Source organism: Aphis gossypii, unplaced genomic scaffold (genome assembly GCF_020184175.1).
Source record: "Aphis gossypii isolate Hap1 unplaced genomic scaffold, ASM2018417v2 Contig00639, whole genome shotgun sequence".
Classification (NCBI taxonomy): Eukaryota; Metazoa; Arthropoda; class Insecta; order Hemiptera; family Aphididae; genus Aphis; species Aphis gossypii.
In genome coordinates, this window is record NW_026083206.1 from 1 (window position 1) to 57,009 (window position 57,009).

The 57,009-nt window shown below is 30.9% G+C and overlaps 8 protein-coding genes across 8 annotated transcripts; 3 read left to right on the forward strand and 5 right to left on the reverse strand.

Annotated features, from left to right (window-relative positions):
• Nucleotides 1-2,473: 2,473 nt before the first annotated feature.
• LOC126554899 (uncharacterized) lies at nucleotides 2,474-3,202 on the reverse strand. The gene has a single exon (XM_050209898.1). It carries the CDS (start codon nucleotides 3,200-3,202, stop codon nucleotides 2,474-2,476), a length of 729 nt encoding a protein of 242 aa, XP_050065855.1.
• Nucleotides 3,203-12,675: 9,473 nt separating this feature from the next.
• On the reverse strand, nucleotides 12,676-19,049 carry LOC126554901 (uncharacterized; the record flags this gene model as incomplete). The annotated part of the gene is made up of 5 exons (XM_050209900.1): nucleotides 12,676-12,968; nucleotides 14,470-15,084; nucleotides 15,641-15,724; nucleotides 15,828-15,919; nucleotides 17,779-19,049. Coding segments are annotated over 5 exons (2,355 nt in total), but the record flags the coding sequence as incomplete, so codon positions are not given.
• A 201-nt stretch (nucleotides 19,050-19,250) lies between these two features.
• Nucleotides 19,251-20,337, reverse strand: LOC126554900 (uncharacterized). The gene is made up of 5 exons (XM_050209899.1): nucleotides 20,227-20,337; nucleotides 20,070-20,132; nucleotides 19,709-19,965; nucleotides 19,473-19,638; nucleotides 19,251-19,399 (listed from the first exon to the last, which is right to left on the reverse strand). The coding sequence occupies exons 3-5, from the start codon at nucleotides 19,955-19,957 to the stop codon at nucleotides 19,257-19,259; spliced, it is 558 nt and encodes a 185-aa protein (XP_050065856.1). The 5' UTR covers nucleotides 19,958-19,965; nucleotides 20,070-20,132; nucleotides 20,227-20,337; the 3' UTR covers nucleotides 19,251-19,256.
• Nucleotides 20,338-21,431: 1,094 nt separating this feature from the next.
• Nucleotides 21,432-23,216, reverse strand: LOC114120313 (zinc finger MYM-type protein 1-like). Its single transcript, XM_050209901.1, has 5 exons — nucleotides 23,106-23,216; nucleotides 22,456-23,021; nucleotides 22,043-22,392; nucleotides 21,719-21,886; nucleotides 21,432-21,628 (listed from the first exon to the last, which is right to left on the reverse strand). The coding sequence occupies exons 1-5, from the start codon at nucleotides 23,214-23,216 to the stop codon at nucleotides 21,432-21,434; spliced, it is 1,392 nt and encodes a 463-aa protein (XP_050065858.1).
• A 1,347-nt stretch (nucleotides 23,217-24,563) lies between these two features.
• On the forward strand, nucleotides 24,564-25,844 carry LOC126554902 (uncharacterized). The gene is made up of 3 exons (XM_050209902.1): nucleotides 24,564-25,590; nucleotides 25,647-25,718; nucleotides 25,773-25,844. The coding sequence occupies exons 1-3, from the start codon at nucleotides 24,895-24,897 to the stop codon at nucleotides 25,842-25,844; spliced, it is 840 nt and encodes a 279-aa protein (XP_050065859.1). The 5' UTR covers nucleotides 24,564-24,894.
• A 713-nt stretch (nucleotides 25,845-26,557) lies between these two features.
• On the forward strand, nucleotides 26,558-27,350 carry LOC126554906 (uncharacterized). The gene is made up of 2 exons (XM_050209905.1): nucleotides 26,558-27,164; nucleotides 27,224-27,350. Exons 1-2 carry the CDS (start codon nucleotides 26,559-26,561, stop codon nucleotides 27,305-27,307), a joined length of 690 nt encoding a protein of 229 aa, XP_050065862.1. The 5' UTR covers nucleotide 26,558; the 3' UTR covers nucleotides 27,308-27,350.
• A 93-nt stretch (nucleotides 27,351-27,443) lies between these two features.
• LOC126554903 (uncharacterized) lies at nucleotides 27,444-28,055 on the reverse strand. The gene has a single exon (XM_050209903.1). It carries the CDS (start codon nucleotides 28,053-28,055, stop codon nucleotides 27,444-27,446), a length of 612 nt encoding a protein of 203 aa, XP_050065860.1.
• A 20,775-nt stretch (nucleotides 28,056-48,830) lies between these two features.
• On the forward strand, nucleotides 48,831-49,397 carry LOC126554905 (uncharacterized). Its single transcript, XM_050209904.1, has 4 exons — nucleotides 48,831-48,906; nucleotides 48,981-49,051; nucleotides 49,136-49,193; nucleotides 49,255-49,397. The coding sequence occupies exons 1-4, from the start codon at nucleotides 48,831-48,833 to the stop codon at nucleotides 49,395-49,397; spliced, it is 348 nt and encodes a 115-aa protein (XP_050065861.1).
• The last annotated feature ends 7,612 nt before the right edge of the window (nucleotides 49,398-57,009 follow it).

Below are 57,009 nucleotides of genomic sequence, written 5' to 3' on the forward strand. Positions count from 1 at the left end.
ACACCATTTATGTTTCCTGCCATGGTAGATACTCCATCAAAGCACACGGCTATAATATCTAACCAGCTTAGACCTAATTGGTTTACTACAATCCCATCCAGTGAATTAAAAATAGATTGGCATCTACAGCTGTAAGACGTTGCATACAGACAAAATACTCAACCGGTTTATTTAGTGATTCATCATAAAATCTGACTATAACTGATATCTGCTCATGATGACCGCAGTCGCTTGTTTCATCAGCCATAATGGATATTTTCTTGTTTTTTAAAGACAAAACTAATTGTCTTTTTAGAACAGAATGTAGAGAACTAATCAAATCATTTTGAATGAGATTACTCATATAGGTTGCATTTTGTGGTCCTTTTTTGTTTTTTTTAATGTTGGATCATACTTATTTAATAAACATGCAAGCTCTAAAAACATTCCTCTATTGCTATCCTCTTCCCTTTCTTTATGTCTCCTAAGGGCCCAAATAGACGACCGGATTTTGCCGGCCGGCGTCGGCCGTCCGGTTTTTTTTTTTATATAGAGTTAGATGGTGGTAAAAAGACAGTGAAGTTTTTCGCCGGCCGGTTAGTTCGTTCAGTTTGCCGGCTCCGGCGTATTTTTCGACCGGGGACCGCGCTTGGAGGAGCACAGCGACCGGCCGTCAAAAAACCGGTGGACCCTCGCCGGGTCACAGTAAAATACATATAAAATAATATTCATACGTTTTGCCGTCCAGTCACCCGATATCTGATTCATTTCTTACATAACATTATTTTCAATCTTCTTCTCATTTTCGAGATCAGCATCTTTTGTGATAGAAAAGTGAATCTAGTTGGTTTTAAGAAGGTCGAAATTGAAAATTTCATGTATTTTTAAAATCATTTTCGTATACAAAGATTTATCATTGGATTCAAATATAACACATCTATATAATAAAATAAAACAATGACATGCTTGACAAACTACTGTACAGTTAAGTGGTATTCACTATTGTCCACCTTTTTTAAACTTGTACAAGTAAAAATAAAAGTAACTTAAATTAGTTAATTAGTTACTTTTTTTCATATAAAAACCTTTTTTAAAGCTAATAAAGAAAATGGTAACTCAATAAATGTCTTATCAATTTTAAATAAATGTAGAGGTATTTATTAAAATGAATTACTGCAAGTACGTAGGTGTATACTTTAATCAATGATCAAATCCAAAAAAATAAATTAAATTACACCTATAACATTACTGTGTATATATATTATGGGTATAGAATAATATTATATAATTCTGTGAATATTTAAAATAATAACTATGTTTATTACAATTATGATTTATTAATTAATATTTTGGATTATTATTTATTAAATAATATATATTGTATAATATATTTCGGATTATTACAACTTTTTGATATAAAATACATTTTAACTACCTACATTAAATATATTTTTTGTGGTTAATTGTGATATTTAATGATATTAATCTGTGGTTTAAGAATAAAATTAACTTAACGTTACAATTAAATTAACTCATAAGTTACCCACTAAATAACATGTAATAATATTTAACTCGTTATATTAGAAGTTAATTCTAAAAAAAAGAGTAATTACTAGTAGCACTTCGAATTCGTTATTAAACTTAGTTAAAAGTAACTTAACTTTTTCACTCATTATTAATGCTCAATTTTGGTAATTAGTATAACCTCCACTATGCGCTAACTATTTTTATGAGACTGACTTAAAATATGTACCCTAAACATAAATAGTGGTATACCTAGTGGTAAAAACATATTTTATAATAAAAATAAGGTATACAAGAATAATATTAGTAAGTCAAGTAATGTGACAACACAATGCGTGGCTAGATATGTGTAAGCAAATTTTCATCATGTCTATGAATTGACACATGTTTTAACATGATCAGTACACGATTGTCGACGACCAGTGAAAACTTGGCCACAGTCGTATTGATTTAAACAAAATTACTGCAGTTTAATCCCAACCGACCGCAACATTATAAATTAAAATTTTTGATTTGAGACATAAGTTTTATTTTTAAAATGGATCCATCTGATGTTATTGATGACTTGGATTTTGAAAAATTAATTGATGTAGTACGGTCTCACCCAGCTATTTGGAATACATCACATTCAGACTATTCGGACAAAATTAAAAAAGAAAACAGCTGGAATGACGTATGCAAATCATTTTTTAAAGAAAACTGGGAAAATTTGTCAACGAATGATAAAAAAACAGCAGGTAAGTTTAATCAACCATTTATTATTTACTTAATATGAAATACTTAATTTTTTAATTTTTTGTACATAACATATATCTATTACCTATGGATAAAAATAAAATACTTTAACTCAAATTAAAAAAAAAAATATATATATATATAGTTTAAACATTTAAATTTAAATAACGTAAATATACCTATGTTACAATATTTTAAATTTTTGACATTTGCTATGGAAGTTCACCTTCAGGGCTCATAAAGTATGTTGCGAAATTATCGCGGACTGTTCTTCCAAGTCTCTGCGTACCATTTGTAAACTCCACATCATGGAAATCTTGATATGATGTTGCATCTTCAAAATGTACACCATCACGTACCTTATGAAATTGTGTAATACACATGCTGCTTTAACCACGTGTGTAACATTTTCTGGTTCCAATGTAATTGGTGTATGGAATAATCGCCATTTGTTGGCTAATATACCAAATGCACACTCTACAAATCGTCTACCCCTACTTAACCGGTAATTATAAATCCGTTGGTCTACAGATAAATTACTACCACCATATGGTCTCATTATTCTGTCAGATAAAGGAAAAGCTTCGTCGGCTAAAAACACATATGGAAAAACGGGACCATTGTAACCATCAATGACTGATGCTTGTGGTAGATCAAGTTCATCACGTTGAAGTCTTTGATAAAAATTACTGTCTTGAAATACTACTGAATCTGAGCCTTTGCCGTATACACCAATATCGACAGCTAAAAATTTATAATTGGCGTCGACAACGGCCATTAGAACAATCGAAAAATAGTTTTTATAATTAAAATATTCTGATCCCTTGTTGCTCGGTTTTCTAATCTGTATATGTTTCCCATCAATAGCTTTGAGGCAATGGGGGAAATTAGCTTTTTTTTTGTATACTTCCGCAACTTGTATCCAATCTTTTTTTGTTAATTCTGGCATGCATGAAGCCTTCATTTTTTGCCAAATAATTTTGCATGTATCTAAAACAATGCCACGGGCGGTACTTGCACCGACTTTAAAATTCACACGGAGTTCAGAAAATGAACACCCCGTAGCTAAATATCTAAAAAAAATCATTCCAATTAAATAATATTGAAATGTAATCTTTATTTTTTTTCTAACTTTTAAAAGTTTTAATTTTTACAAAATTCTTCTCAATTATAAAAATTATTTTGTTAGTTAAAATGCATACAATTTTAAATATTTACAACTAATATTTTAACAAAAATTCACAATAAATTTTTATGAGCATCTGAAGTTCAAATTTTGGATATTCCCACGTAAAATAACTAATAGGCCTATTAGAGCCTAAAATTATTTTTGATAAAATGCTATAAAATAAATTAAGATCCAAGGATTTGGAAAATGTAATGTTTTTTTTTTAATACGTATGGAATAGGGAATTATTGTGAACAGGAATTATTTCTTTCTTTATTTTATGTGCAAATAAGAATTAGGGTAAAATTGAGTAATTGTCATTGACAAGCCAAAAAATAAGAGAAATCATTTTATACATATTATATTTTTAACAGCAAAATATTAAATAATTTTAAATTTGACAAAATTTGTAAAAATGTGAATTTGAAATGCTTATTAAAAAAAATTATCCTAATGTATTTATAATATTTTTCAACTGTTATAATAACATTATATTAGGAGCCTTCTATTAAACTTTCACGGTTTATTTACCCAACAAATTAAAATTTTATTGATATTCATAAAAAAAAAAACTGAAAATGTCCGTAAACAGTTCAAAACAAATCAAAATATTTTTAAAATTGTATCGTGTTTAGAAAATGCTAATATTAACAAGCAGTGAAAATCGCATGTATCTACGGTAAATTTTTTTAGAGTTACATCAAAAACCAAAATAAATTTTGTCAAAACCGATTTTGTGTAAACAATTGAGAATCTAAGAATCTAAAAGTTGAAAAATTGTTATACCTAAGTGCTGTAAACTATAGTTGTGGTACGTGTGCGCAAAACACACTCTTGTCTGACCATTATTTTTTGCACCATCGTTCTTAACTGGTTGTAATACATTGTACATGTACAGTGACAGACATGAGGAAAAAATGGGGAAATTTACGTGACTCATATAGGAAGTACAAACGTAAGACAAAACAAAGTTCCGGCGCAGGTACGAAGAAAATAAAAAAATATATGTATGCAGACTTTTTAGTTTTTTTGGATTCCACTTTTGAACAAAGAGAGTAAGTATAACATTCTCATTTACATTATATTATATTTATTCGCAGATTGTGCTAATTATTTAAATATATCATATTTGATAACATAAATAACCAAACACAATAATAATTATAATTTATTATGTTAAGTATTATAAAACAAAATGTCTTACTAATTTTTTTTTAGAACGGATTCTAATTATAGCCAGGTAGACAATGATACTTCAATCTCATCAGTTCACTCTATAATTGACATCGAAAATTCCGAAACGAATAAATATTCAAGAAAAAAAAATCCAAAACTAATAATGAAACAGATGATGAAGCTCAAAGTATTTTAGACTTCATTAAATTAAAATCAAAATCCGAAGATGAGGATTATCATTTTGCCATGTCCCTTGTTCCGGAAATTAAAAGAGTTCCTTGGCAACATAAATTGAACCTCAAATCTGAAATAAACTTACTCATAAGCAAGTATCAACAATTATCACAATCTGGACCACAATCAAACAACAGTGGTGTACCACGATACGAGTATTTTCATCGACTGTTAGAACACGATGACAATTTTTCTCAGTTTATTCATCAATCTCAACAGCTACTCTATACATCAGACTACAACCAGATTCCTCCAAACTATAGAAATTCTTCACAGCACTATAGTTAACGTTTCACTGGAACACAGCCAAGTACATCCCAATTATTTCAATAAGAACCACAATATAGTCAAACATACACAATTATGGGGCATGATCATAAACCACAAACTCCAACCGATTTATTGCCACAATCTAACATACAAAGTTCTCCACAAAATCTATCTCCCACTCTTTCCACACATACTTCCACTTACCAACGTTTTAATATTTTATAACCCAATTTTTAGTACTAGGTCAGTACCACTTAAAATCATATTTATTTGTTCACAATATTTTTAGTTAAGCTAACTTTTCTTTGCGATTTTATAATAACTCGAGTACTAATTTTTTTTTTAAGTTTTATTTTTTTAGTTCAGCATGGAAAGCTGAAGAAATTGAGCTCAAGGAATAGGCTATAGCTATTTGCTTATAATTGTATTAAAAATCAAAATATCATTAACTGATTAATTAGTATTTAACTAAACATTCAATAAGTGTTAAGCGTTTTTATACTATTATTTGTTATTTATTATATGATTCGATTTTAGTAATACATAAATTATTTAATAACATAAAAATTAATTTATAATATTATAGAAATGTGTGTTATTAAATTGTACAACTTGTAGTGAGCCGGTCCTGGTATAGATGGCTCAACACGATTTTACGACGAAGTCCACTTTGTCGTCTATCTTCTTCGGAAAGCGTAAGAAATTTGTAGTAAATAAACAACTCGGTTTTTATAAGTTTGAAAATCAAGTTATTTATTAACTGAGACAGAGTAAAATAATAATATTAACGACTAGCCCGATGTGTTGTTAAGTATAGAACAACGCCACCGGTCCATGCGTACTTGAGGCTTAACTATGTCTGAATCTTAATACTACCACAACCTTTTTTATATAAAACTAATCATGGACGTAGTCCCCGAATATACGTGTGTGTCACGGTAAACCGGAACACAAGTTTCGTGTTTACTACTACACGATTATTAAATGCGTATTAGCTTTCTAAATATTCATATAACTAGCTCTATAAATAATATAAATAATATACGTATCTTAATTCTACGAATTCATATAACAAGAATATAATACTAGATCTATAAATTGGATATATGAAATTATTGCAAATAGTATCAGCTCAAAGGTAATAAAAAATAAAGTAATAAAATAGTAATATGGTCGGATTACTACACTCCTCCCCTTTAAGACAAAAATCACCGATTTTTGCTGTTTAATATGAAGTTTTCATTTTCGGGTATAATGGTACTGATTGTTCACCTGGGTCGTCATTGTACTGTTCCATGACTAATGGTGGTTGTGAACTTGGTGTTGTTGTAACATTTTGTTCGTTTCGAAACACTACGGAAGTACACCGGGTCATTCTTCTTCGTGCTCTGTATTGTTGTAATAAATGTGCAAAAATGTTAATTATAAAAAAGAAAATTCCGCAACCTCCGATGGAAAATGTTATCACTAAAACATATTCATATATCGTTATTTTGTGTTTAAGCTTTTCTAAATCGCTTATGTTATTGTTTAGAAATTGTAAGTAACTATGGGTATTTGAAACTGCGTTTAAATCGTCCATTCTGTTGTTAATTATGTCTTTGGTTTCTATTGTCGCTAAATTTGTTAGTTTCATTTCTGGTTCTATCATTGAGTTTGGGATGAAGTCTGGGTAAGATTCTTGATTAATTCTCCCTGGAATTAATACATCTCGTGTTGCATATCCTTTGCATGTGGAGTTCAGGCGTATAATACCTACTCCTTCTATTGTATGGCTGCTTGATTCTTTATCGGAGTCACAAGTAACGAAGACTGTCTCTCCACTTGATGCGTATAACCAAGCGTTTTGAAACTCAAGTTTGTGAAAAATAGTTGTATTTATCTGTATTTGTCGTATTTCGCAACTTTTAGGTACTTTAACTGGATCTTGTAGTAATTGTATTTCGCATATTGGTCTTGTGTTTCTAGGATGTAAAGGATTAATTTCAGGACATAAAAGGAAATTATGAGCTGATTTACATGCTGAATAGTGAAATTGGTCATAAGTTGTATACAATTCTTTCGTTTTGCTAATTGCTAAAAAGTTATAACTAGGCTTAATATAAATACAGTTTGTTAGTTTACATACAGGTTTAGGTATTAAATGATATAATGTTAGTTCATTTTGATATACTAAAGGTAACGTAATAATAAATACAATTCTGTTATCAGAACAATATACTGCCAAATCTGAGAGTCTGAGTAATTCATAAGCGTTTACTAGGTCAAGTTCGATTGGTAGTTCTGTTCCTGATGGTAAAGATACTTTGATGTCCCTTAGTTGTTCTAAAAGGTCGTTTGGTGGTAACAAACTTGGATGCATTTGTCCTACTCTAGCCATTTGAATTGTTTCCAAAAGGGTGTTTGTTTCATAAATGTATTTAGTAAGTACTAAGTTTGCGAAACTAAAATGAATCGAAAGGTAATTTTTCATAAACTGGTCAGTAGTCTTATTTTTTAGGTCGTCTGACGTTATCTCTATTTTTTTAATTTTTAAATCCTCTTGATCTTGTATTAAACGAATAATTTTTATTTGCTCCTCGATAAGTTTAATTTGGTTATCGTTAGTACCCGTAAATCGATTAATAATTGTGTTAAATTTGTTCATACAATCTGCGTTGCATAACCCGAACAAGAGTCGCGCTGTTTTACTTATTTTATCTACGATGCTACGTCTGGTTTTAGTTTTGAAACCTATTGAAGAAAATACTAGATCTTTTTTATGTTTAATCTCGTTAAGAAGTTTTAAAGTAAATGGTAACAGTGGTTGTCTACGTTATTTTTAATTGACGCACACATTACTTCAGTGTCATTTATAAATTGGTCAATTTTCCCCCAACGTTGCTCATATGTTGTTATGTTAATGTATGCGGTTAATTCCCAATTAGATTGTCCCGTGCGAGTTTTTGAGTTTCTTGCATTACTCTTTTTAGGTCTAATGCGTAATTTTCGTAATTGTATTGTGGCTCGGGTTCTTTGAGGAAAGTGGTCGGTATATTAGGTTTTTTTCCAAAAATTAATTCGAATGGTGTAAACCCTGTAGAAGTGTGAACAGTCGTATTATATGTGAACATTGCGTAACATAACAAATTGTCCCAACTATTGTCTTTGTCAACGAAACTCCTCAAGTATGTTTTCAAAGTTTTATGGGATCGTTCTAAATAGCCATTGGTCTGTGGATGCCACGGAGTGGTCTTATGTTTGTCGATGTTTAATAGTTTACATGTTTGTTTAAAAAGGTCCGATAAAAAATTAGTTCCACAGTCTGTTAATATAGAATTTGGTATTCCGTATATGCATACGAAATATTCCACGAAAGCTTGTGCAACCGTTGTTGCGTCCGTACTAGGTAGGGCCATGGCCAGAGCATAACGACTCAACTCGTCTTGAATAGTTAATATATATGTATTTTGCGACGGAGTGATGGGCAATGGTCCTACTATATCTAAACAGATACGTTCGAACGGTCTATTAGCTGTTGTCGTTATCATCATTGGTTGTTTAGTTTTACCATGCGATTTTGTTTTTTGACAAATGTCACATTTACGTATATAATCTTTTACATTCCCCTTTAAATCTTTCCAGTGGTAATATAATTTCATTCGTTTAATGGTTCTAGAAACTCCCGAGTGCCCCCCTAATGGAGTGTTATGATATTCGGCAATGATCGATCGTTTTTCTTCATCAGAAAAATCCTGTTCCCTGTACACAATAATTTTAACATTTGTTTCTTTAAAAATGTATTTAAACATTTTCCTTATTCTTTCGAAACTGGTTAATGTTGTTAGGCCTTCCATTCTTATGGTTGAGAAATTGTCTATTTGGTTGTCTATACAGAACCCCTTAATGTCAGTGATTATTTTATAATGCGCTTGGGCGTTGAGTTCCTTATTATTACTGGGTACTTCAAAAAGTATGATTAATTGATCATCACGTTTATTTATAATAAATTGTTTCGTAATGTCGAAAACTGGATTTGGAATTTTTTTGTTTATTAGAATTTCTCGTATTGCCTTATGAGTTATAATTCCGTTATTGGGTATTGGTAAGAACAGGTTCTCGCTTTGCGTAGCGTTTAAAATACTTCCGTCGACCTCGGAAAAGTTTGAATTTATTATAGCGTGTTTTTCTCGTGATTCGAAGTCTACGAAGCTAGTTTCGCTATTTACCATGCGTATGCGTGATAAGCAGTCGGCATTTCAGTGTAATGACCCTGATCGATAAATGATCTCGTAATCGTATTCGGATAATTGGAGGCGCCATCGCATTAATTGAGAGGAAGCGTCCTTCAACCCGAACAAGTAGGTAAGTGGTCGATGGTCAGTAATAATGGAAAAATTTCGACCATAGAGATACGGTCTGAAATGTTTTACGGCCCAAATAATGGCCAAAAGTTCTTTCTGTATAACGCTGTAATTAGTTTCTGCTTTATTCAATGTTCTACTAGCATATGCAATAGGTTTTTCATGCGACGACTCGCCTTGGGATAGCACTGCACCTATAGCAAATTGACTTGCGTCGGTCATTAATTTAAATTTTCCTTTCTCCCAATCTGGATAAGTTAACAATGGTGGATTTATGAGTTCATTTTTTAATTTTTCGTAAGCGTTATCGCATTTGTCCGTCCAGCAGAACGTTACGTCTTTTTTAAGTAAATAGGTCAGTGGTTTGGCGATTTTTGCGAAATTATCTACGAACCGCCTATAATAATTTAGTAGACCTAGAAAAGATTTAATATCTTTAGTATTTTTCGGCTTCGGATAATTTTTGATACATTCGATCTTACTTCGATCAGGAGAAATCCCGGTCTCGTTGATTACATGTCGTAAATACAATACTTCTTTTCTTAGAAACGAACATTTATTAGGTTGTAATTTTAATTTATGTAAACGTAATCGATTAAAAACTTGTTTAAGTTTTTCTTGGTGGTCCCGCAGGCTAGATCCATGCACAACAATGTCGTCTAGATATGCCGTACACATTCCTCTAAACCTGTTAGTACAGCGCGCATTGCTCGCGTGAACGTTGCGGGTGCTGAACTAAGGCCAAAAGGCATTTTAAGAAATTCATAATGTCCGGATTTACTAGAAAATGCGGTTTTATGTGTATCCTGCGGGTCAATATAGATCTGATGATAGCCACTTGCTAAATCGAGTGTTGAAAAATAGTTTGACGATCCTAAAGAGTCAAGGATTTCAACTAAATTGGGTAAGCCATAAGCTTCGTTTTCGGTTACTTCGTTAAGTTTCCTAAAATCCACACATATTCTTAATTTGGGGTTTCCATTTTTATCTAAATTTTTCTTTTTTACTACTACTAACGGAAAATTAAATGATGATACCGAATTTTGTATAATTTTATTGTCTTTCATTTCGGTGATTTGTTTTTCAATTTCTTGTTGGTATGCCCAGGGTAACCGGTAAGGTCGAATATTAATTGGTTTAACACAGCGAGGTGTTTTAATCGAATGAGTTACTACATCGGTAGCGGTTAATTGGTCTCCTTCTAAGAAAAATATGTCAGAATATTCTATGCATAAATTTACTAATTGTTCACGTTCCTCTATGTTTAAATGGTCGGTATTAATAAGTTCCGTAAGTGTACGAATGCGTTCTCGCCCACTAGTCCCCTGGTTATTGGTAATAGTTAATACTTGTTCTTGATATGGTTCCCATTTCAAATTACTAGTGTTCAATTCTTCGATTATAAAAGGTTCTTCGGAAATGTTGATTATATTGCTTATAATTTTGTTATCTAATACTGGGCTCAAGCTATTAGCGATTATAACATTTTGATTTAATTCCTGGTTTTTAATAGTCACTAATTTATGGTTAATAAATTCGTCTGCGGAGATAGCTAACACACAATTACTACGCGGCGGTATAACTATGGATTGCGCTGTAGGCGGTTTACATTGCGGCATCATAAACATATCTCGACTAAAATCTAACACTATACGGTTGTCCTTGATAAAGTCTCTATCTATAATACCTGATTCGGGTACTCGGAAATCGGCAGCTACGACATCAAATTTGACGTAAAAATCCACTCCCTCTATATTAATAGTTGTTTTTAATGTCCCGAAGGTGGTTACTGGGTTTGCCGTAATACCACTAATTGTACGTTTTTCACTTTCGTTTATTACGATATTTTTTTTTAGTGCGGATATTTTAATGAGGCTCATATCGGCTCCCGTGTCTACGAATAATTTTATTGTGGTAGGTTCAAAACTGATAGAGGTGCACTTAACGTGTTCTCTTTCCATATATGTAATAGTTCTGACATTATTTTCAATTTCGCCTACGGTACGATTTACATTGTTGTTTTTACTAGTCGAGGCTTCGCCCTGCTCTTTTTTCTTTTTTTCATTGTATATTCTCTTACGACATTCACTAATGACGTGATTCTCTTTTTTACAGTAATGACAGACTTTAACTTGATTTACGGAATTTTTGAAATTTTTATTTTCGGTCTGATTTTTAAGACTTGTTATTTTATGTTCACTAGTTCGACATTCGTTACTATAATGTCCGTATCTACTACAACGGTGACATTGAATTTCACTTTTATCGTTAGATTTCTTTACGTATTTATTTCGATTGTCCGTTTTATATTCAGGTTTTTCATTCAGTTTTTCTTCCTCTACAGCCAGAAATACTGCTTCCTCAAAAGTAGGTACTTTTGTGGCTTTCAAAATTAGACGGATATCAGACTGAATACCCGCAATAAATATAGCTAAAGTTTGAGTTTGGATTATTTCTGAAATGACTTTGGCTTCCGCCGTGGTCTTACTTAAAGTTAGCGCAGTGGTTAATTCGTGGGAAATTTTTTCTACTCTACCTATCCGCGTATTGTTGTATCGATTCTTTTTCATATTGCTTAATTTGGTTAAATTGTTTTTGTAAAAATTGTACGGAATGGGTTTTACCAAAAATAGTAGTTAAATGTGCCTTTAATTCCTCCCATGACGTTATTTCCCGATATCTAACTGCGTCACTTGCTTTATCGGTTAACTGAGAAACTATTGCGTCGAGTATCATAGGTATAATTTTTTCGTCTACATGCTCTAGTAGAAATTCGCATCGATTAAAATAACTGGTGAGAAGACTTTCGGATCCCCCTCCAAAACTAGGTATTGCTTTCATAGCGTCCCCAAAAGTAAGTTTGTTTGCCATTTCGATTTCTTCTGGTAATTCAATAGAACGAATAGTTTGATTTAAATCAATTAAGTTGCTATCGTTTCCCCCTGTAAATGTAGTATCGTCTGCATTGGTGGTTTCACCCGTATAAGTAGTATCGTCTATATTAGTAGTTCCCCTTGTATCGTTAGTTTCTATAGATGTACCTAAATTTGAATCTTCCGATTCGTCTAATGCTCCGTACTGTGTACCTTTCCTAGTAGTCATTTACTGGTCATTTATAAAAAGTTCCCTTAGGCTCTCAGATAAACGGTAATAATTGTTTAAATAACTTACAATTTTTCCATATTGTCTGAGATGTCGTTGGGTAGTTGTTCCTTGAAATGCTGGTTGAATGCTCTTAGAATGCTCTTAGAATGCTCTTTGAATGCTGGTTGAATGCTCTTTGAATGCCCTTTGAATGCTGGTTGAATGCTCTTTGAATGCTGGTTGAATGCTCTTAGAATGCTCCTTGAAGTCGATTCGGAACAGTGGTTCGTTCAAGGGTCTCAAACTACTGACTTGGACGTGTTTTCTGGTTGAAAACGGCCAAATATATTTCGTTTGATGTGAAGACCCCACACCTGACACCAAATTTGTAGTGAGCAGGTCCTGGTATAGATGGCTCAACACGATTTTACGGCGAAGTCCACTTTGTCGTCTATCTTCTTCGGAAAGCGTAAGAAATTTGTAGTAAATAAACAACTCGATTTTTATAAGTTTGAAAATCAAGTTATTTATTAACTGAGACAGAGTAAAATAATAATATTAACGACTAGCCCGATGTGTTGTTAAGTATAGAACAACGCCACCGGTCCATGCGTACTTGAGACTTAACTATGTCTGAATCTTAATACTACCACAACCTTTTTTATATAAAACTAATCATGGACGTAGTCCCCGAATATACGTGTGTGTCACGGTAAACCGGAACACAAGTTTCGTGTTTACTACTACACGATTATTAAATGCGTATTAGCTTTCTAAATATTCATATAACTAGCTCTATAAATAATATAAATAATATACGTATCTTAATTCTACGAATTCATATAACAAGAATATAATACTAGATCTATAAATTGGATATATGAAATTATTGCAAATAGTATCAGCTCAAAGGTAATAAAAAATAAAGTAATAAAATAGTAATATGGTCGGATTACTACAAACTACTTTTACCTAATTGTTCCTACTAGTAGTTACTACTGCGGAATATATTTTTTATATAGATTTGTGCTATGCAAAAGGTAGGAAGTAGGTGTAATAATATATATATTTCATGTTTTTAACCTAATAAACTTAATATTAATTCTTAATATCCTAATTTTGTATAGACTGTTGCAGCCTCAGCAATTTTAATTTATACATTTTATTATGAAAATATATTATTTTAATTACTTAAAAAAATGTTTTAACTATCATAAAAATGTGTGAAGTGTGATAAATGGGACTAGTGTAAAAAGTATAAAAGTATAAAATATAAATGAATAAACTCATAATATACACTACCTACCTTAACGCTATACATAGACGTTCCTTTGGACCAATAGAAACTCGCATATCAGTGGTTTGCTTGGTTAAATTTGTTTCCTACAAACTGCATAGTTCATCAAATGTTGACATTGTTATTCGAGTATAACTAAAAAATTCATCTAAAAAACAATAATTTATTTATTAAGAAAAAAAAAATTATTTATATTAAGTACAATTATACCTAATTGTTATTACCTTCATTAGTTCTTAGTTCATTATAGGTAACTATAAATTGTCCTTGATCCATTCTCCTAGCTAATACAGGATGTACCCACCAACGACGATTTTGAATTTTTCTTTTTTCTTTTTTAAAATCTAAAGTGCAATTATCGCTAGAGTTTTTGAATCCATTTTTAAAACTTAAACTGAACACGACAAACTCTACCAACAGACTGAGCTCGAAAGAAAAATATTTACTTTATTTCAAACTCTGAACTAATTTTAAAATTATTCCATATTATATTTGGTGTACTAGGTAGATCATTTCCAAAATGTATCACTGCACAAGTTTAAAATTTAATCGAATATGTACGTATTATAATTTTTCAATAAGTACTGAAATCGAAAAATATTTTATTAACTCTACCGGGTTTTTAAAATAATATTATAAATATACCATAATAATAATACTAATTCGCCGGCCGGTGGACACTGGTGGTATAATCGATCGGACGGCAGAAACGCCGCCTCCGGCCGGCAAAATCCGGTCGTCTGTTTGGGCCCTAAATGGCTTTCCTGTCTTTGCTAAAAGTATAGTAATATCTATGAGTCTATGTATTACACTTCTATTTCCTTGTCTTTCAATTTGTCTTTTACTCAGAGCTTTTTCTTTGGTTTCATCTAAAATGACATCAATTGGCTTTTTAATAAGAAAATTAGAAAGTGATGTGAAACTATGAAAATGAGATTTTGATTTTTGGTGTTTTTTTAACGATTCGCTGATATTCTTCCATGTATTGAACCCTTTTGTAGTAAATGCCGTTTCTTTTTGTCCTACATTTAGATTACTTGAAGAAAAACATCTGCATGCAAAGCAAAAGGCAGAATCAGTAGTTGGACTATACTCCAACCACTTAAATTCACTATAATATTTTTTATGAAAGCTGCGAGAATAGTTTCCACACTGTGTTCTCGGAAAAGTATCAAAATTAGGTTGAAAAGGTCCACGTGTAATTCTTGCTTGAAATTCTAAACGGTTTGATGGTAAAGCATTGATTGGATCATCTGGGTGAGGTGCAGTTTTTTCTATAATATATATATATATTTTAACAATTAACTTAGAAACTTATCTAATAAAATTTTTTTTCTGCACAATGACTACACAAACAACTTATCAATGCACAAGGATACAATGAGTATTTATATTTGATAAATATAAACCTATAAACCATCTAAGCATACAATAACTTACAACACAACATAGGTTAATATCTAAACTAGTAACTTCATAATATACATACAAGTATCTTACATATTTCTAAGTTGTAACAGACTTGAGCCTGATCTGTATATATATTTAACACATTCATAACAGTAATTATAAGTTTTAATGTTCCCTGATTGAAACAATCATTCAAACCTAAAGAAGGAGTAGTAGTTTTTTTTTATTTGTTTATAAAAACACAGTTTATACATAAAATATAGGTTAGTACTATAACATGTAGATACTACAAAAATTCAATTAATAACATAACACATAAACAGCCGTCACAAAACGTTGAAAAAATATAAATATTATCACAGACATTTATTATAAAACAACTTTATCTTTATTCATTTTTATGTGGTAATTTTATTATACTTGGTTGCTCATTAGTAGACACTGACAATTCTGAATATTCTGGATTACGCTGAAATATGTTAACATCCTTAACATTTGTCGATCCTTAAAAAATTAATTTAAATTACAGATAACAAATAATAATAATAATATGCTGTTATTCACATATTATAAATATATGTTAGAATAATGCATCATGTATGTATACCTGATTTCTCATTAGAATAAACTGAGGTGGAACATTCTGGACGTTGCTGCAACACGTTAACTTTGGTCGATTCTAAAATAATAATTATATTTCTAAAATATTTTCAACAGCTATAATAAATAAATAAATTTAAATGTAATTTACTTACTATTATTGGAATACCCAGAGTGCAAAGTTATATTCCATAGATATTTAAGCGATGTTTCATGGAAACATGGAACATCGCATTTTAAGTCGAAATCACGTTACTGCAATATGTATGCGATTTCTAATGCTTATAACTGCTGTCATTCAGAAAATATTGCTTATCTGTTACATAAAAACATCCCAGTGATATTTCAAAAATACATTCATTTTATATTTCATTGAAATGTAATGGAAACAATTAGGTAAATCGTTGATTAAATGTTACATACTCAACAACTATGCAATATTACAGATAATTTTCACTTTATCGAAATAACCCTATATAAATATAATAAATTGCATAGGGGGTGCAAAGAAATCTTAAGAACACCCAAAATATTCCCCAACATTCTTTTTCATAGAACTGACTAAAACAAAAAAAAAAATTGTTTTGTATGCCTAATGTAATCTTTGAATTTCACAATTAATAGGTAGAATAAAATACTAAATCAAATCTTAAAAAATTTAAAAACTCAAATTAATAATTATATTTCGTTGTTTATTTACATACATACACTATTTAGGTAAAACTAATAAGTAAAAATAAAAATATTAACATAATAACATATAATATGCATTTGATAAAAATATTGATCCTTGTAATATCAATATAATAAAAAAATAAATAAATATAACACTTAAAAACATATTCTGTTTCAATTAATTTAAATTTATTATCCATGTACATACTATACTTAAATAAAAACATAATAATAATATTTTATAAAAAAAACTAAATTTCTACAACTATAAACACATTTTATACAAATTTACAATAATTTTAAATAAAATAAACATATATGTATATCAATATAAAATATAAGGTTAATGCATAATAATTAGTACCTAAATATTTTTAGGATAAATATAATAAATTGAAATATAAACACACTCACATTATAAAAAAAATGTTAAAAGTTATATTTAATGTGACTATTTTTCAAAAAAAGAATGTGTAAGTTCTATAATAATTGCCTTATGTGTACTAACAGGAATCATGAAACACTTATTTTTTATTTCATCGAGATTCACTGAAAAACATTCTGAAATTGTTAAATCTACTATAAATGAACCCAAAACAGAAGAATCAATGAAAGATGTCATATAGAATGAAGTACAATTTAAAAATCTTTGTACAATTAATTTAATATTGGATTTATTAGGATCTGATTGTAGTGATTTTACTATATGTTTCACTTTGACAATATAGTTATTTTTTAAGCTTACATATTTATCACTCTCTTTTATATTATTTATTTTCATACCTAAATCATTTAAAACAATTATTTTGTAAAGCCTATCTGTTCGATTGAAATGTACTGAAGATGTACAATTTTCTATTTCTTTTTCACATGATATAGAGTACTGTAATTCTAGTGGATCTACTAAAAAAAAATTTTTGTTTTTCACTTATCCTATTAAAAACCTCCTGAAGACAATATTTAAAAGATTAATAGAGAATTTAATTTCTTGTAAATAATTTTCATATTTAAAACAACTAAAGTTGTCAAGTGGACATTGAATTTTAACAAACATGGGGAGATGCAATAAGCTATGTAGGTACATTATGTGATAACAAGTGATCTCCATAAAAAGTTGAATATTGAGTAATACATTTTTTGAAAAGTATTTCAGCCTATTCATTATGAATTTGGCATGTAACATTACTTAGTTTAACACCAGAAACTAATAGCATGAAATGTGCATAGAAAGATTTTTTTAATTTTCCTTTTAATACTACTTGACCAGAATAAAGTAAAAAAACCTTAACTCTGTAGCTTTCCAGTAGTTTATATCTTCTAATACTCGTGGTTTGCGGCTAAATTCTGAAGGTACATAAGGTCTAAGAGCTAAAATATTTTTTGATACACTTAACGTATCTTCTTCAGTAAGTCTAACATCTTTCTTCCCTTTAACCCAAAAAGTAATTAGACGTTTTATAATTCCTATACATAAAAGGTGCATATAATCAAGGCATACATCATTAACAATATCTATAGGTAAAAATTCAAGAGGATTGTCACCCTTATGGTATTCCTCGTGAACTTTATTGCGAAATGAGTCATTTGTTCTGAGAGGAGCGTCGATTTCAGGAAAGGTCATTCTATGTTGAATGTATTCACCTTCTTGAGTACAAGACGAACACCCAAAATAAGCTCTTACATTCAACAAACAATTTTTAGCAGGAGTATCACAGATTATGTGTCCTACCTTAAATTTAAATAATCTATTATTTACAGAAATACCATTTTGTAATATTTCACAAAGATCGTCTACAAATGGCTGAAAGAATTCATGGATAGATGTTGGTTTTGTTGATCCATGAAAAATTTCTACTGGAAGCACATATTTATTTATTGGTTGACAATTAATAAGTGATATTAAAATAGGCCAAAGTTGACTTTTAGAGCTATTTGAAATAGGAAGACCATCTACATTAATACCTAACTTTAAATCTTCTTCACAATTAATCATATTAAAATATTTTTTCAGGATTGGAACTAACATATTTTTTATACCACAATGAATATAATATGATCCATGGCCCATTATAATTACTTCCTGTGGTTTTGTAGGTGTTTTCATTAAAGTACGCACGTCTATTGGAACATTCAAGCCTTCACATTTTAAAATACCAAGAAGAGAGTTAGTAGCATTATGAGAGATTTTATGTTTTATAACCCATTGTCTCAGTTTATCTTTAACAGAAATATTGGTCTTTTGTTTTAAATGTGGTAAATGAGTATCATAAGATATCTTAAGACTCGAATTACTATTTATGGTTGATAAATGTGAATTTGAACTACTCTGCACTTCACACGAAACAATATTTGGAAATGATAGCGATTGAGTATCTATAACAGTATAATCTATTTCTATATTACTTTGTACATCTGGCAGATTTGTAGTAGAGTTAAATTGTAATTGTATTTTTGGAGTCTTATTCTTTTCTAAATTGAGAATTTTTTTAAAATGTCCAGATGTAATCAGTCCCAAACTTTTCTTTTTCGAGTAATTGTCTAAAATAAGTTTAATACATTAAATATATTAAGAAGTACAAAAAATATTAATACATAATTTATTTTACAAAAACTATATAAGACTAATAATAGGTAATAATAATAATTATAACCTAACCTACCAATACTGCGGGTATACTTTAAAATTGTGTACTAACACTGAATATTTAATAATAATATAATTAAAAGAAATATAATTTTAATTAAATTTTAGGTAAACAAGTTATTGACCCTGTTTAGAAGTTTTTGTTGACCTTAAAAGTCTTGTGTTTGAATATCTAAACCAATCAGCCACTATTGTTTCAATTTCTGAATCTGATACTACATCTTTTTTCACCATAGCACAGATGACTTCTTTGATAACTTCTGTTAGTAAAATAAAATTTTAAAAGGTAATAATTACATAGGTACCAACATTTGATTATATAGATTTTTTTACTTTTAATGGTTTTAAGAACTTCAGAATCACCAATTTTAGTTATAACACCTTTGTCTCTTCCAGGTAATGTGCATCGAGTTGCATAATCATCAGAGAATAGTTTTCTTAATGTTCTTTTTATATAATTTTTCAAATTACACCCTCCGATGTTCTTTATAAAATACTCCTACACAAATTTAACATTATGAATTATATAAAGAAAACATTGAACTATAATCAAAGTTATATATGCATACTAGTTTATCTACAAATGATTTATCATTTGTTATTAAATGTTCAACTTCTAAAAACATATCAGCATTTTGCATTGGGAAATAGTCACAGAAACTTGAATCCAGATATATTGATGTCCCTGACAAATTCTGTTTACTAGTTTGAGAATTAATTTCAAGCATTTCAATTTTAGATAAAATTCGTTCTTGAGTTAATTTTATAATATTTTGATCTCTAGCCAAATTGCTTAACATTTCCATTATACTAGACATAGTAACTCCTAATAAATAATAATAATAATAAGTAAAGATGGATAATTATTTTAAAATATAAATTTTAAGTTGATACATAGAAACTATTAGGTATAAAGAAAACAACATTTACCATCAGAGACTGGCGAAGAAGTATAGTGTAGTGTACTTAATGCCTCGTGATTGGATTGATTTCCTAATAATAATAAGAAGTTAAAATAAGGTATTATTTTTAAATATCAATTTTAAGCTGATCAATAGAAACCTATTATATATCAAAATATGTTTACCATTAAAAACTGGTAAAGAAGAATAATGTGTGTTTAGCTGTGGCTCACTGTTGGATTTATTTGTAGAAACACTAGAAACTTCTGATCCATAATGCTAAAATATTAATTATTTAATGAATTATAGTATGACAAGATTAAAATGTATGGTAGGTACTATTTTTTTATATACCTAATAAATTAATTTTAAATCTTTCTAACAGTTATTATACTTGGAAAATATCAAAAAAATATTAAACATCAATTAGTGAGATCTTCTAAATTTTTTGAAAAGAAAGACCAAGATATTATATACTTACAGTTTGTGGAAGTATATTTTGATTTTTGCTATAGTTTAAATGTGATACATTTTCCATTTCAACGTACACATTTGATGACATAGTATCATTTGTTGACATAAAATCTGATACCTACATCAATTTTAGTGATAATAGTACTTGCCTTCAATTTCACTTTCTATGTCCTGTATGAAATTATCTTTTGATTGTTTTGGTCGCTTAGGACCATCTTCACTTTCAGTTGCAGATTTAACATAGTCTATTTTTTTATACCATGCTTTACTGAAATTATCTAAATGGTTATTTAAAATAATATAAGTATAAATTCTGTTGGACATACTTATTATACAGAGTATTTTTATTTTTATTAATTATATATGGCAGTGGGCAGGCGCGGATCTAGAAATCACAAATGGGGGGGGGGCTACGTATTGTAATAATAAAATAAATAAATACAAAAAATAGAAGAATAACATTTATTTTATTTTGACCAGTCTTCTATTTTCATTCGCCTTGGCTTTTGTCTAGAAAATCGAGTTATGACATTATCTATATCTATAGGTAAGTGTTTGTGTATATGAAGAACTGCTAAACCATTCGCCTATCTTCGGACATGGTGGATCGCATATAATTTTTAAGTCGTCTTAAAGAAGAAAACGATCTCTCGGCAGTAGCGGTTGTAATTGGTATCGTTGCAAATATTTGTAATAGAACTTTAATATTTGGGTAAAATGTATCACAATACTGTAATGTCTCTATAGCTGATTTTGGTTCTACTATATCTGTTTTTGTCCATTTCAATTTCCAAAGTTCCAATTCAGCTTGTAACTCCATATCTGAGTTTGCCGGTAGGTCCTTCATATAAATTAATGATGCTTTCAAAATGTCATCAATGTTGTATATATCTTTATTAGCTGGAATTAAACCTTCCTAAGGTATAATTTCTTTAAATCTGTCATTAAATCTTGTTTTTAACTCAATAATAAAATGATCAATAAATGGAATAAAAATTGTAATTCTAAACCACTCCTCAGGACTTGATGTATTTGGCTTGGCTCTTTTTGTTTGCCGGCCACATACTCGTGGAATTTTTATTTCTTCCCCAACTAAAGTTGCTGCTTGATATGCTATTTTGAAATAATTAGAAAATTCAATTTCAGAGTTTCTTCTTTTTTCTTCAAATAAACATATAATTTTTTCAACATATGAAAATGCACCTGACAAATCTTGTTTTGGACTCTGTAGTTGAATACTCAAGGTTTTTGTAAATGAAAAAAGATTAGCAACTGTTTCTAGGCTAATAAGAAAATCACTTCTTTTTATACTAGAGTTAAAACTTGTTGATTTAGCTGATATTTCCCGATCAGTTTCTTCTTCTAATTCCTCTAAAGTTGTAACAATGTGAGGTTACAGTTCACGAAAAGTTATGATTGAATCGTGTCTTTCAACCCAACGAGTGGTACATAAAGCTTTTAATTTATTTTTTTTTGAAGATAAAACAGATTCATGATTTTCAATTGTAGCTATCAACATATTAGTACGTTTAGCAGACGAAGATAAAAAAACTGAAACAGAACCTACAGTACCAATCATATTTCTAATTGAAGGAAGTTCACAAACTTTTGATATGCATAAATTCAACCCATGGCTAAAACAATGTATGTAAATTGCTAAAGGTTGTTTTTCAAGTATCAAAGCTTGGACACCGTTGTACCGACCAGACATGTTTGACCCTCCGTCGTATCCTTGACCACGAACGTTAGTTAAATCTAAACCAAATTTTTCAATTTGTTTTAAAATTTCATCTTTTATTGCTGACCCAGTTGTTGAATTTAGTTCTATAAATCCAATAAATTCCTCTTTGATTTTAAATTCTTCCATGTCAACATATCTAAGAATAAAACAATAGATTAGTATAGAATAAAGGTCAAATACAATAAATTGAAATTAATACCTGATAGATAAAGACATATGTTCTTTTGTACTGACATCTGTAGTCTCATCACACAAAATTGAGAAATAAATATTATTTTTTATGTTATTTACTATACCCTCAACAACCACTTGATGAAGTACATTAATTAATTCATTCTGTATAGTTTTACTGATCATTGTAGCATTTTTATTACTTGTTTTTAAATGTTCTGCTAAAATTTGGTCACCAGAGTCTACTCTAAATGCTAAAAGACTTCTAAATACTCCTTCGTTTCCAATAATTGCTGTTTCAGGATTGAGAGACCCATCATCTCTATGTCCTCTAAGAGCTAAATTGTTTCGACCACAAAATACAATAGTTTTAATGATAGAAGTCAACCGTTGTTTATTAGCTTCCACATTTTTTTTGGTTTTGTCATCAATCATAATGTTTATAGATTTTGAACTTCCTGCGTTGAAATTTTGTAAAAATGCAGATCCTTTTTCAATCCAAAGTTGATGATAGTCAGTATATCCATGGTTTCTTAACAATTCTAAACATTTTTTATAATTAACAAATGGTTCTGTCACAAATGCTCTTAATGGCTAAAAAACAAAATAATGTACACTTAATTATTTTAATCATATCTAATTTCATAATTGTTTTCTCAGTTATAAAACACAAATTACCTGATTACTTTTACCACCACCACTAGGAGGAAACAGCACACAGTATTTACAAAAACCGCCTTTTTTTAAGTCACTATATGCCAACCAATTAAACATATTTAACCACTCCATTTGGAAACTTCTATTCTGTTTCCCTTGTTTAATAATAGGAAACACAAATCCGTACTTTGGTGTCTATGTGTTTTTTAAAAACATCAATTTAGACTCATCATCAAACTGTTTGTCAATGCATAAACCAATATCATATGCATTTAAGCTCACAGGCTGTAAAATAATAATTAACAAGTAAAATACTAATATATATATAATATATATATATTGTTAGTTAAAACTTAAAGTTATAACTTACCTTATCATTAATAGTTAGCAAATCGGTTTCAGTTTGAATTGTTTCAATATTTTTTTTTAAACATTGATTATGCACTACCTAATAAAAATTAATTTTTATCTAGTCGATTGTTGTATGTATATATTTTATTTACTTACATTTACTTGACAGGATTGATTCTCATTTTCTTTTATTTGTTTTTGAAAGAATGCAAAAATAGGTTTACTTTTTTTTTTTTTGTCTTCCATTTAGAAGTTAAATTAAAAACGTTTTAATTTAAATATTTTGTTTTATAGTAACTGCTATGACACATACAAATTTACAAACAACCATACTGTCCATACGTCTTAAATTAGTTAAATTGATAAGTAGTTGATACTAATTGATATCAGTTATTATCTACACTCTACAGCAATCGAGGTAGAAAACATACTGTACTGTGTTATCTATTTCGATGTCTACAGCTATTTGATGTTGGAAAATAGGTACAGTTTCCAGACCAGTCATTCCACTACTATAATAGTAGAATTGATAAGAACATTGGTACTAATTAATAGCGGTTGAAATGTATGTTTGCAGGCAGCAACCACAATCCAGTATGACTGGTTTGTGAAAATAAAATTGTTCTTTTGTTGTTATCAAATAATAATAAATAAAGAATTTGTTATAAATATTTTTTATAGTAATTTCATTTCATATAACTTAAAATACGGCCAAAGGGGGGGGGGGATTAAGCCCCTTAGCCCCCCCCCCTTAGATCCGCGCCTGGCAGTGGGGTGTCCAGCACAAAATAATTGGGTAGGCTCGTTTAGTTCTGTAGTATATTAATAACTATTAGGAAAGATTTGTTCTATCATACAGAACATGAGTGGTGTATATTTGGGTTTCTAATTTTGACTGTTTTCTTTTTTGTAACTTGGTTTATTTTTTTATTTTAAGAATATTAAAAAAGCAAAAACTGTTTAACAATATTTATTAAATACTAAGGTTATCACACTAGGAAATATAACTTCAGTCTAAATTAGTAGTAACTGGGTCCCTGGGGGGCCACCACCGCCACCGCCACCCCCGCGACCTACCACTAACCCAAGGCACCACCACCCGTACCACCACTCGCTGCCCATCCATGGTGAGCGCCGCCGTCACACCACCTCCCGCCCCGCCATAGATGCCGCAACCGGACACTGCTCAGCCGTTATCTCGTAGTACACATTATCTTTATACCTATATCTATACATCTATATACGTACAAAATATATGCCCCACCACTAATCCCCACTACTAGTTAACACCTAACTTCCAGAACTCGATCATCCCCCACCATTCATAATAATAATAATAATAATAATAATAATATTAATAATATTAATGACGATTAATTATTAAGCACTAATATTCAGTCATAGTTTTGTTTTAACAGTGTCAAGTTGTAAATCTCGGTTTAACTTTATCAGTATTAATATGGCAGGGCCAATAAGTGAAATGAACCGTTTGTATAAATATGTTGCACCTTCATCGCCGTCCGAACTCATCGATTGTAGTAATTTCACGATTGACTTTGAAAATCGCAAGTTTTTAAACATCGGATTCGATCCAAAAGATAAATTTAATATTGTGCTGCGAATTATTACACCGGCACGGTATGTTAATATTTCTCCAGACTTCTTGAAGCGTATTTATTCATTCATGGGTAATATTTTATCCCACATTCTCGATCCTGCTGTGAAATATAAAAAATTCACTTTTTTGGAATGTGAATCGGTTTTGATCACAAGTATGGTATATAAAGGAGAGCATGTATTAGTCGTAGAGTCTAAAGAAACAAGCGGATGTAGAATTTTATTGAATAGAAGAGATCTTATGACAATTCAAGATTTAGAGTGGATGATTTTTGAAACCGTATCAAGAAAAATCAATATCGTAAGACCTAATATTTTAAATCAACTCGAACAAATATCCGAATACTTTAAAACAGATTTTAATATTGATAAATCAGCTACACTCGATGAAGTTATATCAATAATCAGAGGAATTCATATTGAATTAATCGCGAAACATATACAAAAGAACAAACAGAGTTTTTTAACCCAAATAATATTATTCGCAACTGAACAGCTTGCAATCAATTGGATGACAAAATCGAGAAATTCGTTAAAAGTAAGAATATATTTTGAAATTATTAATAAAAATATTTAACATATGCATTAAATTAGACAGTTGATGCACCGGCAGAATTTATTTCACCAACCAAGAGAAATGAGATGCACGATGCTGAGGAATTAAAGGTGAAACATATTGTACATATTTTTATTACGATTACTGATTTTTGTTAATTTTAGTTTTATTCTGAAACCTTTGATGTGGAAATGCTACAACTTCACCACCAAGATACTCAAGTATGTCTCCGTTGATGAAATATAATGAAGACGATCCTTCACAGTCACGAGTAACTATAAATGAAACCAATAAAATATTCAAGTACTAAATTTTATTTTATTCTTAGAGTGCTGACGAGGAAAGGGGATTCAGAGAATATTTAGTAACAAATTCGATGAATCCATTAGAGGCAGCATGGGCTCCGATTCGGAAAACTATACCAAGGACGATACACGTATGTAGTATATATATATATATATATATATATATCATTTGTATGAGAAAAAAAAATAATTATTACTAATTTTATAGGCTGTCGATGAAAATGATGGTCCTACGTATTTTAACAGACCATAATCCCCCACCATCTCTTTCCGACTTCATAGATGGCAAGTCAGCAGAACAATCTACTCACTCCAATACAAAAGTCTTTTTATAATTATTAATAAAATCTTGTTAATGATAATAATAATAATAATAATAAATATTTCTTATATCATAATATTTGTTATTCCATACGTTATCAATACCCAGACAATGTTTCCTTCCATAACCCTGTTTTATATCATATGAGTTTTTACTCCCACCCTGACTTAAGAGTAGGGATTCGTCCCCCCTCTAAACAAGCGCTCGATAGCACTACATAAAAAGGATGACACGACCATATGACAAGTCAGTCGTAACCCGCTCTTCAAGTTAACAAGTAACATTAAGTAACAATTTCTGCGTTTAACCTTCAGTGTTACATAATGGCTAATAATCTGATCGATTGTAACACATTCTTTATTGATAGCAATGTTTATTTACACATTGGCTTAGATCCGGAACTTTTGTTTAATTGTGTTGTTTGTATTACAAGTAACTCTCAGTGCGTGAAAATGAGTGTTGAATTGTTTCAATCCATAAATACACTTCTTAACAACGTAAACTTTAGACTTCCATCGCACTTACTGTTAAAGGAGTTTAAATTGATGTCAATAGAGGAATTCAACGGTGTCAATATTCTGTCAATCAAATGCTTGCAGCAAGACCAGAATGTGCAGTTGACTAAGGAGAATGTTAAAAAGATTTTACAATTGATCGATGCCATGGAAGAAGTTATTCAGATGAAAAATATGTATGTTCGGTCCGCTTCATTGCTTCAGGCCTGTAAGATTTCAATGTTTCTGGGGAAAGAAATGCCATTACCCAAAGATACAAAAATAAGCGATGTTGAGGATTATCTTTATCACATTGAGGTCAAGAAATTGAAAGAACGTATTTCAGTCCAAGGTACTTGCTTAATAGCAGATTTAAAGATTAAAGCACTCAAACAATTGGCAAGGGGCTGGTTATCTTCTTCACCCGAAACTGAGGTAATACTAATATATTTTACATAATGTTGTATACTTAAACAACATTTTTTTTTTTTTAGGCTGAAGTCAACAGACCGAGGACAAGAGCATTTGTAGCGCGTGAAAGGGCAAAGGCAAGCCGTAGATTAAGTTATTTGAAATAATTTATTATGTAATATTTTATTGTAATACAATCAGAAAAAAAAAATGTTTATAATTATATTTTAATATGGCGAATAATTAAATAAAAACATCATATTTTTTTTTTTTAAAAAAAAGTTTTTTATTTTTACAAACTATTTACAATTTCCTTACATCACCATTAAACGGGTTATAAGTTATAATTTGATCGTGTAAAATGAGACAATAAGCTGCGGTTTTTGCTGGAATGGCCTTGTCTGTTTCGAATTCAATTCGTAAATCTACAGTCGATGATTTTACGTTGTCATTCTGTCGTGATAAATCCACGACTACGATTGGTACAAATTGTTGAAAAATATTTTTAGGAAGTAAAGGGTCACTATACTCTCTCTCGTAGTACGATTTCTGGAATTCAGCATATGCCTTGTACAATATAGCAGTAACATTGTTTGTGAAATCTGCACGAAAATCTTCATATGGATATACTTCAGAGTTTAAATGTACTTTTAGGTTTTTCAAATAGCAGTGATCGAATCGTCCTGATGGATTAAATAAATTATTTTTTCGATCGGTTTGAAGTCCAATTAATGCAAATCTAGGTTTCTCCAACAAACTGCTTGATTTTACCGTCCACGAATGAGAAGTGTTCTGAGGGAGAACTGGATACTCGCACAAGTCCCAATTTCTGAACGCACACGCAACTGGTTTACGAGAGTCTAATACTTTTAACAGTTTTATTTTTTCTTTATCACTAACTCTGATGATGGGCATCTTCCAGATAATTTTACTTAATTCAATGGCTACTTTTTTAAGTTTTTCATTAGGAGTTGTCGTCAAAACATACAACGCATCAAAATCTGTAGATGATCTGTTTAAAATTATTTGTTGATTACAGTTGAGTAGTATTTTTTTATAATCTTCACAAAATCCAAACAAGTGTTTGAGCGGGATACAACCAGCGAATTTGTTATTTAACATGAAATGTTTTTTTCACTGGAATCCATATCTACGTCCCAAGCAGCATTTTGTAGATTGTTCAATTCACTCGGAGTGTGCGAGCAAAAACCTTTAAGACTCGAAGATATTCCAGGAGATTTTAATTTTTGTATTTCCACTCCGTTAATTTCAAATCGGATTTCAGAAAATAAAAATGCTAAGCCATTATTTGTAAAGTTGAATTCACCCTTCTCTGCTGTAATATCTGAAGGTATATTTAATTTACCTTCAATGTAAACATAGCTCTCGCAAGGCAAAGGGTAAGCGTCCATATTTTGAATAGATATTCTAATTTCATCGTTATTGGATAAAGCTGTAGTCGAATACGGAAGGAAAGAGTGGTACTGCATTTGAGTTATTTTGCAATCTTCTTCATATCCGCCAGCTACGTCCAAATACATTTCATCCATGATTATAGAACTTTTAAAGAGCGTAGAAATGATAGATTGTTTTTGGTTAGTTTCTTTACAATCGGTGTACGTCTTGACGTTGTTGCGTGCCAGTATCAGATTTGAATCCAAATGGTTAATTTGAATGAAAGTTAAACTTAATAACGTAATATGTTTTATTGCATACAAACAAAATACATGTAACAAATTAAATAAGTGGCTGAGTGACGTGAAAGTGCTCTGTTGTTGATAGCTTTGGTACATCTGCCGTTGCTGGTCTTCGGGCTCCCTTATATATTGTGGTGCGTCTCTTGTTTACGTCGTGTTTTCGCCTTCTGGGTAAAACCAGGTGTCCTTGTTGTTGTTGTTGCAAATTCGGACACGAATTTGAGAATGTGCAATAACATCTCAAATGCATCATTAGTGTACTGTAATTATTGGTGCGCTTACTATCCCGACACGTGTCATGGTCATAGTAGCATCCGCATTACCCTTGACACGAGGCATGGTCATACTAACTTAGCCTTGTAATCTCGTAGATATCTTATAGATATCTCGTAGCCCATAACACCTCCCCACAAAAAAAAGGTTTATGTCTGCAAGACAGAAATCTTTACAATTTTCTTAAATGCACTCAGTTACACTTACAAATTCAGTTTTACATTGGTAACTTAATAATAATATTAGTTATATCAAATTTTAAATAAATCAAGAATACAATATAAAGTATGTTAGTACAGTATATATTATTAATATATATATTTTTAAATATTTGAATCTCCTTCACCTTGAATAATACAATTAAAATAATAAAATAAATTTGTGAATAATTAATTAACATTACACACGAACGTTACGTTCTACCCATATACCAAATTAAATAACTGAATAACTGAATCTACACATAGGTATAAAATTAATATTAATATTTTAAAATGCTTTATTAAGTTTTCATATCGTTTTTTTTTTTTTTTTTTATGATGATATGATTAAATATATTATATTTATTGATTATTATATTATTATTATTTTTTTTTTTTTTTTACGAATAATAATGAATTATTAATATTAATATTAATATTAACGTGGTGATGATGGTGCGCTAAATGGTACTTCATCATATATTTCTGAAGCAAAATTTCCCCTTCTTACATTTCGTATTTGTGATCTATAGTTAGCCAATCTTCTTGGTATATCAATTACTTGGCGATTGCTAACGTATCTACATTTTAATAGTATGTATATGGCTATTATTAATATAATAGATAGTATAGCCAAAATTATTGTAACATACAAAAGATTTGAATGTATGAACTGGTGTTTTTGACTTTGTTCTCTAATAACTTCTTCGTCTATCATTTGCTGAATCTCATCAAGTGATTTTGACACACTGTGCAGATCTGTTAATTGTATTTTTGATGTATTATTCCATACATCGCTCAATTTATATTTATGTATATGTTCAGGTATTTTATTAAATATATTTTGTATTTTAGTATTAGGTACAAAATCTTTATAATTTGTACTCGAAATATCCTCTACGAGTATAGGAGTCAACACTGCGTCACGTGTGAATACTTGACAATTTATGTCTAATATAGTTATTGCACCTGAAACCTTAACTTCTTGAACAAAAGATTCGGGTAAATCTGTGCAACTTATTGTCAAAGTATCATCTCCAGCATGTATCCATGTGTTTTTATTAAGAATTCTGTGGTAAATGTTTCTAAGTAATGAAAATTTGTTGATAGTACATCCCGTTTGAAATGCATCCGGTGCTTTAAATATTTGCATTTCACATGGTGTATTATCATTGTTATCTAACATTGGCTGTGTAGCCTTGCATATTCTGTATATTGCTGTTTCAATGCAATCTTCTATCTCTTTTTCCGTGTAGGTAGTAAATTGTTTTCTATCCTTAGTTATTGCAACGTAAGTATATGTATTTGTGGACATATACCATGAGTCAACTCCATCTTCAATAAATTTTATTGGTAAAGGTATTATATTATATAATGAAAGTTCTATGTCGACAACCAATGGTATTCTTGTAATAAATACCAATTGTTCATTTTCATAGTATACGCTTATTTTTGTTATTTTTAAAAATTCACTTAATTCTGACGCTTCTATTCCCATAGGTATGGCATATTGTTTTTTAATTGTTCGTTCTGCTGTTTTCAATGTTGATGCAAGTTCTTGTGGTGTCATAAGACTTGGATGTATTAACCCCTCTCTTGCAGCTGTTATTATAGTGTATAGATTATGGACTTCGTCAGCCATTAGTAAATCTAATACGTCATCAGTTACATTCTGTAATTGCATCATTCTCTCATGTAATTTTTGTTCTTTAGTTGATATTTCTTTATATAGTGCCTCTGTTTGATTTAGTGAACTAGCAATCTTTTTAACTGCTGTTTTTACTACCGTTGTTTGCGATTTCACTATATGTAAAATATTAGCTCCTGTTTCTTCTGTTTGTTTGATTGCTTCTCTAGTTTTCTTTGCACATTTATCATCACATACACCAAATAATGTATACATTGCATTACCCACAAAGTTTATTAATCCCCTTTTGTTTCGTTTATTTTCTTGATATACATCGGTTTGATTAACTCTACCTCCTAATGACATATACAATCGTTCTTTTTGATTAGTTATTTCATCATATAAATCAGTTATTACTATTTGATATTTCCCACACAAATCTATATGACGTTTGTCAGTGCATATATTTGTTATATTTTTCATTTTCAAACCTAATAAGTCGAACTTTGTATTATATTCCTTAAGTGAAAAATACGTAACCAGTTTATACTCTGCTCCTATCACCTTAGTGAGGCCTAAATTTTCATAATAAAAAACCTTGGATTGTTCATAGGGTACATATGTATAATATTCCGATGAATTTATTTCATTAGCACTGTTAAGTCCAACCATCATCATCAATCTAAAAGTAAAATTATATCTTCATTATAGTACTACTTAATAACATTAGTTATATGGTTTGTTAGTTTATTACATATCATTAATTATTATTTTTTTTTTTTTTACAAACTCCCTTAATCTATTCATTTATACTATATATTTTAATTAATCATTTGCTTTATCATTATAATACCGTTTTACATTATTTTTATGTACGGTAATGCCTCGTCGGCCACGTTGTATAACTATATTTTCATCTCCTATTACTTCAATTACTTCATATGGTCCTAACCATAGTGAATTAAGTTTGTTTTTATGTGCGTTATCTTTTAAAAGTACTAAATCTTTCACGTGTATATTTACAGGATTCTCATTTTTGTCATATCGGTCCTTACTTTTTACTTTGTGTTCTATTAACTTCTTTCTCGCTAATTTATGCGACACTTGCATACTCTGTTTCAAATCATATAAATAATCATCATAATTATATTGTGGCTCTGGCTCGGATTTTAATTTAATTGTTATTTCTAACGTACGCCCATACACTAACGCGTATGGTTGAAAATTAGTTGATGTATGTACCGTTGAAATATATACAAAAAATACATATGGTAACAAATGATCCCAATTATTTAAATTCTTATCCACATAATGTCTTAAGTACTCGGCCAAAGTTCTATGTGATCTTTCGAGACCTCCATTTGTCTGTGGTCTAAAAGGACTAGTATTAACTTTATTTATTTTTAACAGTTTGCAAACTTCCGTAAATGTTTTGCTAAGGAAATCCGTTCCCTGATCTGTCAATATCGTTCCCGGTATTCCATGTACACACACGAAATGTATAACAAAAGCTTCCGCGACCGTGTTTGCCTGATGATTAGGTATTGGTACTCCTAGCGTGTATTTAGATAAGTCATCTTGCATTGTTAAAATATAATTATTACTAGACAAGGTCGTTGGTAATGGACCTACAATATCTAAAAATATTTTTTCAAATGGTTTTGAACTTGTTGATGTAATAGCCATTGGTTGCTTTACATGCCGATTTGAATTTTATTTACTTGACACGATGTACAATTTTTTACGTACTTTTTAACATCATCTTTCATACCCTTCCATCTAAATTGCTTCTGTATGCGTTTAATAGTTTTATTAACACCTAAATGACCTCCTAGTTTAGAATCGTGAAACTGCTTTAATATAGTTACTTTCTCTTCTTTCGTATATTCTACGTTCGCACATACCATAATTTCGATCTTAGTGTTACGAAATATGTATCTTAACATTGACCTTACTTTTTCCCACTGTAGATCATCATTCATACCTAGTTTATTCATTGCTATTTTGTCTAAATTATTTTCCTCACAAAACTGTTTCAAGTTCACTAACGCTATATACATATTCTCGTACGTTGACCTCTGACGATCTTTATTTTTCGTTACTAGAAATATTATATACCGGTCATTCTGTACTACATACGGCGTATCGCCTATCACTTTACTAACTGGTAAAAATGAAGTAATTCCAAACTTACGTTTTATTTCGTAATTTATTCCTGATGTTAAATTATATTGTTTCGCTATTTCTGTCACTATATGATACTCTACTGGCGACTCCAAAAGTGTACCTATAGCTTCTTTTACATTGCTATTAGTAATTAACTGTGTTTCCATTTTCCCAAGAAATTCCTCGTACGACTCGTTTTTAATTTCTTGTATCGAATACATACGACTTAACGCATCTACGTTAGAATTTTGCACCCCAGGTTTATATCGTATCTCATAATCATATTCTTCAAGTTGTATTCGCCAACGTGCTAACTTCGATAATGGATTTTTTAAGTTGAAAAGCCACGTCAAAGGGCGATGATCACTAAGTATTATAAATTTCCTTCCATATAAATATGGTCTAAACTGTTTTACCCCAAAAATTATAGCTAGACATTCTAACTCGGTTGTGGAATAATTATTTTCACTTTTATTCAACGTCCGTGACGCATAAGAGATTGGTGAGTCTTGACCTATTTCTCCCTGAGATAATATTGCCCCTAGTGCTTTATTACTCGCGTCCGTAGTTAATATGAAAGTCTTAGTGAAGTCTGGATATTTAAGTATTGTTTCAGAACATAAAGCTGATTTCAATTTATCGAATGATTTTTGACATTCATCACTCCATAAAAATTTAATGTCTTTCTTTAAAAGATTAGTTAAAGGTTTCGCAATTGCACTATATGAATTTATAAATTTCCTATAATACCCACTTAAACCTAAAAATGATTTTATATCTTTTACATTAGTTGGTTTTGGAAATTCTAACACAGATTTCACTTTTTTCATCAGGTTTAATTCCATTTTCTGATATTACGTGTCCCAAATATACACATTCACGTTTTAAAAATTCACATTTATCTGGTTGTAACTTCAAATTGTTAATTTGTAATCGCTCAAATACTTCTACTAACTTCTCATTATGATCATACAAATTTTTCCCGTAAACAATTTTGTCGTCTAAATAAACTAAACATTTTATTCCTATTAAACCAGCTAAAGCAGAGTTCATAACTCTTTGAAAAGTTCCAGGACTAGTTTTCATGCCTTGAATCATGCGTTTAAAATGCCAATGACCTTGATTGGTTGAAAAGGCTGTTAATTCTCGTGATTCTTTTTCTAATTTGATTTGATAAAACCCACTAGAAAGATCGAGAACAGAAAATAATTGACATTGTCCTAACTGGTCCAATATTTCTGTAATATTAGGCAGAGGATGGAATTCATTTATGGTGACTTCATTTAATGCTCTAAAGTCTACCACTATTCTAAACTTTTGTTTACCTGAATTGTCAATTTTCTTTCGCACCAGTAAAAGAGGAGAGTTCCAAGGACTCCTTGAACTTTCAATAATATCGTTATCCTCAAGTTTCTTAATTTGCGTATTTATCTCATCTTGTTGTGCATGAGGAAGTCTATAAGGTCTTCGGTATATAGGCGGTTGGTCGTTTTTTAATCTTATTATATGAGTTCCCGCGTTGGTGAAGGTTAGCATGTCCCCTTCCATATGAAATATGTTATTATACTTCTCGCATATTTTATAAATAGATTTTTTCTCATTCTCATCCATATGATCGGTTCTTATTATTTGTCTCAAACGCGTTATACGTTCATTATAATTATTTTTTGTTCTACCGTATATATCTCATATTCACTATCATAATTTATCTTATTTATATCGGTTACGTCTATGTCTTTTATCTCCTCAGATATATTCAACATACTAACTATTGCTTTCCCTTTATTCACAGTAGACACCGTACTACTGCAATATACGTCATTTGTAATTTGTTGTTTGTGTATGTATATACTTTTACTTTCCACGACTGGATCAGCTATTGCTATTTCTACGACGGTTTCCGTACGTGGTTGCAATTTAAAAACAACAGAACCGCAATGTTCTTCGTGCAAGGTTGCTTCATCATCTTGAATAATTAACCTATTTTTGGCTACGTCCACCATTACTTTGTTTTTTAGTAAAAATTCATGTCCTAATATACCGTCCTTGTTTATAGGAAATAACATTCCCACTACATAAAATTCTATGTCTATATTCTTGTTATTTATTATAACTGGTATTTTTATCTTGCCTATTGTTTGTATTAACTCCTTATGAATGCCTCTTAAATTAATTTTTTGTGTTTCATCTATATTTAATTGTCCTTGTAAACAATTTATTTTAAGTATATTCACCTGACTACCTGTATCTATTAATAAATTTAACTCGTTTGTTTTGCTCGCAGGTGATATACAATATACATGTTATGTGATTGTTTTCTAAAGCAGCGACGATGTGGTAACATTGTGCATTTCCTCCGCGATTATTTGGTACCACGGTCCTCGCCCGACACGTTCACGTTTCCCGAATTGTGGTTCCTACTTTCATTATTACGTTTTTTATAACATGCACTTATATCATGGCCACTTCGTTTACAATATGCACATGTGGTTGCGCGTGCCTTATAATTTGTTGGTGGTTGAGTAAAACTATTCCGATTAGATGGACGATTATTATTACTTGCAGGTTTATTTCTACATTGAGCTGCATAGTGATTACCATTACAGTTATAGCATTTAATAGGTGGTCTATTAAAATTATTTTGCTGAGTGTAATTATTTGTCTATCCTTGATAACTCGGTTTACTAAAGTTATTTGGTTGGAAATTCCTATTACGACTATTCGTATTATTATTTCTTGTATTATTCACACGTTGGAAATTATTATTATTTTGTCGTGAAGCATTATAATTGCCTTTATTAAAATCGTTCCTGTATCCGTTATTTTCTCTTTCTGATTATATTCTACTTCTTCTGCTTTTGCCAATTGCTTAGCTACCTCTAATGTTTTAGGATTTCGTGCCTTTACAATTGTTCTTATAGGACTTATTAATCCTTTTATAAAAATATTCAGTGTTTGTTCTTTTAAAGTTTCGTGAATTACTTTTGCTTCTGATTCTTCTTTATTAAGTGTACACGCATTACATAATTTATAATACAATTTTTCTACTCTATGACAATAATCATTGACGTCTTCGCCATGACGCATCTTAATGGAATTTAATTGTATCTGCAAACTTGAAGTAGTTGTCGTATCTTCAAAAGCATCCGATAAATAACTCTTAATGTATACCCATTTAGTAACATTTTTATATTTTATCGTTTCTAATGCTCTACCAGATAACCTAGTTGTTATATATTTAACTAAAGTCGGTGCGCATTTTTCTTCAACCAAATTTACTGCCATACTACATACATTTATGAACGGATAGATATCGTCTTCTCCCGTACACATAGGTATAAGCTTAAATGCTTCCTCTAATTTTATGGTAACCATTTTCTTTACACGCGGTTTTCTCCCGAATGTTAACTCAGTATGTTCAAAATCGTCCGTAACCTTGCTACGTGTAACCTTTTTATTGTCTAAACTTAAACTTCTCTCTAAGCTGTGTTTTATTTTCGCGCTCTGGCGTTCACTTTGGTTTCTAAATAAACTAGGGCGTTCTTTAGGGCTTTCAATAGGGCTAGGGCTTTTACTAGGGCTAGGGCTTCTACTAGGGCTTCCCAAATCAATCAACTGTTGGGTTTTATTTAATACTTCTTAACTCAAATCTGGAGTTTCTAAAGACGTCTTATTCGATGGATTAGCTACTTCCAAAGGAGATGTACCTGTGTTCTCCATAAATTGCTTTCACACTCATTTGATACGTTTTACAATCAACTATAATAATATAACTCAATTATAAATCTCAATAATATATGCCCTTTAATAATTCTCAATAATAATCTCAATAATTCAACAATATGCCCTCAAAATAATTCTCAATAATAATCTCAATAATTCAACAATATGCCCTCAAATAATTCACAATAATAATCTCAATAATTCACAATATGCCCTCAAAATAATTCTCAATAATAATCTCAATAATTCAACATATGCCCTCAAATAATTCACAATAATAATCTCAATAATAATCTCAATAATTCAACATATGCCCTCAAATAATTCACAATAATAATCTCAATAATTCACAATAATAATCTCAATAATTCACAATATGCCCTCAAAATAATTCTCAATAATAATTCAAATAAATCAATTGCCCTTTAATAATCAAAAAAAAAATCCTAAATAGTTTTTTTACGACCTACTTAAATATATTCAGTTACTTAAATGATATTTCTTAGGTTTTATATTTTTGTAACATATATCCGTGTAATAATTTAATTAACTATTCACTCACAATAATGCGACGTTCGTTGATGTTGTCATCCTGTCTGATACTTTCTGCAACGTTGAATTGAATGGTCTTCTCTTCTGGAGTTATCAACAAGGTAGACTGCGCAATCTTCCTTGTTGATGGTAGCCTTTGACGGTTTGCCACCTTGAAAAGTGAATCCTACCGACTGCGCCAAATTGTTGCGTGCCAGTATCAGATTTGAATCCAAATAGTTAATTTGAATGAAAGTTAAACTTAATAAGGTAATATGTTTTATTGCATACAAACAAAATACATGTAACAAATTAAATAAGTGGCTGAGTGACGTGAAAGTGCTCTGTTGTTGATAGCTTTGGTACATCTGCCGTTGCTGGTCTTCGGGCTCCCTTATATATTGTGGTGCGTCTCTTGTTTACGTCGTGTTTTCGCCTTCTGGGTAAAACCAGGTGTCCTTGTTGTTGTTGTTGCAAATTCGGATACGAATTTGAGAATGTGCAATAACATCTCAAATGCATCATTAGTGTACTGTAATTATTGGTGCGCTTACTATCCCGACACGTGTCATGGTCATAGTAGCATCCGCATTACCCTTGACACGAGGCATGGTCATACTAACTTAGCCTTGTAATCTCGTAGATATCTTATAGATATCTCGTAGCCCATAACAACGTATTAATCTTGCTAGTAGAACTATTGATTTTCTTGATAACATTCCTTTTTATATAACTGTTGAACTTAATAGCCATCTTTATGTTTAATTTGTAAACGAATTGTGATTGGCTCCCCTCTTAAATTGATTAAGTTATTATCTTGATCTCTTAGCACTATATTTACTTTACTTATAGACGTGGAATTAAGCCGGTAGAAAACTAAATGTTTTGGAACTTCAATGATTTTATGTCCAGGCGGCGAAGAAGGGAAAAACTCGTGTATCGTCTGGCTCGGTATACCATTACTTAATGAACCAGAAATTAGATTGCAATCTATTTTTATACAGTTAACTTTCATTATGTTAACTATCCGTTCAGATTCATGCTTTGTGTTTTCAGAGTAAACTTTATTTTCAAAACCTAATATTTTGGATATATTATGTTCAATCGTGAAATCAATATCATGACTACACGTCATTGAACATTTTAATGTGCTGCTATCAGCCTTGAGTTGAAACAAAGTAACATGATTTGGTAAGAGTTTTTGAATCGTTGACTCCAAATTAATTATTTCATATGATCCCGTTGATATAGTTACATTTACACATTTGCCGAGCGAATTGCGAAATCCTATCGTATTACAATCCGGTTCTATATTTGGTATAGAATTATGTGTTTGCAGACTTAAAAGACACAGCTGCGATGTAGTTTTTACTTCTAACGGTGGAAAAATATCACATGACATTTCACTGGAATTACCATTTAATGTTATCGTGTACATGATAAAAATTTCAAACACAAATGCCCGCAATTAAATGTGTTATAACGTTGATGCCTAGTGTAATTATACTGTATGTTACATCCACTGAGGTACGACTGTAGTTCTAGTGGAGGCGGTAGATTACCAAAACTGTCGTAGTATGTAACTTGTTTTCCAATTTTTTTATACGCTACCCAATGAGTTCCTGTACTTTTTTCAATGTCCAAATTGATAACCGCTGATTCTTTATGCTTTGGTCGTGGAGGTAACCTATCTCTAGAAAACACTCCGATGAAATGAGGTATTTTCATTATGCGCGCATGTTTTATAATTTCGTAATCATACAGCGCTCTTTTGGGTAACGTAGAAATTAGTTTTTTTGCCGTTTTGGAGTTTTCTTTAAAGATTTACGGGTACCCTTTCTTTTATACGAACCACCTCCGTGTGGAGCGAGATATAGTCCTTTTCCTTTCTCTATTTTTATACGCGCCGCCTTTATTAGGTGCGAGATATAATCCTCTGCCCAAATGCGAAGGTTCATTTCTATTAAATTCACTAACGGTTTTTACAACGTTAGCAATGCCACCTGTTAGCGCTCCGAGTGCAGATAAGCCAGCAAAAATTGGTATCAACGGTAACATACCACCAGTTTTCGGTATAGGTATGACACGAGGTACTCGAGATTTCTTGCCGTTTTTACGGAATATTTTTTTAGCTGCCGCAACACATTTTTTTGTTAATTTCATCAGGTTTTTTTCATTAATATTTTTTTTAGTACATTTTTAGCCGCCTTTATTGCAGCTTTGAATCCACATCCTGCACCAATTTTACGTTTTGCCTTCATGCCCGTTGTGACTAACCACGCTGCAGCCTTTTCTTTTAAATTTGAGTCTTTTGACTTGAATCTATTCCAAGCCCTATTTTCTAATATATAATCTGCTTTTTGACGATCTGTCAAAGATTTGCTGTGATCATAAGCGATATCGTGTTCTTTACACGCCGAATCTAAAGGATTGATACCTTTATCACCACGATCCAACCGTTTTCTCAATTTTGTCCCCGGACCGCAGTACTGATAACCTAAAATGATAAATAAAAACTATAAACTTGTAAAGTGATATTGTTAGTTTATGTGTGTGTGTGTGTGTGTGTGTGGTAGAGTTTATAATTACCTGGTAAATGAAGTTCAAGTGGTAATTTATTTATAAGAGTGTTAATTATACCTCCGCCTTTATTCTTGTTGTTTCCTCGAACGGGTGACATCGTGTAATGGTCAGATTACAAAGATTACACAGCTATTTATACATAATCATTATATTATAATGAAGTTTGTCGATCAACAAATAAAACTTACAGTGGAAAATATCGACCCACCTACGACTCGTGAATCAAGACATGGAGCGCTTTTACCAAATACCTGTCGTGCTTTAGTTGTTGGTCCTTCTGGATGTGGTAAAAAACGAATTTAATTTATGCCTTATTGACTAATATCAATGGTATACGATTTCATAACGTTTATATATACTCGAAAACACTCGATCAACCTAAATATAAAATGCTTTGTAAAATTTTAAAAGATGTGGACGGAGTACAGTTATTCACTTTTCATGAAAACGATGAGGTTATCCCTCCAGAAAAAGCATTACCAGATTCTGTTTTTATATTTGACGATATTTTATGTGAAAATCAGAATATTGTACGTTCTTACTACACGCGCTGTAGACATAACAACATTGATGTGTTCTATCTGGCGCAATCATTCGCACGCATACCAAAACAACTTATTCGAGATAATAGCAACATGATAATATTATTCAAGCAAGATGAGACTAATTTAAAACACGTTTACATGGAACACTGCTCTGGTGATATGAATTATCCCGAGTTTAAAGAGTTTTGTACTTTGTGTTGGAGTAAGGGGAGATTCAATTTCGTCGTAATAAGTAAGGACTGTGAACGTGACAACGGACGATATCGACACGGTTTTGACACGTTTGTCGTTATATAAAACACTATAGTACGATATTAACCATGGAAGACGATAGTACAGTGTTGAACGAATTAGTTATTGCTAAGGAAAACATTAAACGTAAATTTGAAGCATTAAAAAGAGGTGATGCCGACATTCAATCTTATGTATCACAAACATTTAAACCAATAATCGAGCCTCTGAACAAATTACATAACCAATCGCCAACACCACAAACTTCCGAAGCAGGTAATGATAATGACATTTCGAATGCAATTGAAGATTTAGCTACCGATAATCGGACGGGAACTTACCGGTCATTAGAAGAATGTGAGAAAGATAAAATATATGGTCCAAGAAAAAAATCTGATGGTGTTATTAAATTAGGTCATGAAGAAGTAAAATTTAAAAACAATGAAATAATTATCAATGATTCATCTTATCAGCTAACACCGGGCTTGTTGAGTTATTGTTTTCTAGATATCCAATGCAATATACTGATAGTGATTTAAATACATATAAATCAATACTTATTCAAACATCGGCACATTTAACGCTGGACGGTACAAAAATTAAGCAAGGTGGTGCAAAGTATAAACAAATTATTTGTAAGCTATTTTCCTCGGGGACCGGTGTGCAATTACAAACGCATAATTTAGTATATTGGAATGATCCGAATGAGTTGGTTGATAGATTAAGACTTCTTTTAGCCTCTCAATCTGCGGGAAACACCGGAGTTTCAAACGAAATATTATCTATTTTTGAAGAACTCTATGAATCCGGTATAACAAAGAAAATACCTAATGTCTAAACGTGATATAGCAATCGAACTTCACAGACCGGCTAGGAAAAATTATACTAGACGAACAGTAAATGTGTACGGAAAAAACGATTTATGGCAGGCAGACTTGGTCGAGATGATACCACTTTCAAAGAAAAACAATGGATACAAGTATATTCTCTGTGTGATTGACTGCTTCACGAAATTCGCCTGGGCTATTCCATTAAAAACAAAAACGGCTTGCGAAGTGACCGGTGCCATGTCAAAAATACTTATAAGTAGATCGCCTAAACTGCTGCAGGTAGATAATGGAAAAGAATTTTACAATTTGAAATTTGACATGTTAATGACAAAGCATAATATAAAAAAGTATAGCACATATTCAACGACGAAAGCTTGTTTTGTAGAAAGGTTTAACCGAACTTTAAAAACAAACATGTATAGAGAGTTTACTGCTCAGGGTTCACATAAATGGTTATCTATTTTACCCATCCTGATAGATAATTACAACAATTCAAAACATAGAACGATCGGGATGACACCAGTCCAGGCGGAGAAAATCCTGCACTAGTGACTTTGAAACAACGCACAATCGTTAATAGGAAAGTAAAATTTCATGTTGGAGATAAAGTTCGAATAAGCACTCAGAAAGGAGTTTTTACAAAAGGATTTTTACCTAATTGGTCAACAGAAATATTCACAATAGTAAAAATAAACAAAACAGAACCACCCACTTATCAGTTACACGATTATCATGATGAACCAATAGCCGGTTGTTTTTACACCGAAGAAATATCTAAAACAAATTTTCCTAATGATTATTTAATCGAAAAAATTATACGAAAGAAGGGGAATCAGATATATGTTAAATGGATAGGGTTTAACAATTCTCATAATTCATGGATAAATAAGAATGAAATTAAAAATAATTTCAGTCGGTGTTCAGAAGTGAATGTGCTTGGTACCACGAAATTATTTTTCAATATTCCACACGGTGAGTCAGCTTAACAATATGTCTTCGGCTATTTTGGACATTCATTGCATTCTCGGAGTCAACAACAAGTATTTTATTAAAGAAATGTCTATAGCAGACACTGAAACATGGACCCATCAACACTTTATATTTAAACATACATCTTTAAAACAAGACGCAAAAAGTCGAAGCGTAAACAGTTGGCTTGAACGGTTGCAACACGGTTTATCATTGGAATACGGTGATATCGAGTATGGAGAAATACAGAAAATATTTCAATCATTAACATTTGATAGAATTTACGTCAAAGGTTTGCAGAAACAAAAAATTATCGAAGAGTTCATGCCGCACGCTACCGTCTTCAACATTGAAAACTTAGAATGTCCACGGCTTAGTCAATTGAACGGAGAAACACTACCATGTTGTATTTTTCATATGGATTTTAATCCTCAACAATGTACATTGTATAAAGTATTTGCTATAAAAAAATGGTATGTTTATAATGTTTAAGATTGTATTCTATTATTTGAATAAACAATAATAATTTTTAACATTGTTGGATTTTTTTTTATTTACTATATAACACGGTATAATGTTAATAAAAACAAAATCAAACAGATATTTACATGACCTTAACAATAAATTATAGAATAATATATATAATATTATGTACACTGTATAACATTTTTTAACATTTAGTTGTTCAAGTTGTACATTGTATAAAGTATTTAAAAAATGGTATGTTTATAATGTTTAAGATTGTATTCTATTAATTAAATAAACAATAATAATAATAATAATATTTTAGCATTGTTGAATTATTTTTTACTATATAACATGGTATAATATTATTAAAAATAAAATCACACAGATATTTACATGACAATAACAATAAATTATAGAATATATATATATTATGTACACAGTATAATAATTTTTAACATTTAGTTGTTCAAGTATCCCCATGGTAACGTTTTTATTATGTCACCTTCCGAATACATAGCCATCCGTTTGTCGTACTCCATTTTGAAAGTTTTTGATGTAAATGTTGTTGCTAATTGCTTAGTTTTAGAATTTCGGGTTATTTGTTGAAATTGTAGTTGTACCTCCTTTATTTCGTCGTTTATTATTTTCTTCATACTGTCCATATTTAATTTTTGAATATTTTCATAACTAAGAGTAAATCCTTTTATTTTTGTTGTTGTCCGGTTTTCGTTATCGTGTGTGCTAAACTTTTAGGACCAGTCGACACCCAGTCTGTTATATGTACACCTGGACCTAATTCATCAGTCCATTCACCTAGCATGCACCCTGTCTTTACTTCGACATCATCGAAAATATAAAATACGCTATCTGTGTCGTAATACACTACTTTCTCACCGAGATTGTCCAACATGTTATACAATCTTAATCTGGCATTTGATGTTGTGAACGCTGCTATGTAAATGTTGGTATTATGCTCGTTTCCGACGTATTCGTTAATTTGTTTATAAGAAACTTCGACTAAATCATCCGTCAAAAACACTATGTTTTCAATTTCTAGTTTACTGTCCAACAATACTTGATACCATCTGTCCGGTTTTGATATGATCTCGGTTTTTGTTTGATTAGGTCTTTGTCCAAACTTACCCCAAAACGAATTTAGGCATATTTTAGCAAGTGCTCTTAATCCAGGATTTTCTTTTATATTTTCTACATCCAAATCGATTCCCACTGCATTTTTTACTGCTAAAATATAATCATTAACTGTTCGATAGTCATTTTTCCAAGAGCTAGTTTCTAGCTTAATTTTTAAAAATCGTTTTATATATTCCTTAAACAATGTATTAGATTTTTTTTCAAAATGTTGCACTTCATAAATTTTTAGTATTTTATAGCCTTTCTCTATAGCTTTTTGCACTTCGTCTGTGGTCCAAGTTCCTGTAAGTGACTTCTGATCAGTGTTGTGTGTACACTGTCTAATTTTATCAAGATGACATTGATTACAAAGTGTAAATACTAATTTTTTAGATTTTATCGGAAGTACGGGATGATATAAATTTGTCGGTGGTAATAATTTGCATTTGATAAAACCATACCAATTTGATTCCGAATATTTTTTAATTGATGGATTAAAAATCTTTTTAGGATGGCCTACGGGGTAATTATCATAATACATTACTGTCGGGTATAAACTGCATACATCGATGTATTTAATTTTTTATTTTTTTAACCATTAATTTTGTAGCGTTAGTTCTTCCTCCGAAAAATGCATCTCGTGGGTTTAGTGGCTCAATCACATCATCTGGATATTGCATCATTTGTTTATAATCGGCGTGCTTTCTCCATTTACAACTCCATATTTCTTCAACTTGGTACCCATTTTCTTTCAATTGAGTTGTCCGTCTAATTGTGTTGTTGTATAAATCGGTCATGGAGTGTTTATTAACGGGGTTTGTATCATTAGGGTTGAAGCAATCCGGACAGCCATGCCAGAAACATCCATGATACTGATATACTTTTTTTTCCGACACATCATAACCGTCGACTTTAGCACCGCATATGACAGCTTCTCCGCCGTTTAATGCATGCTTTATATTTTTATTTCCATTTAATATTTTGCTTTTCAACCACTTGATTGATTCGTCTGAAAATTTCTCTTTTTTCACATTTTGAACGACTGCTATAGTGGAATTTGACAAGTCTGCTCTCTGCCGATAAATTGCCATACATACACTCGCAATGGTTATATTTAAAGGGGTCAATGTTGCACACGTCTAAAAATTGTTTTCTGAGTTCTAAACATCCTCTTCGTAGAATGTCAACGTCCGAATTACAATATTCTTCCAACTCTTTTTTGAAATTAAATGTATAATTGTTATTTGTCATTTCATCATGCCAATTTATAAAAGCTGTTCTTTGTTTCGTTGTCATAGTATTATAGCCGTAATAAGATTTGTTCGGTAAAGGTCCTATATAACATTGATTTTCTGGAGTATTAAAAAAATGTGGAAAGTATCCTTTTTTCGCTTCTGTAAGTCCAAACGTTTTTGGGAAGTCAGATAGTTTAGACTGTATAAAATTAAGGCTATCGATGAATTTTATGTTCAAGCCCCCTTCTTTTATTTCGAGCATCATAACTTTTGTCCCGTTACGAATTATTTCGTATTTGACTGTTGGCATGTATTTTAAAATGTATTGTATTATAAAATATGTATCGTATGATTTTGAATTGTGTGCTATGTATGTTGTTCCTTTCATATCTTTACTTAGTGCCCATTTGCAAAATTTATCATTAGCCGTGGCCACGTCATCTGTCGAAAACACATATTTTGTACCTTCAAAATTGTGCGCAATTACCATATTTGGTATGTGTGTTCCTGTGTTTTGTTGGGCTTCGTAATCGAAAAATATAATTCGTTGTGAACGTACAGTCTTTCCGTTTTTCTGATGATTTGTTGTTACAAACGCAGGCTTCAACACAATATCCTCCTTTTCCTATTTTTCGTTGCATAAAACATTCATGTAGACACAATTTGATGTTTTCTTGTTTGCAATTATGGCATTTTCCATATCCGCAAACGCTATTGTGTGTGTGGTCATTTCTTTGTACGATTAAATTACATCCACTGCATTTATACTCCTTATCGCAAACATTTCTATGTTTTCTTAAACATTCGACATCGACACAGTAACGGTTGCACTCTTGACAAAAATTTTTTTCTTTTCTGAAGTCATGGATATGATATTTTTCGTTACACAGCTTACACTTTAGCCCGGGTCCTTTTTTACACACGTGTTTATTTTTATTATTATTATACCCCGTATCACATAATTCGCAGTAGTATACACGTTCCTTAAACGAAGGCATGGAATAAATAGTATGAAAATGATCATTTTTTTTCAATAGATAAATCTTAATTCTATTTTCATTTCCCGAGTAGTCGATTTCACAAAAGTTATCCACATTCACGACTTTCACTTGAATGTTCAACAATTTTTCGACATTTTCTATATCGCGGTAGGTAAACGGTCGGTTATCAAATATTTTTAATTTTTGACATAATTGCTTTGTCAAACGTGTTTGTATATTATTTCTGCCATTCCGTAGGTCTTTTATTTGGCTATCGGTTAATTTATGTCCCAATATATCAGCAGTCTTGTACGATAATCCAACTAAAATAGCACGGGGGCAACATAATTCATCTTGATTATTAATTTTTGTTACACATCTTTTGTTTTTGGTAAAAAGATTCAAGTATTCCCAAAACGGTTTAGGTTTACCACCTTTAGGCATTATAATAACTTGAAAACTGAATACCGTTTCGTTAATATTCACAGACTGATCCGATGTTAATATACTACAAATTTTATTTAAAATTTTCTGCCCTGAGATATTGGATGTCATGTTACCTGTGGATATTGGCGAAAAAAAACTTCGGATTGTCTGCGTGCATATTAACAATGTCCTCATCAGTAAAATTTGTAATTGTTTTAATATTTGTTATCATATTTTCTAAACCATCCTCTAATAGTGCGTTTAAACTAACTATATCTAAATTTCCCGGCACAGGTTTTAATGTTATACTATAGTCAATCATATAAGCATTATACTTTTTTATAAATCTATTTTTCTTATTATAAATGCTGAACAAATTTGATTCTAAAAGTGAAGTTTCAGTTGCTGGTTCTATTAGTTTCGCTTTTTTTCTTTTTTCTTTTGTTCCGACCGTGGTGCCAACGTGTACACGCTTACCTAAAAAATGTACACATAATATATAATATAAGCGTTTCATAAAAATGTTAATTAAATACTTTTGTTAGACGTTTCAGCTGGATTATTTTCCACGAAAATGTGGGGGCTATTTCAAGCATGTTCTGTTGTTTGGCATTAGCTAAAAACATTTAATAGTGTTATATTATGTAGGTATGTATAGTTTATAAAAGTGTATCATACTTTTACATAATTCACATTTTCGACCTCTTCCAAAATTGAACACACAATTCATCGTCACTGTCCTCGAACATTATATTATTGTCATCTAATTAAAAAGCAAAAATATTTTTTATTTTTGACACCGAATAAACAAAGTACATCTTACTTTTACATAATTCATTTTTCAACCTCATTCAACAATTGAACACACAATTCATCGTCACTGTCTTCAAACATATTACCATCTGAAAAAACATTAAATATTATAATACTCAATTATAAACATATATATATATATTATATATATATATATATAAGTTCTTACTTATTGCTTCAGGTATTGTTGGTACTAAAGGTGCTGCTGGTGCTGCTGTTGGTACTGCAGGCTGTTTATTAATACCTAAAATGGATCAATACTATAATATTTTAAACTTGAACACCGAAATCGCTATAACAATTTATTGTCTATCTGTGATGTACCATCTGAGATCGAGTGTCCTATTACGTTGACCTAATAACCATGAACATGTGGTTGCATATACTAAACTCCTTAAATACGGTCAGAATGTCTTAACACGACGTATACCGGTGTCCATGTTATCTAATGATAACAATAAAAGTAGATATAAAACGCGGGAAACAGAAACCGATTCGTTAAGTTGCATGCCTGAGTCTGTGCTGTCTATGAATTATATGACGATAAAAGTAAACGATAAAAACGCGGGAAACTGAATGCAAAAATGTTCAAAATAGTAGTATATTCTACAACCAAATAATTTATAATCGTATTTTCAATAATGTAGTATTGTTAATGGTGCATGTATTAGTATTATATAATGATAAATAAATAAATACATTTTTTTCTCATACAAACCTAATATTGTACGACTGTGAGAAATTACACGCATGTAAATCGTGATTATTACGTATGGATATTTACCATTATACATTATACGTTAAATTTTATTTACTCACCGTGAATACTTTTGATGTGTCGTTTGAGAGCATCGTTTCTAGTAAATAAATTTCCACAAATAGTACACTTAAATGGTTCATTACTATTATGGCGCTTTAAATGCCTAGCTAAAATGTCTTTTCGCGAGAAAAAACATTGACACTGATCGCACTTAAACATTTTGTATAATTATAATTATTATTTTAATAAACACATCAGAACGATATCACTGCGAAAACCACACTAAATCAGTGATACTGTGCCATAACCTAATGCAATGAGGAGAACAAAATATGTCAGCAGAATCGTGTTACAAGAGAAAAAAAAAATGCTTGTTGGTGTTTTTTAATTTTTACTGGAATATAATCGGTACTAATGATAAATCTTAGTGCATTATGTTAGTGTAGTTTGTTGAGTTGTGTTAAAAATTATTTAAAAATTATTTTGTTTTTTTTTTTTTAAAATGTCATACTCCAGCCAAGTATCTACTATAAACACACCTGACGTTTCAGCAGGCTTCATCGACTTTTTAGCGAATGGCGAGTTTGATGAAATGGTATGTTTAATTACTTATACATAATATATTAAAAAACACATTTTATTATATTTGTAGCTATCAAATACACCAAGACGTATGTTTATAATAATCTATTAAGCCAAGGTGAAAATATTTCTGTTAAAAAAGTTAGTATGACAAAATATATTATTATAGCACTTACCTTACCATAGTCATGTATACCTATATATTTGTTGTTGTTGTTGTTATAGACTAGAAACGATGTAAAACATATATCGGATGATTGTGTTAATCAACAACAGACCAATGGTATGTTCATTTAATGTTGTTTTTTCCGTGCATTATGCATAACATATATTTACTATTATAGATAAACCAAATGATATCGATCCATGGGGTGGCGAAGATTCAGATAATATATGTCTTGAAGCCCTTGATAAATATATTTGGGGTGAAGAATACACAGATGATGAGAAAATGTTGTTAAGAGCTTGTATTGAATCTAATACCTAACACGTATTACATATATATATATATATGAAAAATATAACTCTTGATTATTCTATAAATTTATTTTATTTTTATTTTTTTAATCACAAATCTTCGTTGTCGTCTGTTGAAATAACGGGCGAAAACGTTTCAGACATTTCGTCGTCACTCAAATCTTCGTCAGTTGGCGTTTCTTCATCATCACTACTATAAAGATTTTTTTTTTTATAATGTTGGAAAAAATAATAATAATAATAATAATAATAATAATAAACTTACATTATTAATTGGTTTAGGTCGAAAGGTCGTGGCAACCAACCTTCAGCCAACATTATTGCTACCTCGTCCTCGTTTATTGTAACGGGTGTCGTAGGTAGTTCATCAACACTAAACACCGAATAATATGATAAATAAACTAATAATAAAATAAAATAACATTAAACTTACATTGGAGGTAAATCCTGATTTGGAATATCAAATGCATTATTGTTGTTGTTGTTGTTTTTTTTATGTCTTGAAAATTCTCTATTATTAATAAAGAAATAACAAAAAAAGACTGCTAAATTAAACATTATGAAATGACACTAAACCTTCTCATGACAAATTTGTTTCATACTGATTCAATAATCTATGATTATTTTAAATCACATTATTTTAAGTGTATGGAAATGCATCTTACAATGTTTGGATTTCACATTACATGCATATAAAGACATTACATTGACATGTAAAGATTTGTGATGTGCTTGCAGATTCTTTGGTGATGCTGATGCAGGGATATGCACATGTATACATAGGTTCATGCATACGGCTGAGCAGTGTCCGGTTGCGGCATCTATGGTGGGGCGGGAGGTGGTGTGACGGCGGCGCTAACCATGGCTGGGCAGCGAGTGGTGGTACGGGTGGCGGTGCCTTGGGTGAGTGGTAGGTCGCGGGGGTGGCGGTGGCGGTGGCGGCATCTATGGTGGGGCGGGAGGTGGTGTGACGGCGGCGCTAACCATGGCTGGGCAGCGAGTGGTGGTACGGGTGGCGGTACCTTGGGTGAGTGGTAGGTCGCGGGGGTGGCGGTGGCGGTGGTGGTAGCGGTGGCGGTGGCGGTGGCTATGTGGCGGTGTGGCGGTGGCGGTGGTGGTGGTGGCCCCCCAGGGACCCAGTTACTACTTAAATTCTTTGTAGAATTTAAAGAGAAAACAACATAAAAAATTAACAAAATTATAAAATAAGTGATTATGCTCTATTGTATAGTAGGTCATTATAATTTTTTATATATTAAATTTGAATCCAATGACAGGTATCATTGTATACAAAAAACAATTCTGAACGGAGATGATTTGTCAGCCTAGGATATAGTATTTTCTAGTAGGTGATGAAAAAAATGATTTAAGTTTTAAATCGTTATCGTTACGTGATTTCGTAAAAATTTAAAGTACAAATGCACATAACATTTTTCCTTTCATGAGGCTTCAAGTTTTCTCTATAGCTATTTGAAGGAAAACTTATAGATAAGTCAGTGTTGAATTTTTTAACCTTAGATATAAATATAAAAAATTGTATGAATTTCTAACTACAAAATTACTTGTAAATTTTCGCAATTTTGACATACATTACCTAACGCTTATAAAAAAATAATTGTGATAAACGATTATGGATTTTTTTTTACTACAATAAGAACAACTTATAAGAAACCTTGCAATAAATTTTCAAGTTTTTTTAGTAACCCAAAATTTTTTTATCGATACTTCAAAATTTATTTCGAAAAATCAAAAATTTATCTATAAATAACTTAAAAAAAGCCAAAATATTTCGAAAATTTAACTGATTATAGATAACACTAAAATAAACATTTGATGAAAATTTCAAGTATTTACGGTGATTAGTTTTTGAGTTACATCCATATAAAAAATAGATTTTGTCGATTTAACTGATTTTGCGTAAAAATTCCCGTTTTCCGCCACTTTTTTTTTGTTTTTCTCGATTTTTTTGAAAATAACTGGAAATTTTTTACTTTTGACCTCTATAATTACACAAGGATGCACAAGGACACTTTGCAGTCGGAAATCAACCCCAAAGTTTGAAATTGAAGTATTATTTTAATAAGTTATGCTGTACACACACACACACACACACACATACACAAAATAAAAACACTACTAGCATTGATATTACATAGATAATTAAAATTCCGGTTAAAGTGTTAACTAAGTACCAGTTACCATCATATTAAATCTAATATAAATCTTTAATCTTAAACCTTGGTCAATACTGATGCACAATAATTTGATAAATATTTTATGTTGTGATACTTACAGTATTTTTTACCATTGTCTAATAGTCGGATTTTAAATGAAGACCAATCTTGAGCTTGAATAGTTGCATTTTTTATAGTTTCACTAGTGACATTTTCATCTAACCCTGGTGGCCATTTAGAAAATATTGAAATTTTACCAGAATCATCACTTAATTGAAAAAGCCAAGTTGTTGGAATAACGCTGTATGTTTGGGATTCGACAAACAATGCAATAACCCATGCTGTTCGTTTCTAAAAATATAGGAAAATTACTTAAAATTATTTGATTTTAATAATACTAAGCACTACATGTATAGGTATAGTATAACATTATAAATAAATAAATAAATATCTATTATAGAGCCCACAATTTCATAAGTTAAGAGGATACATGCATCATACATGTTGTGTTGTGTCTTACAAACACCATACGACGTAGCAAATTTATGTCATCAAAATCGAATGTATGTTGTTACTTTTAATATTGGAGTGAATTGAAATGTTATTAATAAAGGTAAGAATATAACCGTGAGTACGCTTTTATTTGATAGTTTATTTTTTAAGAAAGATAAAGAGTACCTAAGTGATAGAAATAGCAATAGGTAATTAAAAATGTTCATAACTCGCCTAAAAATTAATACATCGAAAACAGACGATAAAGCAAAGATAATGTTCTAACTTAAAATGTTAATAAATGAAGTCACACCATATAAACCAACAACACATAAACAATTCTAAATAACGCACATTTTCTTCTTTTGCCCGTTTGTAAGACGAAGAAAATACATGTATAGCGTCCTCTATAAACGTTAATAAAAATTAAAATATTTACCTGTTTCATTAATGCCATTGTTTTTGAAACTTGTAACTTGTATGACGTCAAACGTAACACTTAAGTGTTAAAAAACAAAATAATAATAATGGTCACAACTCACAAGGAATAAGTACAATCAGAGTAAAAATGTAAAATGCAGATGACTAAAAAACGAGACATAGAGTAGTCGATCGTCGGTGGTCGCCGGTCGGTGGATCGGTCGTCGGCAATCTTTATCTCCAGTCGCCGATTTACATATACGTTGATGGTGATATTTATAAATTTACTTCTATAAGCATACTATATACAATAATATAATGGTCAACGACAATGGCGTGAAAACCCAAACAAAATAATACATCGCAAGAATAACATCGCATTAGTATTTTTTTATGATATGACGGGGGAAATTATTTTATAAACATATATGCAATATTATTTGTTGACGTATAAAATAATTGTGAGATATCGCATATATTATATTAATTGGTAATATTTTTTTACAAAACATAAATTCAACATAGGGGTAACGTTATGTAACTTTCATTGCACACTGGGTATGAACTTGAATCTTTTTTAAAGAAGTCCAGAATTGTTTTTTTATTCATTTTGTTTTCACAAATACCTACTCATTAGTCATTACACAAAATAAAATAAACATGAATCGTCCGTTGTAGTACCGACCATGTTTCATTATTAATTATTAAATTATAAAAATGTTATCACATATTCACATTGTTATCATAATTCTATCATAAATGGTGGAGAATCATAGATAATAAAGAATGGATAGGCCATTTGTGCTTATCATACGGGCATGAATTAGAAATAATTTTGAGGTTATAGAGGTCTTAACAGAATTAGGATTAATTATTTAAAAATTATTTATATTATTATACAATAAACATATTACATTTTATAATAATAATATTTTAATAATTTATAAATTCCAATATCTATTAATTATCTATACATCCATCAATGATAATAATCACAAAATATAATTTATGATAAGACCTCTGCTAGAGTGAGAGGCATTAATAAAATCTGTCTTTCTCTCTTCCCCATTCCGGCACACTTCCCTCTATACGATTAATATAGCGATGGCCTATCCATTCTTTAATATCTATGTGGAGAATATGACGTAATTTGTCACTGTATCGTGAAGATAATAATGTATAAAACTACATTAACAATTAGTACCACGCATCGATAATATTATCATTAGGGCTGGGATTTTGATGCAAAGGCATCTTTTTTTCTGATGTTTTGAAACGTTGATCCGTAAGTATAAAATGTGTTTTGGGTGATACTGATTAATTTAAAGTATATTTTATTTTGCATTTTTTTGCATTGTTTGACAAAATTAAACATAAATGCATTTTTAGGACATTTTTTGACGTTTTTAGTGCATTTTCTTAGTTTTTAGAGCAATTTCTTCATAAAATGAACTAAAATTGTTGCGATGCACAAGAAATTTTCGGCAAACTGCTGACGGTACGAATAATAAATTATATATAGTATCATATATTCATATATTTCATCATAGCTTGGCTTTTCCCCGAAAATTATCACCGTTATATTATACCTATTATGAATTATTATTTTTATTACACCATACATACATACATAGGTACAAGTTATCGTCGATAACAATTTTATCATAGCTAGGCTTAGATAACTATTACTGAATTAGTAACCAATTAGTACGTCCGTCGTCGTAGTCTCGATAGCATTCGTTGTGTTTCGTCGTGTCGTGTTTTTTCGTGTGATTCATAAGTTCAATATGCCGAAAGTAAAAACGTCGAAATCAAATCGATTAACAAAATATGTAAATGAATTCGGTAAAGAAATTTTTTCTACAGACGGTGAAATATTATTTTGCAAAATATGTGAAATAAAAGTGGCTTCTAAAAAAAAATTTACCGTTGTACAACACATTTCCCGAGATAAACACGTTTCAGGATTACGTCGTCGAGAACTTAAATCGGACCAACAGGTATCCACAATGCAATTTATAAATGAAAATCAGCTATCTCCGTTTTCTTATGAGTTGACTAATGCCTTTCTTTCGGCCAATATACCACTTAATAAACTTGAAAATCCAATATTAAAAGGTTTTTTAGAGAAGTATACCAATAAATCAATTCCTGATAGATCGTCAATTAGAAAAAATTATGTGAATAAATGTTACAATAATACCATGAATAAAATAATTCAATATGTAGGAGATAAAAAAATTTGGGTTTCTTTGGACGAAACAACAGACGCAGAAGGACGTTTTGTTGCAAACTTCATCGTAGGTACGTTAGAAGTCGGTTGTCCTGGAAAAACATTTCTTTTAAACTGTGAGGTATTAGAAAAAGCGAACCATTCTACTGTTGCTAAAATGTTCAATAATTCTCTATCTTTATTGTGGCCAGGAGGTATTCAATATGACAACGTATTACTATTTGTAAGTGATGCAGCACCTTACATGGTGAAAGCTGGAAAGTCAATCCAGTCATTTTATTCAAAAATGATACATGTGACTTGTATTGCACATGCACTTCATCGAGTCGCTGAAGAAATAAGAGAGAATTTTTCGAAAGTAGATAAATTAGTTTCAAATGGGAAAAAAATATTTTTGAAAGCACCTTCCCGCGTAGATAAATTTAGAGAAATAGCAAAAGGTATACCTTTACCCCCGCAACCAGTTATAACTCGTTGGGGAACGTGGTTAAACGCTTCAATTTATTACTGCGAACATTTTGAATCTATCAAAGAAGTTGTCAATGCACTTGACAGTGAAGACGCTATTTCTAATAAAAAAGTGCAAACAGTAATTAAAAGTTCTAGCTTACACAGGAATTTAATTTATATAAAAGCGCATTTCGGTACATTGCCTGAATCAATTACTAAATTAGAAACTCGTGGACAGACTTTATCAGAATCTTTAAGAATATTAGAAGATATAAGAGTTTTAATAAATAAAGCACCAAATGAAATTGGTGCTGCAATAAATAAAAAAATGGAAAATGTTTTAAATAAAAATAAAGGGTTGATAATACTACAAAATATTTCAAAAATTATAAATGGTGAAAAACCTGATGAAAACAATATACCAGAAGATATAACGACGGACGATATTTCACACTTTAAATATGCTCCAGTATCATCAGTCGAAGTCGAAAGAAGTTTTTCCACTTATAAAAGTATATTATCCGACCAAAGACGATCATTTTTATTTGAAAACATAAGACAGCATATCATTATACAGTGCAATAGCGATTTTGTTCAGGTTAGTATTAATAACAACTAGCAAAAACAAGTTAAAATATTAAAATTTTTTTTTAAATTATTATTTTAGAATGAATAATTATTGAATAAGAAAACAGAAGCACAAAAAAACAAGTAACAACCTACAATAAACAAAAAAAAAAATACTGTAGTGTAATTAAAATTTTTTTTTTCTAATTTTTAACATATTTTTAACATTAATAAATATAATTTAAATGCACTTTTTTAGTTTTTTTAGTCATTTTTGCATTTTTTTATGGGCATTTTTTGAAGTTTTTTAGGGCATTAAAATCCCAGCCCTAATTATCATAGAACAATATAATACGGACCACGGACTAAGATAGAATGGACTGGTAACGGTAGGGACGGCGAGGTGGTGGGGTCTGATCCCCAAATGTTTCTGCCCCGCTACACTGCACATCTATCACAAGTAAACTATGTTCAACGCTATCTAGTGATAATAATATACGATAGAAAACTTAATAATGTATAGTTGTAATTGTAAGATGCCAATTTGTGGTTTGTAATATTTTTATATTAGATTTTTAGAGAATTTTCAGTTTTAAGTTTTAACTTACTAGTTGTTAAGTTGTTTTAATAAAACGATTAAGTTCATAGAAATAAAATTGTAACGATTATTTCTCCATAGATGGCGCTGAATGTAGTGTACTCTGGTACCTTGTCTAGAGAAACATTTGTGTCACACTGATAAGACATTCGATATCAGTCCATTCTATCTTAGTCCGTATATACTTCTATTATCAATGGTAAATATTGGTAACAAGGGAAGAATTATTATTCGCAGGTCTGGCCATGGCCAGATTGGCCATACCCGTAAACACGCCTATGAATGTATATGTTTTATACGTATATATATGTGTTTTATATGCGAATGTACTCACGGCGCTCATGGTACAAGAGGCGGGGTTTTAGCGTGATAACATAGAGATATCGTACGGATGCGAGACGAAAAAACCGTGTTAGCCGAATGTACGGATAGATGGCGCCACCATCGACGCCGCCGATAATAGGACATGATAATAGTGTGATGGGTGGGGCGACGGTGACGTAGTGGATATGGCAGCGGGAGGGGGAGGGGGTGGCGCATGGTAGCGCAGGATGGATGATGTTGTTAGGAGGTGAGGGCGGGGGGTAGCGCAATACAGGCGTGGGGTGGTGGTGAAGCGGGGGGGGGGGGATTCAGTACCGACTATTTCACCCTACTAACTTTATTAAAGACGTTGTTGGTTACATAA

What these genes read in the sequence shown, in the direction of transcription:
- LOC126554906 (XM_050209905.1), top strand. Translation starts at nt 26,559, where the DNA reads ATGGCTAATAATCTGATCGATTGTAACACATTCTTTATTGATAGCAAT. An exon ending in CTTCTTCACCCGAAACTGAG is followed by an intron (nt 27,165 to 27,223) that starts GTAATACTAATA and finishes TTTTTTTTTTAG; the next exon opens with GCTGAAGTCAACAGACCGAG.
- LOC126554900 (XM_050209899.1), bottom strand. Translation starts at nt 19,957, where the DNA reads ATGTCTAGTATAATGGAAATGTTAAGCAATTTGGCTAGAGATCAAAAT. An exon ending in AATCATTTGTAGATAAACTA is followed by an intron (nt 19,639 to 19,708) that starts GTATGCATATAT and finishes AAATTTGTGTAG; the next exon opens with GAGTATTTTATAAAGAACAT. An exon ending in AGTTCTTAAAACCATTAAAA is followed by an intron (nt 19,400 to 19,472) that starts GTAAAAAAATCT and finishes TTTTACTAACAG; the next exon opens with AAGTTATCAAAGAAGTCATC.
- LOC126554902 (XM_050209902.1), top strand. Translation starts at nt 24,895, where the DNA reads ATGGCAGGGCCAATAAGTGAAATGAACCGTTTGTATAAATATGTTGCA. An exon ending in AATCGAGAAATTCGTTAAAA is followed by an intron (nt 25,591 to 25,646) that starts GTAAGAATATAT and finishes GCATTAAATTAG; the next exon opens with ACAGTTGATGCACCGGCAGA. An exon ending in ACGATGCTGAGGAATTAAAG is followed by an intron (nt 25,719 to 25,772) that starts GTGAAACATATT and finishes TGTTAATTTTAG; the next exon opens with TTTTATTCTGAAACCTTTGA.
- LOC114120313 (XM_050209901.1), bottom strand. Translation starts at nt 23,216, where the DNA reads ATGGAGTGGTTAAATATGTTTAATTGGTTGGCATATAGTGACTTAAAA. An exon ending in CATATGTCTTTATCTATCAG is followed by an intron (nt 22,393 to 22,455) that starts GTATTAATTTCA and finishes TTTTATTCTTAG; the next exon opens with ATATGTTGACATGGAAGAAT. An exon ending in TTTATCTTCGTCTGCTAAAC is followed by an intron (nt 21,887 to 22,042) that starts GTACTAATATGT and finishes TTACAACTTTAG; the next exon opens with AGGAATTAGAAGAAGAAACT.
- LOC126554905 (XM_050209904.1), top strand. Translation starts at nt 48,831, where the DNA reads ATGTCATACTCCAGCCAAGTATCTACTATAAACACACCTGACGTTTCA. An exon ending in CATCGACTTTTTAGCGAATG is followed by an intron (nt 48,907 to 48,980) that starts GCGAGTTTGATG and finishes TTATATTTGTAG; the next exon opens with CTATCAAATACACCAAGACG. An exon ending in TAATCAACAACAGACCAATG is followed by an intron (nt 49,194 to 49,254) that starts GTATGTTCATTT and finishes TTACTATTATAG; the next exon opens with ATAAACCAAATGATATCGAT.
- LOC126554899 (XM_050209898.1), bottom strand. Translation starts at nt 3,202, where the DNA reads ATGAAGGCTTCATGCATGCCAGAATTAACAAAAAAAGATTGGATACAA.
- LOC126554903 (XM_050209903.1), bottom strand. Translation starts at nt 28,055, where the DNA reads ATGCCCATCATCAGAGTTAGTGATAAAGAAAAAATAAAACTGTTAAAA.